Genomic DNA, 58,780 nt, shown 5'->3' on the forward strand with positions numbered 1-58,780 from the left:
CAGCAGGGGCTGTGCGGGGCAGGCCCCAGGGAGAGACAACTTAGCACCAAAAACCAGCTTCAGTGCAAGTCAACCTGTTTTTTAATGCAAGAAAAAAAAAAAAGCCATCTTCCGTTGCTTTTCCTTGCCATAGGCAGGTGGGGTTGAGCTAGGGCCCCTCACGGCGACTTCGCAACGGGGAGGCTGCCGCGGCCCTCGGCTGATACTGCACACACTGGTGGGCCGAAGCCAGCACAGGTAACTCAGACCCTGCGGGAGCCCGGGAGCAACACTAGGGGGCTGGGGTCAGGGGCACAGAAGAGGTCCAATGGAGGAGTCCCTGAGACCTGGCCTGGGGGGGGGGGGTGCCTGGTGGGACACGTGCTCCCTTGCCCGTGGCTCCAGCAGGAAGCCAGTGAGTGGGGTGCGTCCTGGCTACCCCCGCATGCTGGGAGAACCCAGCCAAGGCAAAGCCGAGAGGCGGCCTGCCCCGGCTGCTCTGCTCACGGTCTCCAGTCCCATCCCTCAGCCCAGAGGGATGTGATTCTCAGGGCATCCGAGACATCCACTGCCCTTCTTTGCTCGAGGGGAGAAGGGAGGAGAGAGCTTCAGCGGGGAATGGATGGAAGAGCAGGAAGGAGCAGGTTGTCCCTGGTCTCTGATGTCTGGACGCAAGGCCCGGGCTGGAGCACCAAGCCAGGCCAGACTCATGGAGGCCACCACGCATCCGAGGTAGGGGAGGAGGGACACCAGAATGTTCCAGGAGAGTGAAAGGGAGAGGCAGGAAACCCTGGGGTCCCAGACAGGGTGTGCTCTCCACATCCCACGGTTCCTGGGTGGAGATGCCCCTAGTTGCAAAGTTACTGGAAACTTCGGTCAAGTAGGAAAGGTGTCACTTCACGGAACAAAAGTAGCTTATGTTTTTCTGAGGGACGTTCTCACATCCCTCCTCATTCCCTGGAGCTCATAAAAATGGGAGCTGGGCTTGTTTCTGTGACTTTCAAGCTGGGGTGGGGGGAGATGTGAGAGCGAAGAGCAGGGTCTGCGCATGAGGGCTTCCCGGGAGGGCGAGGTGGAAGGCACCAGACCAGCTTATTCCGGGAGCGTGGGGAGGGGGCAGAGCTGGACAGGGAAGGAGCCATGGGCTCAGCAAAGCGGCACTCAGCTTAGAAACCAGCGGGAATGCTGGGGTTCCTGTCTACACATGGCCCCGGGGTCCCCACAGCTGCGGGGGGAGGGCATGTGCTGTACAGTAGAGCCGGAGGCAGGGAGGACAGGGGCTCACGTGTGTGGGGCTGTCAGATGGAGGAGGCAAGAAAGAACGCTGCCTCTAACGTTATATATTAAAAATATCCATAGTTCTTGTGCACAAAATTCCATCATTCACATACAAGTACCACCCGCCTCCCTGCTGGGCCCAGGAACAGCCTGAAAAAAAAATGGTGGTTTTCCTTCGCAAGAGCCGAGGAACCGCGGCTCAGTCTTTATGGCCCCTCCCCCCCAGGGGGCCGCGCTGGTGGTCACTCAGGGCGGTCACTCGTGCCTCCGCTTGGAGGGTGGGATCAGGTGTGGAGGCAGGTCAGCGGGCAGCTCGTGGCCTTCCAGCTTGACTTTGATGAGGTGGTTGGCCAGGGCAAACTCCTCGTCGTCTAGCAGCCCGTCCTTGTCCACATCGGCCAGCTTCCAGATCTTCCCCAGCACCGTGTTGGGCAGCTTGGACTTGACCATCTCCTTCTTGGCGTTGGCGCCCGTGATCTTGCCGTTGACAGGCGACAGGGTGTAGAAGATCTCGTCGTAGGTGGGCTTGTCCTTGCCCACCACCCACTCCACGTCATCGATGCCCTCACCGGCGCCCTCGCCGTAGCCGTGCCCGAAGGGCCCGTTCATGGTGCCGTCGAAGGCGCCACCCTTCACGGCCTGGGAGGGCATCAGGGACTCCTCCTGTCGCACCATCACCATGAGCCGGGCGATGTCGTTGGCCAGCATGTCGTCCACCGTGTCCAGCAGCTTGGGCTTCAAGGCCTGAAACTTGCTGAAGTCCTGAGTCTGCAGGAGCTCCTGTGGTAGGCAGGGGATGGGGGAAGGCCGGGTTAGGTCCCTGCAGATGCCACGCCAGGCAAGAGCTGGGCCCAGGTCATGACCCTACCCTGGCTCGCCCCTCGGCCTTGGCTCTGGAGCTTGTAAGGTCAAAGTGGCAACAGCATCTTCCCTTTGAGGGCTGGGGTCGGTAGGGGGGTGGTGGGGCGAGGGATGAGCCCTGATGGTGCTGGGAGGCTTGGTGCCCCGCCCTTTCCCCCACCGCTCAGGGTGAGTCACCACATTCCCCTCTGCAGTGTCATGGCCCGCGGTGGGGTGCTGCCACTGAACTCGGGGGGCCCCTGTGTGGGAGGCCAAGCGGGGCAGCCATACCTGCATCTTGCGGAGGCTCGGGAAGTCCCCGGGGGAGATCTGATGCTCCCGCTCGATCTTCTGATAGATCTCTCCCAAGTTGTTCACCAGCTCCTTCTTTTTGCTCTCTTTCCCAAACACATTGGGCATCTCCTTCTTGAGGGAGCTGATGATGTAGGCGTGGACCTGGAAAACAGGAAGGGACATCGTGTCGGGAGGGGCCGAAGATGGGCTGCCCCAGGAGGCTGAGGTCACCAGGGACCGGCCGCAGCCACCCAGGGCCCGTGTTCTCTGCGGTGCCGGGCACACCCCCAGCTCCCCATCCCACAGCAGAGATACGGGGCCTGCTGTCCCGCCATCCGCACGCGCACACTGGGGGCCGCTGACGTCAAGGTCACAAAACCCCAATGCAGCCCGAGCTCCGCTCAGTTTATTACCCAGACAGCTCAGAATGAGTAAGTGTTAGGAAAAGCACATAAGCCTTCGCCCAGATGTTTTGAAGTTCCTCAAAGCTCGGTACCTTACTTTGACAACTGCCAACGAAGGGTGCCACACCCTTCACTTCCCTCAGTGGGCTGGTAGCGTTGGCTGCCTTCCAAGGCCACGGGCTTTCGGATCCCACTGACTTGCCAAGGAACGTCCAGGCGTGAAGGGCTGCAGGCAGCCAGCCTCACCCTCCTACTCCCAGCCCTGCCAACTCGACCCCCTCAAAGCCCCTCCACAAGCCGGACCCTGTGTGCCCCGGGCTGGGAGCCCCACCGGCTGAGAACGGCCCGAGGGAAGCAGGCCTGCGGCAGCAGGACAGCCACCGCTCTGCCCATCACCGGCCCGTGCGGCTGGGCATGAAAAACCACTCGCTCCAGGAAAAGGAGGCCGTCTGGAACCCACAGGTGCGGGACAAGATCGGAAGCCTTGGGGTTTTCGGGCCCGGTGACTCAGGGTGCCCGCAGGCCAGGCGATTACACTCCACTTATCGGTGAATGGAGAGCCCGCCCTCCGTTCTCTCCCTGAATGAGGCTGCGCGGGGGCACAGGTGGCCCCTCTGGTGGGAGACGTTGCGGGTGCTGGTGCACTGGACAAAGAGGGCGGAGCTCTGCCCTTCCCTGCAGCCTGGAAATGGGAGGCCAGGAGCCAGTGACACGGGTTTTCTCACGGGTTCCCTTCCCAGAACCAACCCCCTCACTGGGAAGCTTCCAGAAGTGAGACATGTGGAAAACTGAGTGTCCCTGGATCCCCCAGAGCAGATCCTGCGACCTCACTGTGCAGACAGGTCCCCAGACGGCTCAGCCATGTGGGGTGGGGCCCGAGAGCTTGTCCTTCTAGCACATTCCGGCGGGATCCATGAGCGTTCCGGGTAACCAGCGTGGAAACACGGACATACGTGAATGTTGAATTCTTTTTACTCAGGACAGTGAGCACCAAAATGCCACCTGATTTCAGGCCTCACAATGGTGTAGCGCAGCCTGAGCCACCGTGTGGGGCCCATGGCGGACGCTCAAAAGCCAGAGCTGCACACATGTGGGTTCCCAGAGCCAGGAGCCCGGGCCACAGGGCTCCTCTTGGTTCTCGCTGAAGGGGGCCTGCCACTGGAGGGGAGGCACCCCTCCTCGGTCCTTTAATGGGGAGCCTAGGGTGACTGTGTCTCACCAGCCACAGGACTGCCTTTGCCGAAGCCCTAACCCCCACGGAACCCCTTCCTGCACCTCCAGAGCCCTGAGGCGGGTGTGAACACCCCTGCCCTCCACGGCCAAGTCGTCAGAGAAGTGCTGATGCTCGGGGTCCCCGCTGAGGCCGAGCTCGGAGCCCCATGGATCTAGGATCCGCACACGTGCACAGAGGTGGCCGGGCTACACTGCGGGATGTGTTCTGCCCCTCCGTGACCAAAGGGCCTGCTGGCGGCATCCGCCTTCATTCCCAGCCCCAGCCAAGCTGGGGTCTCCCTGAAGTCTGTAGGCAGGTGTCGAGATTCCAGGCTTTTGAGCAATCTGGATGCCGCCAGCAGGCGCCAGTGGGCCCTGTGCCTCCCGGGGCGGGGGGGATGGCTCTCGAGACCGCTGGGGACCAAGGCCACCCAGGGTTCTCCCTCAGCCGACAGGCTTGCCCCCCATCTCTCCGCTAGCTCCCTCCTGTCCCAGCGTATGCGTCCATGCCCACCCGCGGCATCCCACGACAGGACAAACAACCGGGCCTGACTTTCCTCCACACGTTCTGCCTTCCTGGTACGACTGGGGCGTGCTGGAAAGGCAGGGACAGTGCGTGTCAGTCCCCACTGTGTCCCAGCAGCCCGCCCGTGCGGAATGCTCGACAGGCCTGGGAGGGGAAGCCGGTAAGCCCTGCCCTCGCCTCCTCCCCACTTCCCAGGCTGCACCGGGCCCAGCGCTCCCCTCCCGCTTAATGTCTGCACGCACCAGGAGGACTCAGTTGAGAAAGGGCCACACCCACGGGTGCAGAGAGGATCCTTTTAGACACAGGGCAACGGTGTGGCAGTGGGTTACGGGACGGGTCTCGGGCACCCCAGAGCCATGGCAGCTCGATCCTGGGGCCCCCCAGCAGCCCACCCCCCAAGTCTACCTTGGCCAGCCGCGCCCGCTTGATGAGGTCATTGAGCTTCCGGAGGGCAGCGTTTCGGGGCAGAGACTGGATATCTTTGAAGAGGTCCTGCTCCTCCGCCTCAAAGAGCTTGCGATTGTCAGGGATGAGTAGCGGGTGGGACCAGAAGGAGCCGATGTAGACCCTGACCACCTCGGGAGTGTTGATGATCTTGCCCAGGGACCACATGAGGGCCCCGTAGACCCGCATCAGCTGCTGGGTCTCAATCTGGTCCGCCTTGTTCAGCACCACGCGGATCTTGTCCTCGTGGTTCTTGAGGGCCTTGATGACCTCAGAGAACTCGTCCGAGATGTCCAGCTTGTGGGCATCGAAGAGCAGGATGATGCGGTCCACCCGCTCAGCGAACCACTCCAGCACGGCGGCGAAGTCGTACCCTGTGGGAAGAGCGGGCTGAGCTCAGGGGCACCAGGGGCTGGGCTGCTCTGAGGCTCTCCTCCCCGACTCGACTGGGACTGCCCAGCCTGGGCTCATTTAAATCCCCACCATGTCCGCACAGGGCCAGCACAGCACCCTGAGTGCAGGGGCGTTGGGTCCCCCTATTTCTGTGTCCACCCGGTGTAACCGTCGCTCACATAGCACCTGGCATGGAGAGGTGCGCCACAGATAAATAACGCAGAAAAAGTCACAAAATCCAGGGGTGCCTGGGTGGGTCAGCGCATTAAGCGTCTGCTGGCGGCTCAGGTCCCGGGATCCAGCCCTGCGTGGGGCTCCCTGCTCAGCGGGCAGTCTGCTTCTCCCCCTCCCACTACCCCCCCACACCGTCCTGCTCATCCTCATTCTTGCTGTTCAATAAATATATAAAATCTCAAAAGAAAGAAAAGAAGTCACGAAGTATGAGCTCTAAGGCGACAAGGACAAGGAGGGGAGCTCAGCATGGTATGGCGAGAAGAACAGAGACCCGGGCTGTGGCCTGCTGGCGAGATGCTCTTGTATGACAAGGACAGTAAGGAACAGCTGTGACACCTGCAGCTGCTACTTGCGGGGCACCCGTGCCGGCACCCCCTCCTCTAGGAACCTCATTTATTCTCCACAGCAGGGGCTGGCCAACGGCAGCTGGCCCATCACCTGCTCCATATGTCGGAGTTTTACTGGGATATGGCCACATTCCTCTGGACCGTCTGTGGCTGCCCGTGTCTTCAGCAGCAGAGTTCAGCCGTAGGATGGAGACAACAGGCCTACGGCCCAAACCATTAACTCTAGCCCATCTCTGCGGCCCAGATAAGCCTATGCAATGCTACGTACCACACCCCACCCCCTAGGTCTTAAAAGCTTCTCTAAAATGGGGTAGCTGGACTACATCAAGTTTAGCTCTCAACTCCAAGTCTCCCACCGTCCAGTGGAAGCCTCCTGGTGGACGGGGCCAAGTGCAGCACAAACTGCTCAGCGGAGCTCTCCCTCGAAAGACAGAATGGACCAGTTCTAGCTGACTTCCGGCCCGCCAGTTTAAGACCGCATCTCCTACCCTCTCCTGCAGCAGACATGAACAAGGTCTCTAAGACCTTTGTCCTCTTTTCCCCTCCTAAGGAATGGAATGCAGATGTGATAGCAGGAGCAGGAGTAACCACCTTGAGTTCCGAGATGAAAGCTGAACGTTCAGGATGGCCTTGGGCTGTTTCTTTCCACGTAAACTAGCTGATCTCTGATTTAAGCCAAAGGATTTTTGGGTCTCTGCAACAGCACTTTAACCTGTACCCTATTTCACAGTCACGTCTCTTCGAAATGTTTCCACTTCTTCCACTGCCCCCAGGAGGAGGGAAGGTTCTATTTCTCATCTTGAATTTTTTTACTTGTAATATTTTATTTATTTCTTTGAGAGAGAGAGAGAGAGAGAGAGAGAGAGCAAGCACAAGCCAGAGGGAGAAGCAGACTCCCCGCTGAGCAGGGAGCCCAGCACGGGGCTCAATCCCTGGACCCTGGGATCCTGAACCAAGCTGAAGGCAGACACATACCGACTGAGCCACCCAGGCGCCCCTATTTCTCAACTTTTAGGAATAAAGATGAGAAGATGTAGGAAGACCACGTGACAACAATGGCCTAAGAGTCTTTGGGAAGCTTGGCTCAAAGCCCCCGAGCTACCGTTTCCTCTCTGGGTGATTCTGGGCTAGTCTCCTTGTCCCTGGGCTCCTGGTTCTCCACCAACTCCCCACAGGCTGTGTCCAACACAGGCCGGGCCTCTTAAGCAGCAGCAAACATACCCCAGAGCACAGTCGAGCTCCTGAAAGTAAGCTGGAAAAGCTGTTTCCCTAGAGAAGAGCCTGAGACCCCGGCCAGCCACAGGGCCCACCACCCTCCTGGTCCTGACAGCCTGCCCCAGGCTAGCATTGCCTGCACAACATGCTCACCACCCCTGAACACACTGGGATGTCGCCATGAACCGTGTGGACTACAAGTTACAGAAAAGTACCAGGTAGAGGGAGAGAACAGAGAAAAAGGACAGAGTGACCGACAGCGCCATGAGTGGGGAGGGCAGCCCTCCCCAGCCCCAGGGGAACCTGCTCAGTAGGTCAGCTGGGAGGTATCCAGCTGCTCCAGGTCCTGCCAAGGCTCCTGGACTGAATGCAGGTCCCCAAATGGGATCCCCAAGAGACCACCTCTACTCAGGCCAGAACCAGGGCCCCCACTGCCAGGGCTTTAAGATATACAGTTTATGGTAGGGCATGTCGAGGGGTGAAGGATAAACATTCTGGCCACCAGGTTCCCCAGGTTCAAGTGCGCTGCAGAACTGTATGCCCAAAGCCACAGCATTCCAAGCCTCACCCCACACTTAAGCATTCAGAAAGAACACGGGCTCTTAACCAAGACAGACCCGGATTCGACTCCCAGCACCGGGCGCTGACTGCGACCCGCTGTCCCTCACTCCTGAGTTACGATTTCTCGATTTGTGGAATTCCAGAAACAATTCCTCCTTCTCTGACTATAGAGCAGATGAGATCAGGTCACACACGCACGCACGCACACACGCACGCTGTCAGGCAGGAGTGGCCGAGGGGCCTGGGCCAGCACTACCAGTCAGAACTGAGAGTCACCAAAGTTCAGCCTGGTCCTGGGGCCAGAGGTCAGCTTTCGTCCTCGGGGTGAGACTGAACCCTCAGGAAAACCTCAAATTCACTATTTCCGTTGACTTAGCACGCAGCTTCGCCACAGCTCCAATGGGCAATCCGTGCCCCCGCCCAGTGCGCCAGCGAGACAGGGCACCCCGATCAGAACCGGCCCCTCGACCGGCTGGAGTTTCCAAAGGGGGGCGATGGGAGGGGAGATGGACTGGGGTGGAAGGGGTGGGGGGCGGGGCAGTAAAGCCTCCAAGAATCTGAACTTGAGCCCAGGCAGGGCAGCCATCGGCCTACCTAAGGCCCATGCTGAGGGTGGGAAACATCCGGACCACCCAACTGTCCGTGCCCAGAGGGTGTGAGGAGGCCTGAGCCAGCACCACAGGCCGCCGGGGGCAGAGGACGCGGCCCCCACGGCCCCGGACACCACGCGGTTGGCTCTGAGAGAAGCCCCGGGCAGAAACCGCGAAGGGAGGGCAGAGCCGCAGGCGAGGGAAGCTGGCAGGGAGCCTTGCTTGGCTGGTGCCGGGAGCGGCCGGTCAGCGCTGGAAAAGCACTGACTCAGGACTGCACGATGGCTCCCGCTCAGCAAAACCGAGGCCCAACTCCTGCCCTCGCCACCCTGCCTGTCCTCAGACCTCCGCACGCTGAACGAGCCCAGATTCGCACGGCTAGGGAGGCAGCGACGCCAGAGGCGAGGTGCTGGAACCAGGGGTTCCCTGATGGGCTGGGCTCCAGGCCAAGTTCGTTTTGGCCCGGGAGTCAGGACAGCGCAGAGGGAGCTGAGCTCAGCCCCCGGCCTCCACCCAATGTCCCCCGCTGATAGGGGCCCAGAAAGACTCCAGGAATGACAGAGAGGAGGAGGGGGAGCAGCCATCTCTGAATCGTGGCGCCCGAGTCACCACGGGAAGAGCCAAGAACTCCAAGTGCTCCCTCCCGCCCCCCCCAAACCCCGTTATCCGCCAACACCTGAAGCTGGAGGCAACAGAGCTAAGTCCATTTTTTTTGTGCAGGTGAATAAAATTTCCTGTTTATTATGAAAAATGCTCCCAATTACGGGGCGGGAGACACGGTGTCTGGCCAAGTACGTCCATGGGTCACGAAAAGGGTCATGGCACTTGGGCGTGTGTGACATCATCACCATGCATACCCACGTGGCTGCAGCCACTGCCACGCCCACCCGGCACCCATCTGTCCACCAAACCCTCACACTCTGGCCTGATGGATGGTGTCTCCAGAGCCGGACCCACAGCGGCAGCAGCGCCGAAGCCTCAGTCGAGGCCAGTGCCCCCACCCTAGGCATCACCCAAGGCGGTGAGCCTCCAGGCTTCGGGACACACGAGGGGTCAGCCTCGGCCTCAGGACGCATTTGGTCCCTGAATCCACAGTGTGAGGAAAAGCCAGTGCCGTCTCTGATAAGGGGCAAGACTTCGCACAGAAAGTTCTGGGACTTTGGAAAAATTTTAAAATAAGCTGGGCACAAAGGGACCAATGCTGCACAATTCCATGCATCCAATGTCCGCAGACACAGAAAGGAGAGCTGAGGGGGCCAGGGGCTGCGGGGAGGGGGAAACGGAGAACGAGTAGTTAATGGGGATACAGTTTCTGTCTGGAAGATGGAAAAGTCTGAAAGGCAGACGGTGGGGACCGTCACACAACACCACGAACGTACTCGATGTCACCGAACCGTGCACTGAGAAGGGTTATTACCGCGGTCAGTCTCAGCGCATAGACATGGGGACCAGGGAAGAGAGGACAAAGAAGAGTCGCTTGTGCCCTCGGGGCAACCTGGCTGAGGGCTGGGCTCGGCCTTGGGAAGCAAACACACAGGGCCACGCGAACAGGACGTCCAAACGTGCCGGCCGTCTCCGCTCTGTCCTCACCCAGCCTCGTCCGGGCCCCTCGGGCTCCTCACCAGGTCTGCCGTCCTGACAAGTGTCCCGCTCCCCGCCACAAGCACAGAGTTTCGGAAGAAAGGCAGTTGTGACAGGTCCTCGCCCTCTCCTGGCACCCTCCAAATACAGGTAGTTCCAGCAGCTGGGGGAAAAGCTGCTTCATACATTCCAAGTTTCTAGAACATCAACAATAGAGGGCTTGTCTGCAAATGACTTTTGTTTCCTGCCATTCAAGCTGCGTGGGCCTTGGTATTTCTTGCCATGGCTCCCACCACACACGTTTCCAACCAGTGCTGGGCGCAGGAGAGGGGGCGCGGGACAGCAAGGGGACGATGAAGGAGCTGAGAGAGGACCAACGTGGTGGCCGAACTTCCTCTCACAGGCACTCTCTTCAGGGAAGGATTTTCCTGGTGTTGCTCAGCGGCGAGGAGAAAGGGGCCTCCCCACTCCTAGGCACTGACCCAAAAGAAATTAAGAAACTGAACTCCATGGAGCGCCTGGGGGCGCTCAGTGGGTTAAAGCCTCTGCCTTCGGCTCAGGTCATAATCCCAGGACCCTGGGATCGAGCCCCACATCGGGCTCTCTGCTCAGTGGGGAGCCTGCCTCCCCCTCTCTCTGCCTGCCTCTCTGCCTACTTGTGATCTGTGTCTGTCAAATAAATAAATAAATAAAATCTTAAAAAAAAAAGAAAGAAACTGAACCCCACACTGTACTGTGCAAATGTCTGTAGGAGCTTTATTCAAAACAGCCCCAAATTGGAAACGCCAAGGCTCTTCGGCAGGTGAATGGATCAGGCATGAGGTACACAGGAGGAATGATGGGTCGATGTTCTCAAATATGAGAACGCCCCCAAGCATGGAAGACTTGTACCGGGCATTCTAGACAAGGCAAAACCTCAGGGATAAGTATCAGGTCCGTGGTTGCTGGGGACCACAGGGGACTACGAAGGGGAGCACGGAACTTTCCAGACTGATGGAAAGACCATTTGCTGATCATGGCGATGGTTACGCAAATGCTTCCTTGAGCTGCGTGCCTAACAGAGCGAAGACCTCAGTAGCTGTGACTGGGAAATGGGCAAAGGGCAGGGAAGGACCGATGGCCTCTGCAATCAGGCGGGCACTTGAATCCGGAGCCCTCCACTCCACAACCAGCTGCGTGACCCCAGCAGGCCGAGGCCCCTCTCGGAGCCTGTTTCTCCGTCTGTGACGTGGGGACGTCCCGTCTCTAACGCTCGGGGCTGCTGCAGGCACCGAAGTGGTGCCTGGCGGCCCGTAAGCGCTGGTAAATGTTTGTCTCATTTACACACAGGAACTGTATTTCGGGCTCAAGGAGTGCAGACTTGGAGGGCTGTGTGGGCGACGACCACCTCTCACGCTCAAAGAATGCCCCGTACCACCGAATATAAACAGAACGTTCGCAGCCCCCAGAGCCAGCAGGTGCCGGGCGCCGGCTGGTCCCACTCCCCCGCAGGCGGCGGCCCACGCCTCTCAGCAGAGCTGCTGCATTCCCGCCAAAGGCTGGGCCAAAAGCTGTCCGGGGATCAGAGTAGGGGTGGGGCGGGGGCGAGAGGGAGGCTTGGAGGCGTCCAGGGGGCCAGGAAGGGAAACTCCGGCTGAGTCAGTGCTTCCCTAGCCTCTGGCCTCCTCGGGGTGTTAGTCAGAGAAATGTCTTTCTAATCAAAGTCTGGGAATTCCTGGATTTTTTGGACATCTGTTTGTAATGAGCTGACGCTGGCTAAACATGTCACTGAGCATGAGGTACCAGGGCAAGGGGTCAGCACACGGGATGCAGGAACTCCCCAGGGTCCCCGGCTCAAGTACAGAGCTGGGCCCGAACCGTCCATCCTCATCCACTCTGTGTGCACGGGGAGTCCAAGAGGGGTGCGGCGCGTGGCCTAGCCAGAGGCTTGCAGGCCATCTCATGGAGCATTCTATGGGCTGCAGAGAACCCTGACCTGGACGGAGGGCCTTTAGAGGTGGGGCAGCTCTGGAGGCAGTCGCAAGGGTCAGCAGGAACAGGGGGCTGCCCACAGCACGGGCCCCCTCAGAGTCAGAGGACTTCAGGTCTGCCCCTGGAAGGCCCTACCTGCCTCCTGGGGAGGTTTCCAGGCTTGGAGGGAGCCTGGGAACCAGGCCCAGTCAGCAGGAGGGCCAGTGAGAAGCCAGCCGTGGCCAGGGGTCCTACACCCATCCACAGAGGGTCTGGGGCGGGGAGGTGATCCCGGCTAGAGGCAGAGAACAGGGAAAAGGAAGAAGACACCAGCCCAGCATGGTGTTCCAAGCCCCAGACCTTGGGTCCATTTGTGAACGCAGAGTCTGACTTGCGGCTGGGAGAGAACTGTCAGGAGAGCTCAGAAGCCCCGCAATGTCACCACCCAACGGGGTCAAAGACATGCCCGATCTGGGCTCTCAGTGCTCGGTGGGCCCGGCTGGAGTGTGCCCTCTCTGTAACAGGGTGGCGGGTGGCTGGGTGGCGGGAGCACTGCTCCTGCTGGGCCCACAGACACACACCTGCCCGCGCAGCCTTGTGCCAACGATTTAACCTTCCCAAGCCTCAGCCTCCTCATCTGGAAGGCAGCAGGGCTTCCTGCGTGTAGCTGTGTGACAGCTAAGGGGCGCCGCCTCACCAGGCATTGGTGCAGACGGCATGCAGAACGGCAGGCCCAAGGCCGGCCGGGTGTCAGCCTCCAAACCCAAGTTGAAGGAACACTTCCCTGTGGACGCACCTCGCGTGGGGGAAATCAAGGCACAAAAGTGACGATGGCCAGCTCACGGCCACAAGGTGACGATGGCAGGGAGTGCCCTGGCCAGGCCCCTGACCCCCAGGCTCGGGCCTCGGCCTGAGTGTGCCTGCCCCCCACAACCCCTGAACCCGCTGTGGGAAATCCCTGCTCCGGCTCGTGACTACGCAGGCACAGGCGGTAGCCTGGGAGCGAAGGGCGCCCGCCCCACCAGGCCCTGGATGCCCTTTGGAATGCCCTTTATCAGTCACACGGCACTCAAGAACGAATGCTGTCCCCACAAATCACCTTTCTCTGCTGACACAGGAGAATGTTTTATCTTTAAAGTCACTCGGATTATGTGCACCTGGGTGGCTCAGTTAGTTAAACGACTGCCTTCAGCTCAGGTCATGATCCTGGAGCCTGGGTATCGAGTCCCGCGTCAGGCTCCCTGCTTGGCAGTCTGCTTCTCCCTCTGACCCTCTCTCTTCTCATGCGTGCTCTCTCTCTCTCTCAAATAAATAAAATCTTAAAAAAAAAAATGTCCCTCCAATTAGCACACCAGGGGAAGTGCAGCCTGAGACCCCCACGGAGACCCCTTCTTCCTGGAGTAATTCTCAGGGGTCTCTTGCAGAGCCTGGCCTATATCCTGACTGCTCTGGGCCTACACAGCCCTTGCGTTATCTTTCCATAAGGTATTTCCTGCGCACATTAGGGACAACGGGGAAAAAGGGGAAGAAGCCAGGAGGGGCCTGGCAGATAGGGTGGGAAATGGACATAAATGTAATTAACAATTCTAATGCAAAAGAACCTTGTTTCCAGGGAACAAGATCAGCAGACCACAGAAATGCACGCTGCCTGCCCAGGACCCCGGTTTTCTGCTGGCCCTATCTTGCTGAGAGGGAAACACCTGCTTTCCATGCTGTCAGCAAAGGGAGCAGACAGGCAAGCTGGCCGCGGAGCCTGGAACACACTGCCCTCCTCTGACTTCCTCTGCTGGACAGGGCAACACGGGACCTTTGCAAAGACTGGTGGGTGGGGCCTCCGAGCGGACGGCCACTCCTTTCCCTGTCCAGCTAGCGGCCACCTCCCTCGAAGACCACAGCCAGCAGTGCGGAGCGGTAATGCGCAATGGTCTCTCTCCGGCTGATAAAACAATCACACCAAACATATTGCAGAGCAAATCCCAACTTAGTAATTTTTAGTAGAAGAAACCAAGACACCTTGGGTCCTGGAGGGAAAGAAACCGTCTAGTAAAATCAGTCTGATCTCGCTATTTCACAGAAGGAAGCCCTCCCCCAATCAGATTAAACCCCACTCCACCTTCCTGCCCACCATGGGGTGGGGGAGCAGCTGCCCCAGGACAGAGAGGGGCCACGTCTCACACCTGGAGGGGGGCAGAGGCAAGCAGAGGAGAGCCCTGGCGTCACCTGCTGGCCTCCTCCTCCGAGAATCTGCCACCTGCACAGACAACTTGAGGGTGGGGACCGCCCTGCACACCGCATGTCCCCCCAAACACCTCCCCCATTTCATGGACCCTATGTCCACAGATCCACCCCCGACAGCCCAGGGAGGGGCCGCAGTGGTGCCCATCCCAGAGAGAGGAGGTCTGGACACCACTGCCTACCATTTGCCAAACAAGAAAGGAGGCCAGGGGCAGGGGGAGCATCCCAGCGGAGAGGGCCAGGGTGCCCAAAGCAAGACCGACACTCCCAACCCATCAGCCCGCTGGGCTCCCTGGACCCAGGCTGATGTGTCAAAGACACGCCCCCCCCCAGCAGGCGCACGCCACAGCACTGAGGGAAAACAGTAATCACGGGGGTCATAAGGGGCACAGGAACCCTGTGCCCTTTCCTGCAAATGCCTTAACTCCCAGCTCTGAAGGTCACAGTGAACACAGTCTGAGATGATAAGCCTCTTTTTGTGAGCTACGGTCCCTATCCCGGCCCCTATCCGAAGACCTGTACGCATCGACTGACCCCTGGGCTGGGAGCGTTGTGCGCAGCCCAGAGGCGGCTTAGTTCTCTACCCCATGGCAGCCCCTCCGCCTACTCTTCCAGATCATTCTGAAGATACCACTACGGAGCCTCCAACGAGGTCCCTCTAGGATAACTCAGGCTGGAAGTAAACAGAGGATAAATCCCCCCTTTTGGGTCTTTCTCTTTAATGCTTACCAGGCATTTTCTTAAAACTAGCTTGGAACAAGAGCAGTAAGAAAGGAAAAACAGCCTTGCCCTTTTATTTTTAAAGTTTTCTTTTTTTTTTTTTTAAAGATTTTATTTATTTATTTGAGAGCAAGAGAGCAAGTGAGAGCACAAAGGTGGGGGAGGGCAGAGGGACGAGCAGACTCCCCGCTGAGCAGGGAGCCTGAAGCAGGACTCAGTCCTGGGATGGGAGGGGTGAGGGGGATCTCCACCTGAGCCAAAGGCAGACACTTAACGGACTGAGCCACCCAGGCACCCCGTATTATTTATTTAAGTAATCTCTAAACCCAATATAGGACTCGAACTCACAACCCTGAGATCAAGAGTGCCCCTCCGACTGAGCCAGCCAGAAGCCCCTAACCCTCGCCTTTTCAGAAGGGGTCCCAAAGCTGCTCCCTTGAACTCCCAGGACTGTCTTTCTCACCAGGGTACAGAAGCTAAGAGCTTAAACCAGACTGAGAGAGAAGTTTCAGGGAGCTCTGAGGTAAGCCCTTACTGGCAGGGGGCCTCAGCCTGGATTAAAAAAAAGAGAAGCAAGGTTTCTCAGCACCAAGAACAGGGCCCCCATCCCCTGGGAGCCACAGCAGACATAAACATCCCCCAAACACCAGGTTGCTGGCTTCAAATGCAAACCTGCCAAAGCTGGGCAGCTCAGGGGGGAAGGGCCACGGGGAAAGATTTGCAAGTAAATGATACACAAATCTGGTCGCTTCTCCCCCACCCCTGGTCTAAGCCTGATCTTTCCTTTCCCCATCTGCAGCTGTAGGCTCTGCTCCTGGCCTGCTCTCGTGCTCCTGCCAGAAAGCATTCAGGCCCCGAGGCTCCCCGCCCCTGCACAAAAAGGAGCAGCAGCAGAAACATAGCCCAGCTCAGGCTCATCCTGAACCCGATCTTCAGGAAAGCGTGGCAAAGTTGAGACAGGAGCCGACACAAGCGGGGGCCGGGTGCCCCTGCACTCGGCCCAAAAACCTTCCAGTGTGCACAGCCCCTGGGGAGGCTGCTGACTGCCAACCCCGGAGCAAACTAAACCCCTTTCCACGAGCCCCCAAACGTTTAACAAACCCTTGCAGCTTCTCCTGTCGGCTGGAGTCAAGTGCTCGCTCACAGACCTGCTGGGCTTGCCAGGAATTCAGACGGCTTAGCCTTTACACCCCAACTAAGGTGAGGGAGCCCCAGGGGAGCAACGATGCTGGCTGGGGGACCTGGAGCCCGGACACAGAGTGACTTCCCGTGACCTCACAGCCAGCCCAAGGTGCCAACTCGCCAGTCTGCCCGTCTCCCAGCATGCCCCAGGGGCTGGAAAGCACAAGAGCCACGCGAGATTGATTGTGCTTGCCCCTGGACAACTCTCTGTAACCTCAGCCCGGGCAGCCAAGGGAGAGAGCAACTCCTGCCCCCTCAGGACTCAGCATGCCGGGCAGATACCCGGCCAATGTCAGACGGGTTCTCACTTGGGCTGGGAGGGACCTCAAGGGCAGCATCTGGTCCGGGTCCCAGACCGCAGATGGAAGGCACCCTGGGCTGTGTCAGAGCCTGTTTACCTCTGCTGATGCGCTGCTTCTCTCCAGACAGGATCCCAGGAGTGTCGATGATGCTGATGCTGTCCAGGACCGGGTTGGGCAGCTGGGCACACATGAACCTGCAGGGCAGCGAGAGCCAGAGGGGACATGTCAAGACTCAGCTCTCACTGCTCTAAAAGTGACAGGGGGCTTTCTGTGCACCCTCCTCTTCACCTCTGCCTTCTTTTCCCAAACCAAGGAGTTTAAAGGAGTTTCTAGTGTTTCCGGGGTGGCCATTGAACTCTGTATTGTCTTTTTTAAAAAAGATTTTATTTTATTTTATGAGAGTGCGAGTGAAAGCGCACAAGCAGCAGGGAGGAACAGAGGGAGAGGGAGAGAGAGAACCAGACTCCCCGCTGGGCGGGGAGCCCCAGGCAGGGCCTGATCCCAGGACCCTGAGCTTAACTGACTGAGCCACCCAGGCGCCCCTCAACTCTGTAGTGTCTAAACTGAGAACCCAACCAGCAGCTCAATCTGGCCTGCCTCAGCATTTCCCTCACATTAGCTTTTCCCCCAGGGTTCAAGAGTTCAGCTTTCAAGTTGCTGATGTGTTAGTGCAAACCGCACGAGCCTAAGTCACCATTCCATTCCAGAAGGGAAACATAAAGGTGACAGTAGGAGTTCGTAAATTTCCTCACACCCCGAAGCGGGGGGAAAGGCTTCCTTACTGCTGCTGGGACCAGTCTACCCCCTCCACCCAACTGCTTGGATGAAGGGATGGCAGGGGGCGGCCAGTAAAAGCTGGGGGATGCGTGGGCTGGTTGGCGGGACAGGGAGTCTGGACCCCATTCTCTGAAAGCTGGAGCAGGCCGGAGGAGGGACAAATTTAAGCCACAGAGAGGTCGGCAACTCCTGGGCCAGGGCTTAACCGTACGTGCCCAAGTTCCCACTAAGCGTAGAACAGCCCAGAAGAGCAAGGGGCTGTCCCAACTGATAGCAGAGATTCTTTACTGGCCACAGAAAAAGCTCCTTTAACAACCTCTGAAAAAGACATTGTGAGCAAAGAAAATACTGACCCTTTGTCTGTAGGATGCAGGCTTAAAGCTGCCTTTCCAACTGTGGGGAGGAATCCGAGCTGATAAGGTTCACGGTTTCGCCCTCCCCCCTCCCACCCCCAAAGTGACCAGTGGCCAGGCCTGGGGCAGACTGCCAGGGCGAGGGGTGGTGTCTGCAGGCACAGTGGGGCAGAACCGGCTGACCCTCAGACCTTGGACCCGGTGATTCCCTCTGCCAGCAGCAGCGCACGCCCTGATTATCGGTGTGCCAGCCCTGGGGATCCTGCGGGGAAGGGTCAAGGAGAGAAGCCCCAATTAAAAGAACCAAAAGTAGAACCGGCTGGAGTAGTGACAACACACAGCACCGCCTTGTAAAGGAGGCCTGCGAGTAAGGGAATGGGTAAGACCCGGAAGTGAGATGCCCCGCCGAGCCCCAGGAGCCTGGCGGGAAACAAGAAAGGGAGCAAGCAGTACAGACACAGAGGCTTCATCTCCCACCAGCAAGGACACGGACTGCATCTCACCCCACAAGTGGCTGGTGGCAGCCACACAGTGAGTTTTCAGAGGCTGCTCTTAGGACACCTTGCCTGCAGCCTGCCTTGGTCTGCTCCATTGGATTTTAGTCTTAGAGCAGACACTTAACGGTAAAAAGGACAGAAAGTCAAGTTCATGACTCAATAGGTCTCTTTAAGCTGCTGGGAGAGGCTGTGTCAGCCAGAGAAGAGCCCCCTTTGTGTGCCCTGGCTGGCGGGCTGGCGGTCCGTGCACTCCACAGGCTGACACAGCTTGGGGCCTCTGCTCCAGCGCAAACCCGTGCCCCACCCCCTCCCCACCCCTGGGCTGATAAGGCCACTTAGTGATCAAGAACCCTCTGGAGATGAAGTGGCAAGAGGAAAATAAGGGGTGCCTGGCTGGCTCCGTGAGCAGAGCCTGAGACTCGATCACAGGGGCAGGGGTTCAATCCCATATTAGGTGTGGAGCCTACTTTAAAAAAAAAAAAAAAAAAAAGGGAAATCAAAGTGTGGTTCTTGAATCCTGAGGCACCAACATCATCAGAGTATCTGTCCTGGACCCAGCATCCCTGACCTGTGCTCTTTTTCCCAGGCAGAAGCAGCAGTAGGCGGTGACCAGACACATGAAGGCCAGTCAGCCAGTTGGCCCTACAGTAAGCTGCCCTGATGAGCTCAGCAAATCAGCAGAGACCTCTGAGCAGGCACCGAGATTGGGGGTGGGGGTGTGTGCCCAGATGAGTCTACAATCCCGACTGACCGAAATTTTAGGTCTCCAACTTCAGAAATATGTCGTATACTCCGTTTCTCCTTTCAAAAGCTGTCTGCTCTCACAATCAGAAGTGGAGGCCCAAGGACAGAAGGTGCACCACCCCTCCTTCTAGCTTCCCATAGTTGTATGTGAAAGTCAAGACCTAATAATATTTGGAATTCCAAGCACAGCAGCCAAACTATGCACAATGCTGTCTGGTGCCCACCAGCTAACAGTCCCGGCCAACTGCGGGTCCACCGGCACAGTAATTCTGGGACACAGGGATTCTCTGGAGGAAGGCTCAAGGTGAAGAGGGCTATGCCTCTCACTCAAAGGGCTCTACACAGCTCCGGCCGTGACACACAAACGCCAACAGACATAAAACAGGAGGCCGGACTTAAATGCCCGAAAGGGGCAAAACAACGTAATACGAGTCTGCCTGTCTTCTCAAAGTCAGCTCTGTACAGAGAGGTAGGCTGGCCACTGGCCTGGATTGGGAGCAAGCTGGTTCACCCTGTGCGGCTGGACAGTGTCTGGAAAGGAATGTGATCACACAGGGTGGAGACCTGGAAGGCAAGAGTCAAGGATTCTTTCCTAGGCTCTTCCCTGACACACACTTTGAAAGGCATGTGCAGTCACTCCTTGAATGGGGGGTGGCAGGAAAGGCAGATCTGTGAAGTCCTTTGGTATGTCCCTGGGGGTAGGGGTGGGGACGGGGAGGTTAGAACCACTGACAAGCGCCTTTGAGTTCCTTTAGAAAAGAGTGAACTTGGATGTTGGACACCACAGAAACATCAATGTGTTTCCTTCCCAGCAGCATGACGGTTGGACTCTTGGAGGATGACCTGTATCACGAAGAAGCAAGATTTCCCCTGTCTAACTGGGGAAACTGACGCCCAAACAGGTTAAGGTACCTTCTAGTGAGGGAGTCAGGGCCCGGATCTCATTCCCGGGCTCCCAGTGCTATCGACAGGCTGCTTCCTGAAACCCCTAAGAGAGCACAGGCCTGTGGAGCTGCCCCCGAGGGGGAGTGTTCACACTCCATCTGTCTGCTACCTCGTGGGCGGCCCCCAAACTCAGCAGGCCACACAAGATCCTCCTTGTCCCTCCCACACAAAACCAGCGGTCCCCAGGGAAGCACAGCACAGCACAGCAGCAAAGGGAATGACTAAAAGTTTCACATATTTTTCCAGGACACTTAGGCAGCAGCCACTTGAAGGAAGGGAGGAGGACAGGGACTGGTTTGAATGAATTCGGTGCATCCAGCCTGGGACTAACTACACTGGGAGGAGGTGGAGACAAGAATCTCTCACCTTCCCAACTCTGACCCGGGTTCTGAGGAAAGTGGGGCTGGGACCTGCGGGACCGTGCGGGAGTTAAACTGATAACCTGGAAAATTCTGGGGTGACCGAAGCGGGGGAGGGGGCGGCGATACCCACCGCCAGACCTCCGGGTGGGTTTCTGGTGCGAAGCGGCAGGGGCCCCTGTCCCAGGGAGCGGTCGCAGAGGGGCTCGCTGGGGCCTCGGAGACAAAGGACGATGGGGTGGGGGCGGGCCACGACCACAGTACGGCCGGGACCCGAGTGCGGGGTCCCCCCACGGGGGTCCCCCACCGCCCCCCTCTCCCCGGCGCCAGGGGCGGGTACCTGTTGAGGAAGGCGTTGCCGAAGGCGTTGAGCTTGCGGAAGGGACGCCGCGGGTCGACAACCAGCGCGTTGCCCGGCACCACGCCCTCGGTGGGGCCGTGCATGACCGCGATAAAGGAGTCGGTGGTGGGCTCGGGCCCGATGCGCATTCCCGGGAAGTCCTGCTCGATTAGGTGCCGGATGAAGGTGGTCTTGCCCGTGCTGTACTGGCCCACGAGGAGCACCATGGGCTTGTTGTCGAAGTCAGCGTCCTCCAGCGCGGGCGAGTGGAACTCGTGGAAGCGGTAGTGCTCCTCCAGGGGCAGCAGCTTCTGCGCATACAGCTGCCGCAGCCCCTCGGCCACCGTCTGGAAGAGCTCCGGCTCCTTCTTGCGGCGGGCATCTTTGCTGACCCAGCTAAACATGCTGGCGGGGACGGGGCTGGCTGCTGCGGGGCAGAGCGGCGGCTGAGAGCAGGGAGAGGGCGCGGAGCCGAGGCGGGGCCCGGCCGGCCGGCGGAGGGGCGGCGGGGCAGGGGGCGGGGAGCGGCCCGTACTGCGCAGGCGCACGGCACTGCCCGCGGAGCGCCCTCTGAGGAGTGGAGCGCGCGCCTCGCCGAGCCGCCTTTATAGGGCCGGGCCCCATGTTCGGGCGCGTGCGCCGCCGCCGCCGCGGCCGCCGCCGCCGCCGCGCGGAGCCGCGGGGAAAAGGGCAGAAGAGGAAGGAGCCCCGCCCGCGAACTCCGCGCCACGTCCTCCCCTCCCCCGCCTCCCATTGGCCAATTCCAAATATCGCGAGCGCCGCTCGCTCTGCTCCCCGCCCCTGGCCCGGCTGCCGAGGCAACCGCACCTGTTTTCGCCCCTCCCTCGGTGGGGCCGCGCGCGCGAGTGCTGCGGTTGGGACGGCGGGAAGCGAGAGTCCGGCGCGAAGAGGTCCCGGAGCCTACGGGCCTTCGAACGTCCGCGAGACGCTCAGTTAGACACCCAGCTCCCCGGCTGCGCGGCCCACCCGCAGTTCCCCCACGAACGGTCCTCCCTCCCCCGCTGGCTCGGAATCCCCGGAAGTATCGGCGGACCCCCGGGGAAGGGGGGGGCAGCGCCTCCCGTCGGAGCCGCCCTACCCCGCCGCCTCCCCGCCCCTGCTTCCCTGATACTACTTCGCACCCTTCATGATCTGCTTTGGGAGAGAGAGAGAGAGATGTGGTAGAGGAGGCCGGCTGGTGACGAGGGAAAGAAGAATGGGGGGGCGGGAGTCAGAGGTCCCTGGGGAAGATCCGACAGGCAGCAAGACGCCTGAGCTCCCCGCAGGCCGGTGGCGCTGGGGCTTGGAAGAGGGCCGCGGCAGTGGAAGACACAAAGGACATTGGACATGGGGGAGACGAGATGGCCTCTCTGAAGAGGCTGCCTCTGTGGGAGGAGGGGTCGGGGTACAAAGGAAGTTGAGGCCCGAGTTTTGAGGAAGTGAAATCGGAAATTCCCTATGTGGGGAGGAGGGGAAATGTGGGGCAACAATGAAATCTTGTGGGAAACTTAGGGGAAATTAAAAAAACCCAAATACTTCTGCTTTCCTCTCAGAGTCACCAACAGTTACCCTCTTTTACCTCTGACCCGTGCCCCCCCAACCTTACCAGTTCCTGGCTGTTCCATTACGCTCATTCCCCCGCCATCATTCCTGGCCATACATCGGCCCCCTTGGCTGGCCAGGCTGGTGAGAATCTTCAGCGGGTGATGTCAGAGCTTTGGGGGTTGTGATTGTTAGGTAACCGGTATCCGGACACCTCACTGGGGGGCGGGGGGGGGGGGGGTTGGGGGGACGCCTAGGTAGATCTGAAATGCATGCAAGAGCTTGAAGACCTCATGTCCAACCTTCTGGCTTCTGGGAGGTGTGGAATGGAGGCAGGAACTCAAATCTGAGAATGAGCAGAGTTCTTAAGCGGGCTGGGTCAAGTGGGAGCCAGAGAGGGCAAAAGTGCAGGGGAGGGGAGGCCTCAGTGTCTTCTGAAGAAAGAAAATGTTCCCTCCATTGCCTTTGCCTCCCTAACCATTGGAGAGCCCTGTCTGTGCTCTCAAGCCCATGACTTTTATTTGCTTTTATTTGGGGTTTCATTAGCATTCTTTTCATCAATACCAGTAAACCAGAAGCCACAAGACTCTCTTCTTGGTGGCCTGCTTAAAAGAACATATTGAGAACTCCTAAGCAGGGCTGTCACCAGAGGCTGTGTGCCAGCTGGTGATGGGGAGCCTTGGGTGGGCCCAGTCCAGACTTCCTGGGCCAGCCTTAGAAGCCAAAGGACTTGCCTCCTCCATGGCGCTTTGAGGGGTCCACCCCGGACATGCAGTTTCTGGACTGTTCCAGGGAAGGGCTCGGGGCTGAGGCTCCTGAAAGAGGCGGTTGTTCAGTGGCCTGAATGAGGCTCCAAGAAGGCCCCTCTCGGCAACGCTCACACTGACCCGCCAGGGTCCTCACATCTCCCCAGAGTCCTCTATGCTGGGAATAGCCAGCCCAATAAAACTGAAAACAACAAAATGTTCCTGGGTTATTTATACATGAGACTCCAGCCCCCTGTTTGTTCTATACGGCCCTTGACTTTCTCCAAGGAACACAAAGGACTGGAAGAAGGGGTCTCTCCCTCAGTGGGGCTCAAGGGGGGCAGAAATTAGTTTCCCGAAATTCATGGAGTTGGCACTTGGATCCTGGGCAGCTTCCTGAGCTAGTGATTCCCAGATTGTGAAAATGTCCTCTTTTTGTAGCCAGAGCCGGGTAGATTCTATTCGGTGGGAGTTTTGTAGATCATTAAGTGAAACATTTCACTTTTGGTTTCTCTGTTTCACTTTCTGTCTGTCTTTGCCCAGGGCTGTGACAAAAGACTAAGGAAGAGTTCAACTATTTTCCTTTTTCGTGGAAATGAGGAAATGTGGAAATGAGGCCCATCCCCCACTCCTGGTGTTTCCTTCTTTCAAATTCACAAACACACACCTGCCCAATCAGGCCTTGTTCTCTAGGTCTCCCCAGAGAAAAGGCTTATCTGCTTCCCCTGGAGGTGATCTGCTCTGTCCCCTAACGGCCTGGTCTGCAGAAGATTCTACATACAAGGCCCCTAAAAACAACTTAAAAAAAGAAAAAAGAAAAGCAGACTTTTGTCCAAATATGGCAGAAGAGTCAGGCCCGGGGGGAAAAAACCAAAAACCCATAGGTTTGTTTCTGGAAGAGTGGTTCATTCTTCCTGCTGAGAAAGTCTGTGTAGAAATAGCTTTTCTTGGAGTCAGGAGGAACAGATTTGGCCAACGGGTGAGTTTTGTGAAATCAAGGTAAAGAACGGGGGAGGTCTGTTCCTCTGCAGTCTGGGGTGTCCAGCACCAGTCACGAGGGCATCCTCTGTACCCCGCGAATCCTCTCGAAGGGGTACAGCAGTGCATGCGGCCATGGTGCTAGGGTCCCAGCAACAGTTGCTGCACTCCAGGGACCTCTGAAGGTATCCAGTGGCTGGGACAGGCCCAGCTTGGAGATGACACAGAGTGTCAGGGCTGCTCAGGATCTCTGCTTTCTGATCTCCGTGACAAGAGCCCAAGGCCCAGGGATGATGAGTGCCTGGCCTGGAGTCACTCAGGCCAAATAAGAAGCTGGGCCTTTGGAATCTTAACACGGCCCTCTCCACACTCACATCTTGAAGTTGCAAGGTCAGGGTCGGGCCGGTGGCCACACAGTGGAAGAGGGTTTCCAGAACCTTCTTTCCAAGTGCAGGCTGGGGTGAACTCCGCCTGTGAGCTCTGCAACCCTGGGGCCCCAGCCTGCAGGTTGAGCAGGGTGCTGTGGGTACAGAACCCGGTAGTGCTTTGTGGAGCCGAGCCCCAGAAACCTCTGAGCGCTTGTGGTACACACTCCACCCACTGCTGGGCTTCCCAGCACCCCCATCCTGCGGAGGCCCCCAAGCCAGGAGCTGCAGCTGAGCCCAGAGCGCTATGTTAACTCTAAACCCCCCAGGAGGGAAGAGGCTGAGGTCAGTGGGAGCCACGGAGGACGTGAGGAGGCCATCAGCCACTTAGGAAGCTGCCAGGGCTGGTGGGAAAGATTGGGAGGTTCGGTCTCAGCAGTCGGAGGGGACACCTGAGGGGCTCAGATGTTGCTGCCCAAGCGGCCACAGGTGTAGCCCCGCCCGTGTGAGTACAGCCACTGCCCCACCTCGAGTCCCCTCCAGGCATGCTTTTCTGCGCCAGCCGACTCTCCCTCACCCTAGCCTTGAGGCCCTGTTCCCCCACGGCATGGCGTGGGGGATACCCTGAGCCTCCCCATGCGCCCCACAGGCTGGGGGCTGCACAGCAATTCTGTGCCCAGCAGGGTGTCACACATGTCTACCCAGGCACAAGCCAGCTCCTCTGAGCTCTAGACCTGCCTCCCACCACCCACACCTCTGTGGGGGCCAGACACTGAGCCCAAAGCCACCCTCCGGGCCCGTCTGCTGACCTACAGCTCCCTCCTCCTTCCTCTGCTCGGTCTCCCTGAAAGTCCCACTGAGCTGGGTGGTCCGTGCAGCTGCCCCAGGTGACCTACTCTGCCAAGACTCAGTCTCTCACTTCCCTTTCGGCCCAGCTGGAACATTCCTCTGACCTGTGTCTTCTTCATCCTGCCCTAAGTACGGGCAACGAAAATGGGCCATCTGAAAAGGGACTGGGATCTGGGGAGAAGAGAGGACCCAGGCCTGCAGAGACACAGGCTGGGACTCATCCAAGGGCAGGGATGCAGCAGGACCCTTCCCAGAGCTGACGTCGAACCTCTGTTTGCTATTCAGCTAGCCTGGCCTCCGGCCCTTGGGTTCCAAGACCTCACCCTGAGACACCCCATCACTGTCTGCTAGTCATGATAGGCAGAATTCTGAGCTGTACCCAACGTTTCCCACTCTGGTGTACACACCGGGTATAGATCCTGCGGTTGTGACTGTGATGGGTTTACTCTGTGATAGGTCACATTCAGTGGCACAGTTGACCTTATTCATTTACGGATATATTTTAAAGATTTTATCTATTTATTTGAGAGAGAGAGAGAGCTTGTGTGCACAAGAAGGGGGGAGGGACAGAAGGAGAGGGAAAGGCAGACTCCCTGCTGAGCAGGGAGCCGGAACCAGGGCTCGATCCCATGATCCAGCGATCGTGACCTGAACCAAAGGCAGACCCTCAACCAACTGAGCCACCCGGGCGTCCTCGCAGTTGGCTTTAGATAGGAGAGTCTCCCAGTGGCCTGACCTAATCACAGGAGCTCTTGAAAAGCAGAGTTTTCTGCAGCTGGTGGCAGAGGAAGAAAATCAGAAATGCAAAGCACAAGAAGGAGTTAAGGTGCCAGTGTTGGCTTAAAGATGGAGGGTGGCCATGTGGAAGGAATGTGGTGGCCTCTAGGAGCCGAGGCTGACAAGTGGCAAGGAATCCCTGCTAAGGGATAACAAGAACAGGCACGGAGGGAGACTCCTGCCGCCCCCGAGCCTTGCGCTGAGAACTCAGCCAGGGTAGCACTGGCATCAGCAACTGCGACTCGGGACTTCTGACCTGCAGAACCAGGAGCTAAAAAACATTTTTTTTAAACACTCTATTTCTTAAAATTTTTAAAAGATTTTATTCAGGGGTGCCTGGGTGGCTCAGTGGGTTAAAGCCTCTGCCTTCAGCTCAGGTCATGATCTCAGGGTCCTGGGATGGAGCCCGACATCGGGCTCTCTGCTCAGCAGGGAGCCTGCTCCCTCCTCTCTCTCTCTGCCTGCCTCTCTGCCTACCTGTGATCTCTGTCTGTCAAATAAATACATAAAAATCTTAAAAAAAAAGATTGTATTCATTAGTTGACAAAGAGAGATACAGCAAGAGAGAAAAACAGAGGTGGGGGAGTGGAAGGGGGAGAGGGAGAGGGAGAGGGAGAAGCAGGCTTCCCACCGAGCAGGGAGCCCAATGCAGGGCTCGATCCCAGGACTCTGGGATCATGGCCTGAGCCCAAGGCAGGCACTTAAGACTGAGCCACCCAGTCGCCCCATAAATGGTTGTTTTAAGCCCCTGAGTTTGTGGTGGGAAGAGTACTGCCTCGGTGGGTGTGTCTTTTGGTCAATGGAAGATTTCTTCAACTGGCAACACCTGGTGGCCAATCGATGACAACAAGAAAAGGAAAGACACTCACAGTGATCGTGGAGTCAGTAACTGATAAAGCAGATTGCAAGACTGAACAGGGTGCTGCCTGGCTTGACACACACACTCACACACACACACACACACACACACTCACACACAAAGACACACACTAGGTTCCTAACAGAGGAGATTTCCCTCCCCAGGAAACATTGGGCAACATCTGGAGACATTCTTGGTGGCCACAACTTGGGGATCATTGCTGGCATCTGGCAGGCTGGAGTCAAGAATGTTGCTTACCGGGGCACCCAGGTGGCTCAGTGGGTTAAGCCTCTGCCTTCAGCTCAGGTCATGATTTCAGGGTCCTGGGATCAAGCCCTGCATCAGGCTCTCTGCTCAGCGGGGAGCCTGCTTCCCGCCCCCCACCCAGCTGCCTGCCTCTCTGCCTACTTATGATCTCTCTCTCTCTCTCTTTCTCTGTCAAATAGATAAATAAAGAAAGAAAGAAACAAATCTTTAAAAAAATGTTGCTTACCATCCTACAACACACAGGACAGCCCCCAACAGAGAATTACCCAGCCCCAAATGTCCATAGAAGGTTGAGACATCCCCCCCTAACTTGAACCCAGCCACGGTCAAGAGGCAGTGTAGCCTAAGGGTCAAGTGGAAGGTCAGGTTCCAGCTCTACCCACTGTGTGATCTTCAGCAAGACTTGAGGTCTCTGAGACCAGCTGTCAGGAAAGCACCTACCTCTAGGGGTAAAGGAGTTACTGTGCAGCGTGCACAGAAAAACAAAGTCAGCTAACTTGAGCGATCACAGGAAATGTCTGCACCACTACGCTTGCATCATAGGAGCTGGGGCAATTTTTGTTGACTTTTCTATATTGCCCAAACTTGATATAATGGACATATTTGATTTTCTTAATTGAGGGGAGAGGGAAAGCTGAGGGATGAAACAACTGGCCTGTACTTTTTAAAAAAATTTTGTAAAAAGATTTTATTTATTTATTTGACAGAGAGAGATCACAAGTAGGCAGAGAGGCAGACAGAGAGAGAGAAGCAGGCACCCTGGGGAGCAGAGAGCCCTATTCGAGGCTCAATCCCAGAACCCTGGGATCATGACTTGAGCGGAAGGCAGAGGCTTAAGCCACTAAGCCAACCAGGTGCCCCGGCCTGTACTTTAAAAAAAAAAAAAAAAAAAAAAAAAAGTCGAGATCTTGAACAACAAAGCAAGGCTAAGGACAATTGTAGACTAAAGAAGGCTGAAGGGAGCTGGTGGCCACATGTGAGGTGTGATCTCTATTTATTGGGACAGCTGGTGACATTGGAAAGGGGATGGCAGGGACGCCTGGTGGCCCAGGGGGTTAAGCGTCCAACTCTTGATTTCAGCACAGGTCGTGATCGCAGGGTGGTGGGATAGAGCCCCAGGCCAGGCTCTAGCTGGGCACAGAGTCTGCTTGGGATTCTCTCTCTCCCTCTGTCTCGGGCCCTCCCTCTGCTCGCAAGCGCTCTCTCTCTCTCTCTCAAGTAAATGAATGAATAAAATCTTTTTTAAAAAAAGCAACAACAAAAAAAAGTGGATGGCATGTTCGATCACAACACAGGATTGCTTCACTGTCTCCGGGCCTAAATTTGGGAACCATATCTCGGTTGTGTAAGAGATCTCATTTTTGGGGGGGGGGTACATGTTGAAATATTTAAGGGCGAAGGGTCATAACCTATGTAACCTCCTCTCAGATGGGTCCGAGGAAATTCCAGGGGTGTGAGAAAGAGAAAGAGAAACCAATTGTTGCAAAATGTTACTCTTATTGGTGAATCCAGGTGAAGAGTTCATTGGTAACTTTTGCTCATTGTACTTTTCTTGCAACTTTTTTGTTTTGGCAAAAACAAAATCAGGCCTATAACTAGGTGCTCCTCCGCCCCACCCCCTGGGGACCGGGCCAGTGTGAATTTGCTGCCCCCTGCCGGACACAGCCGAGCGAAGTCCATTTATAGTAAAAGGGAGAAACCCACTATTTTTCCGTTGGTGCGATGGAATGCCACACCGCCCTGAACGCACGCTAGCGACTTCCGGGGCTGGCCGGACCGGCGGCAGGGTTCCACTTGGATAATAAGCACACGACAACAGCGACAAATGCAGGCAAAACGAACACATATTGTTTTAGGCTGCATACATGGTGAGGGGGGATGAACAGGGAAGGGCAATGAAGCGATGATTGTAAAAGGCAGCATTGTGCCTACCTAGGGAGCGGTCACCTGGAAGGACACTTGTGGGGGGGGGTAGGCTCTGCAGCACAGAGATTTTCTTAAAAATTTTTTAAGATGTATTTATTTATTTGAGAGAGAGAGTGTACGAGCGTGGGGGGAGGGGCAGAAGGAGAGGGAGAGAGAATTTTAAGCAGACTCCCTGCTGAGCGAGAACCACGGCCCCTCCCCCTCCCCCTCCCCCCTCCCCGCATTGATCCCAGGAGCCTGGGATCGCGACCTGTGCGGAGATCAAGAGTCAGAAGCGTAACCGACTGCGCCACCCAGGCACCCCAGAGATTTTCTTTTTTGAGTGGTAGTTACACAGGGACTTACTTTATAATTACATAAATATACACTATACATTTATGTTTTATACATGAATAGCAGCTGTAAAAGTCCCAGCAAGGAACCGCCCCACTTTGTGCCAGGTGCGCCCTGAGTGCCTGGGACCCCCACTGTGTTGAGGACACTGACGGACCTCTGGCCGCCCGCTCCTGGGAAGGCTGGGGAGGACTCCCTGCGGTGGGGAGGAGGGTGGGAGCGCCGAGCCCCGCCGGCTAGGGAGGGCCGCGGAGCAGTGCTCCCCCTGGTGGTGGCTTCGGGGAGTGAGGCTTGCGGAATAGCCGGCTCCCCTCCACCCTTACCCCCAGCCCCCTGCCTCCTTCTGTCTGCCCCTTTTCCCCCCGGTAGTGCCTCCTCCTCCAGGGTCACCACCTATTCCTAGGATTCACTTCAGGAGAAGCTGGACTCGGACTCCCCTCTCAGGGAGACTTCCCCGGGCGAAGGCGCTGCACTCTGACCTTTGCTTCCCCCACTGGCCTCTCTTGACTGTCAGAGCAGTGAACTTGCGTACCCTCTCTGCACGCCTGTCCTTTCCCAAATGTGTGGTGACGGCTGGCCCTTACTGAGGGCCTCCCCGCTGCCTGCGCTGGCTGGCCGTGGCTGAGGCTCCAGGGTCGGATGCCTGCCTCCCCCCAGGCATCTCCCTCCACTATCAGTCCCACGGCTTGTGTTTACGAAGATACTACGCTGCGCCCGTCTGAGGTTACAGGAAACCAAAAGTCAGTGGCTGATGCTGCCCGGGGTTCACAAGTTGGGCGGGAAATAGCTAGGCATTGGTGGTGGCTGTGATGGGAACCCTAAGAGAGCTCCCAGAACATGAATGGGACAGAGAGCAGCAGGGGTCCCAGAGGGCTCAGGAGGATGTGAGAGCAGGATCCAGGCGAGGTGAGATGGGCACAGGCCAGTGAAGAGAGAGGAGCCGGTCCGCGGCCGCTGGGTCTGCCTTGCTCGGGAGTTGGGATATGATCCGTGGGAGCCCGCAGAGGCTCTGTCGAGGCCAGTGGAGATGGACACCTAAGGCAGGGGCTGCTGCATGTCACCACCTTCCCCTCTAAGCCAGTACTTGGGGCCTGGGGCCTGAGTTCATCTCCTTGCCATTTGGCCGGTGGATCTGGAACACTTACTATGCTGGGTGGGGGAGCGGGGCAGGCTGGAGGAGTGAATCATGGACTTTGCCCTCAAAGAGTCTCAGACCAGAGCTGGGGTAAGATAAGTGCACAGCGCTCTCAACCCTGCGGGAGTAAGACAAGGGGCTGGTGGGAAAGGCCCACAGAGCCCCAGGTGCCGTAGAGGGGAGCAGCTCCTGCAGTCACTGGAGGGACCTCTGAGCTCGGTAGAGATGGGGGCCCAGGGAGCGGAAGCAGATAGGGCCCCCGCAAGCAAGGCCACCCTGGGAAAAGTGACCGTCGTATGTGCCAATAGAGGGTGCCTAGATGCTTGACTGCTGCCTAGTCCATGGAGAGAGAAGGTTCAACTACTCTGTGCCCATATTATTTTTTTAAAAAATCTTATTTATGGGGCACCTGGGTGGCTCAGTGGGTTAAAGCCTTTGCCTTCGGCTCAGGTCATGATCCCGGGGTCCTGGGATCGAGCCCCGCATCAGGCTCTCTGCTCAGCGGGCAGCCTGCTTCCTCCTCTCTCTCCGCCTGCCTCTCTGCCTACTTGTGTTCTCTGTCAAGTAAATAAATAAAATCTTTAAAAAAATAAAATATTTATTTATTTGTATTTATTTATTCGTATTTATTTATCTGATAGAACGAGAGCATGAGAGAGCACAAGTAGGGGGAGCAGCAGAGGGAGAGGGAGAATCAGACTCCCCACTGAGCGGGGAGCCCGATGCGGAACTCTATCCCAGGACTCTGGGATCATGACCTGAGGCGAAGGCAGATGTTAACCGACTGAGCCACCCAGGCGCCCCTGCTGTGTGGCTTCAGCAAGATGTGCCCCCTCTGAGTCTGTGTCTTCACCTCTGGAACAGGCTCATGACGGCAGCTTTGCAAGGTCGTCGAGCTGACCCCAGGTGACTGACCTGCGCAAGTGCTCAGCGCACGGAGAGGCACAAGAAACGGCTCCTGTTATTATGCAACTCGAACTTTATTCTTAGGTGTGTGTTTCCAGTTTTGAAAAGTGTATCTTTTAGCAGCAGCAGACTTTTTATTCAAATGAGAATGTCTCCAGAACTGCCTCGTATCAAAGCCAGGCAGGAGTGAGGCTGTGCGGGAAGCTGGCAGAGGGACTGGGTCTGAATCCTAGTGGGTCTGGCCCCACTAGGGTATACACCACAGCTGGTGGCTGGAAGGGGGGAGCCTGCAGGGTTGGGGATCCGAGAGAGAGGAGGGAGGCCGCTCTGCGTCCTTGTCCTGGGGGGAGCTCCAACACAGACCGGGGCCCAGGGCCCTTGGCCTCTCTTGGCCACATGGGACATGGGTGGTGCTCCCTTGGGGTGCAAGACGAAGGCTTAGGATCTGTTCAGACATTTATTGAACACACACCTGGGCCTGGCCTGGGCTGGGAGCTGAGCTCCCAGGTGATGGGGAGGATAGAAACCCTGGGGGAGTTCAGTCCTCTAGAGAAGTGGAGGGTGCTAGGGGAGCCCAGGTGGGCAGTTGGGATCAAGTGGGTGGGCTTCGGGAAGGCTTCCTGGAGGCAGCAAATGCTTGGGCAGAGCTTGGAACAGTTAGTAAGGGTGAACCTGGCCAAAAAAAAAAAAAAAAAAAAAAAGCTGGAAGGGTATTCCAGGCAGAGGGAACAGCATGGGTAAGGCACAGAGGCTTGCCACAAACAGTCCATATGTAAGTGGGTACCTAAAGCAGTGAAGTCTCCCAGGAGGGGAAATGGAAAGGTAGGAAAAAGACAGGAGGGAGTTTGGCCTGAGTGCTGCATTAGGGTAGCAAGTCCTCATTGCCCTAGGGTACCCCCAGCCCCATCCCTTCCCCCGCAGGTCCTGGCAGCTGGCATTGAGGCGAACATACCTGTGACCTATGGAATTGGCAGCCAGAGGGGAGATGAGAGCACTGGCTGTCAATTCATAGGTCAGAGCCCTGTGCACTCGGTCTCGGCGGCCCGCGGACGGCCCACTGCCCTTGGCTATCCTGGGCCTGGGAGCGAGGCCAGGGAGGTCCCTGGTGGTCTGCTGGGCAGGAGCCGGCTCCCCTCCTCCGTGGGTACTGGCCCCCGTCCCCGATAACAGCAGCCCCACTGGAACCAGTGGGCACTTCCACATGGAGTTGCTGTTACAGGGGGTGGGAGCCGACTGGAGGCCGGGGCCCCGCCTGCCTGGCAGCTCCCCCCGGGCAGAAGTCTGGGGGAGGATCTCATGCCCACCCGTCAGGGCTGCCTGGGTCCATGGTCTTTTTATTGAGGCTCCTTATCACCTGGGCCCACACCTGGAGGCCCCACACCAGCCCTCCTCCTCTGGGCGAAGTCCAGGCTCAGCCCCGGCGGGGCTCATAAAGCCGGGAGTGGCTCCAATTTACAGCTCCTGGGCAGCCTTTGCCCACTGGGCCACCCCCATGCCCTCTGTCCCCAAGTTCCTTGTTTCCTCCTTTCTTTCCCAGCCAGCGCCGGGCCTCAGTTCCAGGTTGGGCCACGGCGGCCTCCACCCTCTGCCCTTTGCCCACCCTTCCTGCCACGGCCACAGCGTGGAGGGACAGTGAGGGACACCTGGGCATCTGTCAGTCTCCAGGGACCGCCGACTGCCCAGATTCCTGGGGATGGCCCCAGATGAGAAGCTGGAGGCAAGACTGAGAGGGGCGGGGAGACAGAAAGTAGGAGAATGAGGCCAAGAGGCCAAGAGAGAGGCAGATGTGGAACAGGAGGGAACTAGAAAGGAACAGAGCAAAAAGGGACTGAGAAAGGCCAGGGGGGAGGGAGGGGGAGAACAGGGAACGTGATAAGACGCTAACCCAACTGGCAGAATGCTGAGAACAGGGCGGTCAGCAATCCCTGTCTAGAAGAAGGCTTAGCACCTCAGTGGCCTGAGAGCCAGCAGGGGTCTGGGAGCTGGGTGACCTTGAGCGCGTGGCTTAACCGCTCAGAGCCGCAGCTGTTTCCTCACATGCAAATCAGGCCTTGTGAGGTCCGTCCTGCCCTCTGGCCTCGACTGGTGGGAAGCCACCCTCCCAAGGCCACCCTCCCATCAAGCTCTGGTTCCACCCCTGCTGTGGGGAGTGGAAGGGGCTGCTTGCTGGGTCCCTGAGCTAGACCAGGACCCCCAGGAGAGCAGACTTTTCTCCTGCGAGGTGTGTTCTCACCCACCCTCCCGCCCCCCAGACAGGATCTGGCCCAAGAGGTTTCAGTGACAGGTTCCAATGCCAGTCCTCCCCACCTAGGGGACATTTTGGAGAGAACCCAAAACTTTTAGAGAGGAGGGGGACCTGAGATTCTGAGCCTTGAGAGTGGGCTTGGGCCATGCCCCCTTCTCCCGGCAGTGGAAACACCCAAAGAGGCAAAGGAAGCTGCCCAAGGTCACGGAGCGGGGCCTTGAGGTCTGTCCCGTCTGGCGACTTCGCTGAAGTGGCCTCCTTCCTCTTGGGATGCAGTCAAGGTAGGATGGGAGGTCCCCGGGCAGGAGTCCGTTGCCTGGGAGGACAGGCCTGTGAATGAAGACACCATAGCAGGTGACACTGCCCACCCGCCAAAGCCCAGAAGGGCCTCCCGAAGACACCCAGGCAAGGCCAAGCGCCAGGCTTCGTGGAGGCAGTAGCGGTGGCCCCCCAAGCGGAAGTCCTGACCCCCTCATCTCACAGGTGGAAATGGAGGCCCAGGGCCAGAAGGGACTTGCTTAGGTCATCCAGCAGCTGCCTTGGCCCTTCCCTTTTTTCCTCAGAAGGGCTGGGTCCCCTGCAGCAGTGGCAGGGCTCAGGAGAGCCCTGAGGCCAAGGGGCTGTAGGGGTCTGACTGCCTGGGGCAGGCTCTTACCTGGGTGCCTGGCTGGCCCTCGGGGCGCAAGGAGGAAGTGGGGACGCCCTGGGCCCTGTGCCTTTTGAGCCGTTGGCCCAGCCCCTGGTGGTGGTTAATGATTATCCTTCCGCCTGTCAATACGGATGGCAAGTGTGGTTCGAAGGGCATGGAAGCCTGGACTGTGCCCAGGCAGGGTGGGGCACTTCTAGGAAGCATCAGGCTGGGCCCCCATCCATCCCTTCTGGTGGCATCAGACCCCTTCCCCCTCATTTCGGCTTACTGGCCCCAGTGACCATGGACAGAACTTCTGCTCTGTTCATTTGGTGCCAACACAAAGGGGACAGCAAGGACCCAGAGGGGACTCGGGGGAACTTTGCTCACCCAAGAGGTCTGCAGATAGCAAGTGAGGGTTCTCTAAGTCTGTGCCTGAGCCTCAGTTTCCCCACAGGCCCACCTGCTTCCGTGCAGTGCTCATGGGGAACCGTGGTGGGGTATGATCAGATTAGCTCCTTCTTGTTCGGAAGCAACAAGGTATGGGTGGGAGGGGGCAGGGGAGCGGTTTATGATGGTTATTTTCCCCACCCCATGTAAGTCTCTATGCAAAGGTCCGTCAGGAGCCCTGCTAGCCTGTGCTGCCCCCGCGCCCCTCCCCTCTACTGCCCTGGAGCTGGGACCCCAGGGCGGGGCTTGAGTCACCAAAAAAGCCATGTGCTAGGGATGGCCAGAGCAGCCTCCAGAGGGCGCAGCCTTCTAGGAATGGCCTTGACTGACCCTGCTGGTTGCTGGATAGAGATTACCAGGAGGGACCCGAAACTCAGAGACCAAGGGCGCAGCCTCAGAATACATGGTCAGGGTCTGAAACTTCTTGGGGCACCCCACAGCCTGACCCTTTGCTCCGGCTCAGTGTCCTCCCAGCTGTCCCCTCACCCAGGCCCTAGGTAAGGCTAGATCCTGGGCTCTTGCAGGGCTGGAGGCAAGAAACATGGTCTGGGTGAGGTGGGCTCCAGGCCTCCTCTTTCCCGCTGCCCTGGGCTCCTGCCACACAGAAGCAGGGCCGATGGCAAGGAGCACAGGGCAGAGACAGTAGGGGGAAGGACTGTGGGGGCTGACAGGTAGCTGGGGCCAGTTTGAACCTGCTGGGGAGGTGTGGTGACCCCTGCTGGTAACAGGGGAGGTCCTGGGGGCGGAGGTGGGGATCTGGGTATGGGCCAAGGTCAAGGCTGAGGCTGGGGCAGCGCAGGCACACAGGACAAGGGGGCTGGCGGTGGGTGCAGTTTATTCCACGTCATGCAGACACGGACCCACACGTTCAAGGAGCTTAAAAATACATTGAACCACAGTGTCTGTCCCCTACCTCCCCCCAGACACAGAAAGACACTTGGCTGAGTGGGGTTGGGGTCTGAGGGTCCAAAGGCCTCCGTCCTGGGACAAGGCGGCAGTGTGGGCCCAGGTAGTGGTGGAGGCAGTGTCCTTTCTCCCCGGAGGAAAAGTGCAGAGACGGGGCTGAGCCCCAGGCAGGGAGGCCTCATTCTCACAGCGATTGGCAGGTGGGCCAGGCAGGGTCCTTCCGGAGCCTTCCCCTGAGGGCTTGCCCAGCTGTCGACCAAAAAAGCTCTGGGGAGGCGCAGAAGCCACGATGGCCCTGGGGCTGGCTGGGCGAGGAGGGCAGCAGCGCCCGGGGTCCTCCGTGCCCAGTGCTCGCTCAGTCTTGGCCTTCGTCCGCACGCCACTTGAGAGCGTGGTCCTTGTGTGCGTCGGGAAGGATCTGGTTTCGCATGCCCCCAAGTAGACTGGACGTGGCCTCCGTGGCGAGAATGAGGGGCTTCACCACAGTGGGGGGCAGCTGGCGGATCACACCCCCCACAGCGCCTGTCAGACCCTTCTGCTCGTGACCCCGGGAGGCCACATCACAGATGGTCTGAGCCGTGTCCAGGATGCCCTGTGGAAGTCGGGAAGTCAGCCACTGGGGGGTGGGGGGTGAGGAAGTGGGTGTGGGACTCGGAGGAGGACAGGGTCTCATCACCTCTCGAACGGTGTCATAGGCCTTTGCCACACCCTCGCGGAGGTCAGCGGGCTGGTGGCCCTTTCGTAGCCTCCGCACTGAGCGCTTGTCCTGCAGGGAGTGGGGGATGGGTGCGGCTGGGGACAGGATGTCGTACACAGTCTCAGCTGTGGCCTGAGGGGACATGGAGGGCACCAGATGAGGAGCCAGCCCAGGCACACCCCCCCAGCCCTGAGGCCCCCAGGCCAGCCCCAGAGAAGCATGTGGAACCCCTGGCCAGCCTGGGGTAGGGGTGGGGGGGCATCACGCTTCCGCCTGCCCCTTGGCCCTGCTTTATGGTGCTGCTCCTGGGGGTCCTGCCGATGCTTCCAGCACCCGGGTTGGGGGGCGGGGCTTCAGGTGGAGGGCATGCCTCCTGAGGGGATCGTCCTCAAGTCCTCTGGACCCCCAGCCCTCCTCGGGTGGACCGCCACGCGTGGACCCTTGCCCCATCTGGGCGCCTCTCTGGGGCCTGCTTCTCCTTCCAGCCTCCTGGCTGGACATCTCACCCCGGCCTACAGGGGGCTGCGCGTGCAGATCCCAGAAAGCACTGAGCTCCCCATCATCTGCGCGCTCATCGGCCATGACCGCTGCACAGAGGCCTGCCCCTCCTCACCCTCCTACTAGGTAGGGTTCAGGGTACTGAACCACAGCTGCTCGCAGGACTCCCGTGCCTCCCCGGGAGTCTGTCTCTGGGCCTGGCAATGTGCAGGGCTTGAATGAGCAAGGGCCAGTCTGTGCCTCAGTTTTCCTGTCTGTAAACAGAGCCATAGCCCCCTCCCTCCTCTCCAGGAGCTGGCCAGGAGCAGACACGGGAGGCTGCAGGGCACCCACACTCTGAGGGCTTGCTGTGGGAGTCACTGGGCCTCCTCCGTGCAAGACTGTGTCTCAGAGAACGAGACCGCGCCCCCAGACCTGCCATCCTCAGTAGCGCTGTGGGGACTGATCGGGCTCCGTGGGGCAGATCCGCTCTGCCCTACCCGGCCTGGAAGCACGAGCCCGCTCACCTGGATAGCCTGCACCAGCCGGTTGCTGAGTTCCAGGGCGGCCGAGGCCGTGGATGAGCCAAAGGAGGCGGCCCCCCGCTGCAGCCCCCGCATGAGGCGCCCATCCTTTCTGTACTGCTCAATGGGCAGCCAAAGCAGGTCCCGGAACCCTTGGACTGCAGGCATGGGGACGGTCAGACATGCCTGAGGCTGTGCAGCCCGCGCCGACCCTGGTTTAGGACCTCCTCCCTCTCCTCCCGGGGCAGCGTCTAGACTGCCCCAGAGCCAGAGCCATTCCCAGGGCCCCCACAGCCGCCACTCACAGAGCTGGACCACCGAGTGCATGGGGCCCACACCTCCCAGCAGGCCGGGCAGCTGGTTCTTCCGGATGTCCTGCAGCCACTCGTTGAGAGCATAGCCCAGCACCTTGTCCACACCCAGCAGTCTGGGAAGGGGAGAGGAGAGGAGGGTCTGGAGGCATAGCGCCACACGGAGGACCAGGGCCTGAGGTACCAGGGCCTGAGGTGCCCCCCCACTCTCCCCAGCAGCCGCCCAGCCCAGGGCAAAGGATGAATGTGCCCGCTTTACAGAGCGAAAACTGAGACACCAGAGGAGTAATGACTCGGCCAAGGCCACGTAACCTGTCAGGATGAGGCAGGGGAAGACGGGGGACCCTGAAGGGAGGCTGGGGGTGCTGGAGGGGATGGGGGGCTCACCCATGTCGGCAACAGAGCCGCTTCAGCTTCAGCTCGGAGCAGTTGAGCTGGGCCAGGCCGATGAGGAGGCCGGCGAACGTGCCCTGGGGAAGGAGAGGGGATTCAGGGGGACGCAGTTCAGTACAGGGTGCCAGCCAGCGCATCGGTGGCCCTGGGGACCGACTCAGCCGCCAGTACAGCCTGGATGTAGGCCCCGGCCACACCCGGGCAGAATGGGGACCCCCGAGAGGGATGGCCCACACGGCCACTCCGCGGGACAGCCCCACTCACCACCTGGTCCATGGTGACGTGCTTGCCGTGGTAATCCAACCAGATGGGCACCTCGGACGTGAAGCGGAACTCCCTGGGGGGTGTAGGGAGAGCGGGCTTGGTTCCCACCCCCGCCCCCCGCAGCCCGGGCGAGGACCCCCAGCGCTCTGCGCTACCTGAAGTAGATGGGCTGCTGCTCGGCCGAGCAGCTGTGCCCACTGCCCGCCGCCTCCCGGGAGCCGGTCATCTCTGCGTCCTCAGGCAGGCCTTCCTGGACACTGCTGGGCTGGACTCGGGTCTCAGGGCGAGCTAGGGTGGGGGACACCGATGGGGGGTGGATCCAGGGCTGGCTGGGAGGTGGGAGGTGGGAGGTGGGGGGCCTGAGCTCTCCCCTCCCAGCTCAGCCTCTCACCCTCCGCGGACGTCTCTGCTGAGACCACAGGGTTGATGCCAGCCGCCAAGCTGGTGAAGAAGTCCTTGAGGAAGAACAGGGCGTCCTGCCAGGGGAAGGTGCAGGTCAGGGAGGCCCAGCGGCCATGGGGCTCACTGCAGGACCCGCCCCGCCTGGCCTGCTCACCTGGTCCACGTTGAGCCGCAGGGGCATCAGCGAGACTCGGAGACAGCACTCGGGTCCACCCGGGTGGGTGGCGGGGGCCACGTGCAGCGCTTTGATGGTGAGCTGGGGGGCAGAGGGCAAGCTCTGGGTACCTGCCGGGCCCTGGGCCCTGGTCCCCACCCTGTGCTCAGCCGTGGCTGCATCTGGACACGCTGCACCCCTGGCTGGGCCCGCCTGAGCCCTGGCATTCTCCCGGGCCCCCAAACCCCCAGGCTCTGCCCAGGGTGGCCAGCGGGGGTGGCCGGTACCATGTTGGAGTGGGCGCGACGGGGCATCCGCTCGCTCGTGTGCAGGTACAAGAACTTGTTGATCTGGGAGGAGGCCAGCCGGTCTCGGACCTCCAGCTCCTGCACAATGAACACCTGGCGGGACAGCGGCCGCTCCTCTGGCTCCTGGCTGGGGGCTGCAGGGCCCGAGGTGGGCTCCGCTGGGTACACCTCATGCTGGAAGCTGACCTGCGAGGCCGACGGAGGCCTAAGCCAGGGAGGCAGCACTCTGCCTCTCCCAGCCACCCTTCTGGCCCCCAGCCCCACCTCAGCCCCGCACCAGGCTGCCTCCCCATGGTCGTTCCAAGGGCATTTCAAACTCCACTTGGCACGCTGAGTTCTTGACCTGAAGCTCTCCCCTGAAGCTACTTGCTCCCAGTCCCTTCCTATCACCTAAGAGGCCCCCGTGTGCCTGTCACCAAGCGCCAGCACCGCCCTCCAGCCTCTCCATCACTAGCCACAGCTTCACTCCTTGGCACATGTCTCCAGTCTCCTCGCACCTGTGTGCTCTTCACTCCTGCCCCCTGCCTGGCGGCCACTGCCCCCCCACCCAGGACAGCCTCCCGCCTGGGCCCCTCGGCCCCTTCTCCACTCAGCCAGAGGGACCTTCATCCAGCACCCGCCCACCCACCTTGCGCCCTGCAAACACCCCCTTGGGGCCTGGAGGGGCCCAGCCTCCACCTTGCTCTGGACATGCCAGCCCCACTGGCCTCTCTCTCGCACCTCGAATGGCTCAAGGCCTTTCTCATCTTTGGAACTTGGCCCTGGACTTCCCTCTCCCCCACACCCAGTGCTGGCTCCCCAGCCCCACTGGCTGCAGGGAGCCCCCGAGTTTTCCCGGCACGACAGCCCCGTGTGCTGGGAGAAGGCCTGCATGGGCTTGCCCTCAGGGAGCAGGACCTCCGCTCACACCACCTCAGGACGGCCTTGCAGCCCGCCCAGCCTGTGGTTTCTCCCCAGCCAAATATCTCCAGAAATGGACCGTTGTCCCCGGATCTGCGGCTGCCCCTACCCTCCCTGCTCGGCCACCGTCTCCTGCTGACTGCATCTCATTCTGGTTAAAATCCAAAACCGTCCTGTGGTCTGCGGGGCCATAGGCCGCCTGGCTCCTGGTCAGACCCACGGCCCCCACGGCCACCATCCTGGCCCGGCTGCGGTCCCGCCGGCCACATGCCTCCACACACAGTGGAGATGCTCGCGGCCCGTGGCCCTCATGCTGACACCCTCAACCCGTCCCCTCCCGCAGGTTTTCGTGCCAACGACACCTTCTCAAGAAGATGCGCTGCTCCTCCCTGTGCTCCCTGCGCCCAGCCCTGGCTCCCCTTCCCCAAACATTTATCTCCTGCCGCACCGTACAGATCCACAAATCCGTGGCTCCCTCCACTACCACACATGGGACAGGGAAGCGGGGCTTCTTTCCGCTGTGCTCACTGCTCCCTCCAACGTCTAGAACAGCACCTGGGGAGTGGCACGACTGCGCCCTGCAAACACTCGGGGACATGGTTCCTGACCGGGGACCTGGAGCTAAGTGGCCATGGTGGAGAGCTGGCTGGGTGCCAGGGATGGCATGGCGGGCCTGTCCCCCATCCAGGTGGCTTTCTATACTGAGCCCCCAGCTCACCTTGCTGAGCTGGATCTCCATGAGGACGTGGTGCTGCCTCCCACTGCCCCCCTGCGTACGCCAGGAGTTCTGGGGCCGGTTGGGACCGGAGCAGCGGGAAGGGGAGCCCCTAGGGCCCATGAAGCTGCCTCTTGTCCTGGAAGAGGGACAGGGGACAAGCTGACTCGGAGGGACTCCCTTCCCGTCAGAGTGGGCCCTTCAGCCCGGGGCAGGAAGCCCTCTTTGGCCTCAGCCCTGGGGGTGGGGGTGGGGGGCAAGGAAGGAGAAAGAACAGAGGCCACTGAGTCAAGGACACGGCTTAAGATTGTCAGCTGCTGAAGGTCAGAGCTGACCTCCAGCCCAGGCCCCATCTCCTTGCCAGATGGGCCCATGGCCCTAGAGGCTGCCTGCACCCGTCCTTCTCACCTGTGGCCAGGGTGGGGGCCAAAGTCCCGACCGCCATAGAGGTGCCAGACGAGCGAGACCTCCCGGAGCACCACGCGGCTGCTGGGCACAGGGAAGTGGGCAGGTGCCCGCAGCAGGTCCGTGCTGCCCAGGGGCCGGGAAAAGTACCCGTCCTGCACGATGATGGGGCCAGGATGCAGCTGTGTCACCACGGGCTCCCCATCTCGGGGCTGTAGAGGGGGGTGGTGAGTCAACATATGTGCACAGACACCTTCCCCAGTCCAGGCCACCCTCTCCCAACTTCCGCCCCATCCTCATACCTCCCCCCGTTTTGGACAAAAGGTGACTCTCCTGGGTCACCATCCCCAGAAGCTGTGTCAGAGTGCTCTGTCCCGGGGGCCGGTGCGGGAGGGACCCAAGTGCCCCGTGCTCTTGCCAACCCTGTCTCCCTGGGCCTGGGTCTCGCTTGCATGTGACATTCCCATTGGCTCCTAGGGACCAGCCAGTCAGTACCCCACCAGTCAGATGGTTCTCTCCCTCCTGCAAACCACCCAGCTCCTCTTCTTCCCTTCCCTTGATGTCCTGTCCTTGGCCCCCCATGTCGTTCTTTCTCTCTTCCTCTGGAAATCCACTTGCTCCCTCAAGGCCCAGAGTTCAGAGGGACTGTCAGGGACCCAGACCCGCCTCCCCAGTGGCAGAGACCACCTCCTACCCCTCTAGCAGCAGGAGCTCTAGAAGGGTGCAGAAGGAAGCCACCCTCTCCTACCACTTCCTGGCCCTGCCCAGCCTGCCCCCCCCCACACACCGGGATGCCAAGGCCTGGAGCATCAAGGATGCAGAACTCATCACTGTCCAGAGTGTCTCCATCTCCGTCTTCCTTTTCATCTTCCTTGGCCTCTGAGCGGGACCCCAAGCTGCTGTCAGGGGCCACGACAGGGGGCAAGTGGGGCTGGGCCCCGCTCCGTTCACCTGGGAAGAGGTAGACTGACACGGGCGAGGCCTGAGGGAGGGGGCCACCTGTGGAGCGAGATGCCAGTTTTGGAGGGGATGGCTGATTTGGGTGCCTGATTGTCCTCTGGCCCCAGAGCACCCCCACACCGCACCTGAAGGCTGGGTCAGCTCCCGTAAGCTGCGCTCAGTGTCCAAGAGGGCGTCGGCCAAGTCCCGCTGGTTGATGAGGGCTGTCTCCACTGGGGGACAGGAGGGCAGGGAGGCAGGGCTCTCCGAGAGCTGGGCCAGGTGGGGGAGGGGTAGGGTGAATAAGTGACAAAAGGAGGGGTGCCGCCTCCTCCTCCTCTGATGCCAGGGTGCTGGGGGAGTTCCCGGAGCCGGAAGGGCCAGGCCTCACCTGTACCTTCTGGCCGGCGATCTCCGTGGGGCTGGGGGGCCGGGGCGGGGGGTGCAGGTCGCCCTCACTCATCACGTACTGCAGCAAGTTGACCAGCAGGGCGCAGGAGTCCGCGCAGCTGTGCACGCGCACCACGTTGTTGGAGCAACGCAGCTCGAACAGTGGCTGGCTCTGGGGAGGGGTGCGGGGTGCGGGGTGCCATCAGGCTGGGCTTCATCCCCGCCACACACAGACGGGGCTCGGCCTGGTCTTCCCTGGGCTGGGCAGCCTGCTGCCCAGCACCTCTGCTGAAGGAAGGAGCAAATGGAGCCCAGAGAGTGAGGGGGCTTCCCTCCGGGCCATGCAAAGAAGCTGGAGTGCCCTCCCTGCGTGACAGTGTTCCAGGGCCCGGTCCTCTGTCGCTCCCCTCAGCCTGGCCACGTGCAGCCCGTTACCTCCATCTGACCAGGGAGGACACAGGCCCCACAGGGCCAGCTGACTCCCGATACCCTGCTTCGGCCCTGGCCGCAGCTGCCCCCTGGTGGGGGGGTTCATATGATGGGCTGCCCTGCTGGCAGGGGAACTGGCCCAGAGCCCAGCATGGAAGGGCAGGCAGTGACTGGAACCTGAGCCCAGGCCCAGGGAGCAGAAGGGAGGAGACGGTGCAAGAGGAAACAGTGACCGCCTGGAGGCTTCACTGTCCCAGCCCTTGCAACCGCTCTGGCTCTGGGGGACTCTGGGCAACACTCACCAGCTTGCCCTCGGTGCTCCCCTTCCAGGTTTTAATCACGAGCTCCAGAAGGTCAACATCCAAGACACAGACATAATCTGCAGCAGAAAGCGAGAGAAGTTCCAGTTGATTCTTCATGCTGACCCCCTGGCCCAGCACCCGAGCGGAGAAGTGGGCGTTGATCTAAGCGCAGCCCTTGCGGGCGGGCGTGCGAGGGTGCTGAGAACCCGGCCAGCAGCTGGGTGAGGGTGTCCGGCTGCTCAGGGTGCGGCCTGGGGCTGTGAGCCCTCAGAGGGGAGGGGCCCCGTCCAGGCCCTGCCCACCTCGCTGCAGGTCCGGGGTCTCCACCTCACACTTGTCGGACAGGTATAAGGCTGAGTCATCGAGGATGAACCTGGTGGGGAACAGGGCTGAGAAGGGCCCAGGAACCGCTGCAGGGTGCAGCTCCGTGGGAGCCACAGGTCGGGGACCCCCACAGACAGGCAGAGGGGCAGCCACAGGGGGTCCCAAACCCACAAGCAACTAGCGCTGGGTCTCCTCTAGCCTCAGTGTTCCTCTCTGTACACTGGGCCTGTCTCCTGGGCCGCAGGCCCCAAAATAGCGCAAGCTCGCCTAGGTCAGAGGGCAGACCGCGCGCTCCCAGTTTCTCCCGCTTCTCCGCCTCATCTGGGCCTCACGGTGGGTGGCGACAGGAGGAAAGTGTCCTGCTCCCTTACCGACCCTCCCACAGCATTCACTGTTCTTTCAAAGTCAGTCCTTATTTTAATAGCAACAGGACACGAGCTCCTTTAAGATGTTCTAAAACACAGGACTAAGAAATCATCTCTAATCATATTCTCTAATCCCAAATTCTGAGAAAAGCGCCCTATGCATTTTCTTTTATCTGCTCTGTGAAGCCACAGAGCCACAGAGTATATAAATAAACCTTCATAAATCTTAAAAAACACCACCACCACACAGAGCTTTCTAGCTCGGGTTTTCAGTACATGCTGCATTACGATGGCTCTCGTGTTCTTCAATGTCATTCTTCAACCTGACTTTAATGGTCGGGTAAGCCACATTTACTGACTCATGTTGTCATTTGGGGGCATTTAGATTATTTACAAGTTTTAAATTATACGACAAAGGCATTGCATTCCGCCCCTGTTATCCTTGTATCCTTAGAACAAGCATGTCTGTGAGATGATCAGTTTAGAGAGCACAAATACTTCTAAGGCTCTGACAAGGAGCGCAACTGTCGTCCAGGAAGGTGGAATCAATTCTCATTCCTGAGCAAGGAATCATCACCTAAATGTACAGAAAGGCTCAGGGACGGGCCTGAGGACACATAGCAGGTAGGCAGGACCCTGGGGGGGGGGTAGCAGCTGCAGCCCAGTTTTGGGGGGTGGTGTGAGCTGGGTAGAGGTGGTGCATACCTGAGCAGGAAGGTCGAGGTGTCCATGATGATGTTGCTGGAGAGGGTGAAGGTCTCAGCGGTGACAAGGACACGCACAGGGAGGTAGAGGGGCCTGGAGGGGTGGGTCACACATGTGCTGGGGTGGGCTCCTTATCGAGAGCCTACCCCCGGCCCCTGGCTCTCGGCCCACCCAGCCTGGGTACCTGTAGTCCACGGCGCAGGAGAATAGGTGAGTGTGCAGGACAGTGATGACGGTTGGGGGCAGGTAGCCCAGCACTGGGTCATCAAGCACATCTAAGAACTCTAACAGCTTTGGGGGCCAGGACAGGAGGGGTGGTGAGGATCAGGAACCTCTTCCTTCCTCTAACCGCCTCTCCTCCACACACCCCCGCCCCAGGCTGGCTCCCCATGTGCTGCCCATCCCTGCTACCGTACCCCTTGCCTTCCCTTGGAGGTCACCTCTGGCCCAGCCCAGGCCCCTCACACTGGCCTCCACCTCTCCAAGTCCAGAGACCCACCTGCCCACACCACTTTTGCTCACCTGGGAGTGCCAACTCTGTTCTGGAAGAGCCATGAAGTGGCGCAGGGTGGCCCTGTGCAGCCGCAATGTCACCAGGAACTCCTGGAGGTGGGACACAGTCAGCCCAGGGTGCCCAGCCCACCAGGCACCAGGAGGCAGTAGCCCCAGCCAAGCGGGTAGACCAGAAGCAGGCACTGTTGTACCTTGACATTCTTGTGGGGGTCCAGATGGATGCGTACAGCCGTGGACAGCATGTGGGGACCCCGGCCCTGGCCCCTGAGGCCCGAGGCTCCCCGTTCAGTCACCCCTTCCTCCGACGGGTAGATGGTTGGGGCCAGCTGGGCCGGAGGGGCAAAGCTGGGCAGATCCAGGCGACTGGGCAGCCGGGAGTCATCCACAGTCGCTGGGGAAGCAGCTGGTGAGCTCCCTGCCATGCTGGCTCACCGGCAGCCCCCCCACCCCAGGGCCCTTGGCCCTCCAGCAAGTCCCCTCCCTTCATACCTCGGTGGTAGAGCTTTGCCTTCTCCGCTTCCAGGCAGAAGTAGCCGAGTCCCGGCTGGCCTCGGTACTGGGAGACACTGAAGATGGTACCTTGCTCCACATCCAACACCAGCTCCCCATGTGAGGTCTCCAGCCGCTGCCCAACCTCGTCCTGCACAGAGAGCATGGGGCGTGGCCTCACCAGGGCCCTCCCCCAGGGGCATGGCCTCCCACAGATTCTGCCTACAGAGGACTGGCTCTGGCTCCACCCAGATTCGCTGACATCCCAGAGCAGCACTTTTTTTTTTTTTTGTCTTGTTTTGTTTTGTTTTTTCTTTTTAGAGAGTGGCAAGGGGCAGAGGGAGAGGTAGAGAGAATCTTTTTTTTGGCGGGCAGACTCCATGCCCAGTGTGGAGACTGATACGGGGCTCTTGAGATGATTAAGAATCAGACCCTTAGCAGGCTAAGCCACCCCAGCACCCCATTGCTTTTGTCTTTCGCCAGAAGGGGAGTCATCCTTGCCCTACCTGCCATCTGGTATGAGACATTGCCACCCCACCCCCCGACCTCTGGCATGACACCTTCCGTACAACAGGGGCCAACGGGGGTGTGTTGGGATGGTTGGGGAGGCATGGGTGGGTCAGTGGGTGGCAAGTGGGTGCTGCTGGCCAGACACACCACTCTCAGCCACACTGGGCTTTCTTTTCCTAGATTCCCAAACTGGAGCTGCTCACATTGGTCTTCCTCTCCTGCCAATGGTGGGTGGGGGCACCGGAGTCAGCGGGGCTCACCTCCCCGGGGCTGCCCTCACCTTAGTCTCACAGAGGGCTGTGATCCGACCCTGCAGCACAGTCACCAGTGTCGAGAAGGTGCTCTGGGAGCGAGGACTTGGGGACTCAGGGGCAGGGGGCTGGGGAGCGCCCGATGCCCCTACTGAGAAGAAGTGGGCATCCTCTTCATCGGAGTCTGAGTCTGGGGTGAGATCAAGGAGCCAAGTGGGAAGGAGACCTGGGAGGGCTGCCCAAGCCCTGCCCAGCTCTGGGTGGTGGGGAGCTCAGAATCCCAGCTGGGGCGTCCCTCCTACCCAGCTTGAAGGCTGACTTGCACATCTTGAAGTTGTCGTGCCAGAAGCCCGAGGGGCCCGGGAAGCCGGGGGGGTGGGGGGGGGGGGGGGGGGCGGGAAGCAGGTCTGCAGGCTCCCACATGAGCAGGTCGTTGTTGATCCTGGGGCAGGTGGAGGGACAGTGGCGGTGAGGGTGGTCCAGCCCCGCCCCTCCCCCCACTGCCCCCCCCACCTGCCTGAGTTTGCACCTGTTGTACAGACTCTCATAGACCTCCTTGCTGGGCAGGAAGATGTGGGCGCTGGGCAGGAGCACTTCTAGGCTGCAGCGTGACAGTGCCAGGGCCCGGCTCTGGAAGGTCCTCATCTCCTCAGGGTCTCCAGGAATCACCATCTAGACAGGCGAGCGGGGAGAGGCATCTGAGAGACTGGGCTGGCTCGGGAACGAGACCCCGGGCTGCACCCTGACTTCCTATCATTCATTCGTTCACTCTCATTCATTTCATAGGAGCTCCTCTCTGCTGGGACGGATGGCAGCCAGCTCGTGCGAATGCCGACCGTGTGCCAACCCTGCGATGAGGAAGGACCTCATGGAAGTCAACTCTTTTCTCCTCATGGTGATAAGCCTGTGACACAGGTCACTGTATCCACTTTCAAGACAAGGAAACTCATCCGTGTGTAACTCTGAGATTATACCAGCTCCAAGGGGATGAGGCCACTGAATGGAAGAGCCTAGATTTAAACCCAGCCCACGGGGCCCAGAGACCAGGCCCTTTACTGTCTCTCACTCAAATCTCAGCACCCCCAGAGAAGATCGTGAAGTCCAAACATACATTGTCCACAGATGTGGTTCTGACCTTCCCAATCAATGGACCTGTGCCGTCTGGGGACTGCCCTCACCAGTGTCCTCACGCCCAGGCCCCATGAGCTGGGGCGATCTGATTCCCCACTGGTCTAAGATGATGGAATAGATGACGTTCTTGCTGGTGCCAGGTCACATCCCCTGGTGCCTCCGGCGGTCCTGTCCTCCTGTCCCACAGCCACCAATTGGCTCCCCTGGGTTCGGGGCCTTACCTCCTCCGTCTCATACATGGTCCTCTTGGAGGAGAAGGGTGAGGGTTCAGGCTCCCGCAGCTCACACGGACTCTCGGCTGACCGCTCCAGCTCCTCTCCCTTCTCGGGGGCCGCTTCCCACTGGGCGCTGCTCAGCTGGGGGTGCAGCGTCACCGCTATCCTGCCAGGGCACAGGCCTGTCACTGGCCTGCCAGGCCCCCTGAGCCCCAGATCCCAGCTCAGGAGCCAAGCGCTCCTCTCCTGCCCGTGCCTTCCAGAGCCCCCCACTTACTGGGGCAGGAAGTATTTGCGCCCGGGGCTCTTGGGATCCAGAGCTTTGGAGACCCGCAGGCAGGGGACGGGGGGCTTCTCTCCATCTTCGTAAGTGCCTGGAAGGATAAGGAGGAGCGGGGGTTGTCACGGCTGCCTCTCCCCATTTCTTTCCCCGTGGGAGGAGAGGTTGCGGGGGCCTGGAACCTCCACCACGGTGACTGTCCTTTATCATTTACAGGCCCGTGCCCTCCCTCACACCCACAATCTGTTGCAGACCAGTGACAAAGGCCCGCTCTGCCCGCTCTCAGGCAAGCCTAGAAACAGGCAACGCTGGTGCCTCACGGAGCTGGTGAGTCTTGGGCCAGAGTCTGTCCCGACCGTGCCTCAGTCCCTTCCCCACCTCTCCCAGGGGCCTGAGGCCCTGCCCTGGGGACTGTCCCCGGGGGGCTCTCACCATGCAGGTCGGAGCAGGTCAGTTCCAGGCGGGTGGGGATCGGGGGACCAGGACCGCTGTTCAGCTCTGACCGGAACTGGGGCTCACTCAGCTCCAGCCGCAGCTGCTCGGCCCGCACGGCCCGGCCTGCCCAGGGGTCCCGCTCGGGCCGCAGGTCGGCGATGGGGAAGCGCAGCTGCAGCGTGGCCCGGGGAGCTGACAGCCGCACCACCGTCTGCTGCTCAGCAGCTGGTGGGGGTTCTGTCTGCGGGAGGATGGCAGGGGGGGGGGGGGGGGGGTCAGAGCCACTGCTGGGGGCTCTGCCACTGTGGCTTCGAGCCAGAGGGTCTGCGCCAGCTCCCTGGCCCAGCCGGGTCTCTTACCAGGAGGCCAGCAGGCGGCTCAGGAGGGGGTACAGTGGCCAGGCGCAGCACAGCAGCCAGCCGGTCCAGGGCCCCCAGCTCCACATCCGCCTGGAAGTCAGCCAGGTCCAGGGCCAGCTCCGAGTGGCAATGGCAGGCAGCGGGGCGCCGGGGTCGGCTCTGAGGGCGAGGATGTTCAGGTTAGCGAGGTCTGGGGGGCAGTTGAGGGCAGGATGGGAAGGGACGCCCTTGAGCAGAAACGAAACACAGAGCCCTCCCGGGTGGTGGGAAGGAAAGCTCGGGCAGAGGACCTGGAAAGCCTCATCATGTTGCCTGAGAAGGATGACACCCCATATCTGGAGACCCGCCGGGGTTTGCCGGGTTTGCAGGGAAGGGGCAACCGGGCACAGAGGATGCCTTGTGCAGGGCCCAGCCCCCGAGGGCTCCCAGATGGGGAGGCGCACTCCGGCTGAGCAAGGGCAAAGGCGGTGGAGGGTGGGAGCAGGGAGGTACTAACGGAGGCCGAGAGGTGGGAAACAGCCGGGGGGGCGGTGAGTTACCCTGGACACCCTGCGGAGAGTCTGTGTATGACGCAGGTGGGCACAGGGCCGAGCTGAGGCCTGGGAACCAAGGCTGCTGGGGAAGCTGAGGACCTGGGACGGGACACAGGAAGCCAAAGTCAGGCCGAGCTTCCACACCCGCCGGAAGCTGCAGGCTCCGCCGTGCACACCGGCTCTGTCCTCACCTCCGTGTACTCAGGCTCCGACGTGTCCCTGGGCCACAGGCACTCCAGCACCTCGAGCTGCCCGAAGTGCACTTGTGTGCTGGTAGTCCGCCGGCCCCTGCCCGTCCGCAGCTCCCAAGATAGCTGCACAGCTGTCCCCGTTAGCCTGCGACGAAGTAGCGGGGCATCAGAGGTTGGGCTTATGGGGGTGGAGGGAGTCTCTCTTTGGGTCCCTGCCTTGGGCTTGTACCGGACATGGCTACAGGGACAGGCCCTCTGGAAGCGCGGCCGGAGATGGTGGAAGTCACGGGAGCCGAAGGGCCCATCTTTGGTGGCATCAAACTCCGAAAAAAAATGGGTGGTGAGGTCAGGTGGTCCAGAAGATGGGGCAGATGTCTGCAGCAAGGTCAGGGTCATGCCCCCTAAGGTCATCTTCACCAGCGAGTCCGGGCGCAGGGTATCCGGGAGGGGTGTGGGGGCCGTCTTGCCTGAGAGGACAGAGGTGTCACCAGGGACTTCCCAGAGCTCATGGGTACCCCAGGAAGAGGGCTGGTCAGACACCCGGCTGGGGGCTGGGAGAAGCCCCAGCCCTGACGGACTGTGACTCTGGCACGGGGCTTGGCAGGGCAGGGCTAACCCAGAGCCTCCTTAGCCAGATACCAACCTAGGCTCACTCCAACCCCTCAAGGAGCTGGAGGAACAGGGGGATAAAGCCCTCAGACTCGCACCTGTCAGACGCAATCTCTCAATAAACATCGGCCAAACCCCACAGCTTGGCAAGGCCAGATCTTACTAGAACCTTTTTATGGAAAGGGAAACTGAGTCTCCAAGAATTTAAGTGCCTGGCCCCAGATCGCTGACTTTGAAACCTGGCCTCTATCCACTGTGGTACCAGCCTCCCCCCCCACCAAGCATCCCCAGGGATTCAAGTCACCCATGGTGGGCCGTAGCATCGGTGGGGGCCTCCTGCGGGCACATGACATCACTCGGGCACTGAGGCCTCCTCCGGCTCCTCTTGCCCCGGGAGCACTCACCAGTTGGCTGGGTATGGGCAGAGAGCCGGCGGGAGGCCATGTCGCTGTGCATGGAGGATCCCAGGTCTACATCCGAGAGGGAGAGCTCAGAGAGCGCTGAGGCCACACTGCTCGTGAGGCCCGCCATGGAGAAGAAGAGGTCTGTGAGCGAGGGCAGGGGAGGTCAGGGAAGGCCACACTTGGCCCCTGTGAGTCCCGCACCCGGGCCCGCTGCCCCGACAACTACCAGGTCTGGCCCCACACCCACCAGTACTGTCCAGGTTGACAAGAGGGTTGCTGAGGGGTTCTGGGCTGAGGGGCTCGGCCACAGCCCCTGCCTGCAGCTGCTGGTTCAGGTCCTGCTCGATCAACCACAGGTCTTCAGCTCCTAGCGGGCGGCTCTTGTTCAGCTTGTCAACCAGGCCCCCGGGGTCTACGGAGGAGGACACGTCCTTTTGTTGGTCCAGCCCAGCTGGCCCCTCCCCAGCCATCCCAACCTCTGCAGAGCCCAGAGGCCTCACCTGCGAGGCTCACGGCACTGAGCAGTTCTTGAAGCTGCTGGAGCTGCTGAGGGGTCAGGAGCAGGTGCAAGGAGCCCAGCTGTCCAGCCACCTCCAGCTGTGGACAGAAGGGGCCAGAGGGGCCCACCATGGAGCCTACACCTGCCGCCTCGGCCCTCTGAGAGCTGCCGCCCACCTGCCCTCACCCAGAGGAGGGAGGATGCCAGTTGCCAGGCTGAGCGCCACCACCAAGCAGCTGTGTGACTCTGGCCACAACTTGACCACTGAGCCTGTTTCCCTACTGCCAAGAAGGCAGTAACTTACCCCACTCAAAGAGCCTGCTTTGTACGGGGCATGGGGGAAGATCGGCACTGCCGAGGAGTATTCTGAGATGGGGCCCACTCCCTCCTCCACGGGGGCCGGGGACCCACCTTGGGGCCTGGGAAGGCCTCATTCTGCTTCAATTTCACTGTCAATTCCATATACCCTGAGCAGCTGCCGATCTGCAAGGGGGGTTTCGGGGGACCTTCCTGGAGGCAAAAGGGTATAGGAGGGAAGGGATCGAGAAGATGAGGTCAGACATGCTCAGAAGGGATGGGGCCCAGTGGGGCAGGCAGACAGGAGAGAAGGTGGGGATGAGGAGAAGAAAGTGGCGGGGATCCGAGTCAGCCCACCTGCTCGGGGAGCTCCTCGAAGTGCAGGCGGACTCCTGCCAGCTGCAGCAGCTTGTGCAGGAAGGCGGGAGGCTGGTGCACGTCCACCGGCGGTGCCTGGCTTGGGTCCCGCACTGCCTCATCACAGTACTCCAGTCTGGCGAGTGTAGGATCAGCCCTCGCCCCAGCCACCGCAGGCTGGAGCCCCTCTCCCCACGCAGTATTCTGTTCTAGGGGTCTGTGGCCAGAGAGGCTGGCCGACAGAGCTGGCCCATCACAGCCCGACCATACTGGACCTCCAGGGTCAGCCCTTGCTCTTCAGACCCTCCGTGTGTAACCTGATCCTCGGGAACCCCAGCCACCCTGGACTGCCGGTACCCCTTGGCCCCTGGACACCACTCCGGGCTTGCAATATGGTTTCCCTCCCACCATGGCCACCACCCAGTCCCACCCAAGCTTTGCCATGCTGCTTCCCGGGAGCCCAAGCTGGGGAGAGGGGCAGGGGCAGGGCCCATACTGTTCAGCAGCCCCTCACTGCCCCTTGTCTGCACCCTAGCCCACCCACTCGGGGCACGCCCCTACCTCTGTACATGGACTTCTACTGCCACGCCGTGCTCCCCATCACCCGGCGAGTGCTCAACCCTCACCACAGTGTCCAGGAAGGTCACCTTGATCCTGCGCAGCACTGAGGGGTGGAAAGGGGTCTCAGGCCAGTTGGGACAGCAAGAGGAAGGCAGAGTTTCCCGGCTGGGGCGGCCGTGTGGCCATCCTGCTGTCTGGGGCCTCCGTCTTGTGGGCTGAGGAGGGGCAGACAGCAGGATACCCACGAGAGGCCCACTTACCAGTCTCAATGGTCTGGGCAAACATTTCCAGGCCCTCCAGGGGCTGTGGTGGCTCAGAGGGCTCGGGGAGCCCATCCCGGAGGCACTCCTGAGCCAGCTGCAGGCTCGTGGTCATGCACGAGGCCCAGCTCTGCGAGTCAGCAGCCCCCGGCCCTGTGAGGAGGAGGAGGCTATCAGAAAAGGCGGGCCTACTCCTACCACCGGGCTCCCCACGCCCGCAGCCCCAGCCTTGCCCTGCCCTCACCAGGGCCCTGGCGAGGCTGCAGGGTGAGCTGGAGGCCTGACACGTGCACGGTGCAGTGGTCGGTGAGCAGCGCAGCCCAGGGCACGGCCACCTCGACAGAGCCCACGAAGCCTTCCACCAGCTCCAAGGGTGACTTGATGGACTCCAGCACTTCGTTCACGGACTAGGAACGGGGAAGAGACAGAGCCGGCTCGGGGAAACCCCAAATGTGGCTGCTTGGCGGCCACACTCCTTGTTGGTCTGCCCTGACCCTGGAGAGCTCCCTGGTTCTCCCGGCCGCCACCGTGGGCTACTACAGAGTCTGCCACTGCTTTAGCTGGTTCCTACTCTTGGTTCATCCAAACGTGTTTCATCCTTTGAGCCAGAGGAAGGGGCGGCTGAAGCATGAAAAGGAGGAAGCCAGGCAGAGAGGATGGAAGGCAGCATGCTCCAGGCATAGGAACGGCATGTGGAAAGGCCCAAGACAGTGCAGCACCCATGTTCTCTCTGGGCAAGTACGGAGTTCAAGGGGAGGCTGGCAGAGGACTGAACTGAGCCAGAGGTGACCCCCGCCCCCCAACTCCGAACACTTGGTGCAGCTGTACCTCTCTGAGATACAAGGCTGAGAGCCCCTGGTTACCAATGGGGAAAGAGCACCACCGCCATCTGGGAGCTCCATGAAGGCAGGAAGCCTCCTGCCGGCTCCGTGTGATCCCAGGTGCTATATGGTACCACCCAGAGAAGTTCCCAGTAAACACTTGTTGGATCCAAGAATCCACAAACACATGGCGGAACTAGAAGGCTTATAGAGGTCAAGGTGAAACTCCTTACCCAGAGATCCACAGATGGGAACTGAGGCCTAGAGAGAAGGAACTAGTTTAATCACTCAGTGTACTGTGAGGACTGCAACTAGGAAGACAGGCCTCTCTCCTCACCCCATCCCAGGCTCCCCAGGCACTCGGCTTCTTCTGGGGTCTTCCTGGCAGGGGCTGCAGGCTGAGCGGCTGGGAGGAGGGGCTGGCTATGAAAGGACCTGCTTTCCCCGGGGGGGGGGGGGGGGGGGGGTAGGTAGGGGACACGACGACTCCTCCCTGGAGGCCAACCCAGAAAGCAGCCTAGCTGGGAGCCATTTCAATCCCCGCCAAGAGGGCAGGGCAGGGCAGGGCAGGGTGGGAGTGTTTTCTGGAACTGGAACTAGAAAGCAGCAGCCTAGAGGTCTTTGCCATTTCTTTCAGGCCAGCCTAAAAGTCAGAGGTCAGAGAAGGCCTTCACTAGGATTCGCACACAAGAGGTTATCAGGAGGTGTCCCCAACTCCGGGCTTGGCTGTATCCCTCTGCCCCTAAATTAGCTCAGCTCTTCCTGTCCCAGACTGCCTTTAGGCCGAGAACCCTGTCTGCCCAGACAGAAATTTCGCTGAGATGCCCCGACCCCATGCCCACCCCTGCTGTTCTGGAGTTGGGGGGCGGGGATGACCCAGTGCCAGCCTTGGCCTGACACCTCTAACTGGTGGCTCCTTTGCAACTTCCCAGTTTGGCTGAGTTGTGAGTCACTGCCCTTCACCGCCCCCAACCTCAGGCTTCTGACCCAGACCTCCGACCTCCTTCCTCCCTGCCTCCTCAGCATCTCCCTAGGCCTCCTCCCCACCTGAAGACGAACCTCTCCACCCTTCCTCAGGGGCTTGCTGGCAGGTAGGGAGGCTGATTCCCAAGCCCCTCCCCAAACACCACTGGGTCCATCCCACTCTCCCCAAAGCAGGAAGTAGGCAGCCGCAGCAGTCACACGAGGTGTTGATCAACACGGGTGCTGACGCGGTTGTTGACATCCACATCCTGAGGCGGATGCCACCCACTTGGCCCAGGATCGGAGGGTCAGGAGGTCAGAGCACCTTTCCTACAGGTGCTCCCAGCAGGACTCCAGACCCCCACCAGCCTTGCCTGACCGGCTAGCTGCACGGCCCCAACTCTGTCACGGCCCTGGCCCCGTCCTGTCAGAGCCCCCTAGTTCCTTCGCCTTCCTCAGCCTCTGAGGACCACAGTTCTCAACTCGGGCCCCCAACTCGATGTGCTTATTCTGGCATTCCCCAGACAAGTGACACCCCCCTCCTCAGCCTCACTTTCTTCTACGGTGAAGTGGAGGCAGGGACCCCCTTCCCACCCAGCTTCTGGCTCTGAAGCCGATCCGTCGCCTGGAAAGGGCCCGACTCCCACGGCCTCTCCACTCCCTCTGCCCGGTCCCCCAGCCTGACCCTTTAGCCAGGATCCTCAGGTCTCTGCGCACCGCCCCGGCTTCCCGATCTCGGGACTCGTTCCTCACCCAGATCTCCAAGTGGATATCCCGCAAGGCAACGCTGCCCTTGTACAAGTCGAGGCTGAGCTGATCCAGGCTGAGGTGCTCCTGGAAGAAGTGACCCAAGTAGTGGTGCAGCAAGTAGCGGCATACCCGCTCTTTCACACAGTTTGACCATGGCCACAGCCATCGTGACATCTCGGAGACCGCCGGGCCCAGGCCGCCTCTGCTCGCCGACCGCCGGCGATCCCTGTCCGGCTTCGCAGTTCACTAGAGCCCCCGGCTGTCCCCGCCGCTTCTCTCAGCGCCAGGCCGCGCCCCCGGACCCTCAGCCACGCCCCCCACGCTCACTGCCATTCGCCGTTGTAAAGGGCGAGGTCTACTGATTGGCCGTGGGGGGCGGAGTCTTCGAGCACGAAAAAGGGACTGGGCTCTCTGCGTGATATAGTGCTCCCAAGCTTGATTTACGCCTGCGTAAAATTTCTGTGTGGGAGGACCTTTAGCCTCCCTTCTACGGGCTCTGGGAAGGCTGGGGCTTGAGGTGCCAGCCCCGCAGAGGAGTGCGCATGTGCCGACTCGTCTACCTCCTTGAGGTAGTTGGGGAGTATTTAAAGGGACAGTATCTCATCAAATTTAATAGCAAGCTTCCCGGGGGAATGAGGCTGTGTGAAAACTCCTCCAGCACGCGTCCTGGAAACAATTAAGTGAGTAAGCGTTTGCATTTTACAAAACGCTTTCCAACTTTTATTTCATTCAATCCTTACCATCCTCTAAGGTGGCGGTTTTACAGATAAGAAAACCATCTTAGAGATAAGAAAGCAAGTTTTCAAAGGTTGCTGTAAGTTCATCGCCAAGGAAATCTTTTTTCACCAGTCCTCACCTGGAATGCCGATCAGGAGATTTACCCAGCCCCCTTTCTCTCTGCATTCGGTCAGGCCTCCAGCTCCTCTGAAAAAAACAATAGTTTTTCTTATCTCTAACCTAAAATTAATAACGAATGGATTCTAAGCCCCTTGAGCAGGGTTCTATTGGTTTTGTACAATTTTTATTTATTTAAAAATTTTTTACATTTTTAAGTAGTTAAAAAAATAGGATTTCATAACACTTGAAAATATCCTGAAATTCACACGTGAGTATCCATAAAGTTTCAGTGGAACGGAGCTACACACACTCGATTAAGTACTGTCTGGGTCCCGCAGCAGAGCTGAGCACTTGGTGCAAGGTGGAAGGGGGGTGTTGCAAAGCCTCAGATAATTATTTTCTGGCCATTTACAGAAAGTTTGCCAACTCCTGCTCAACAGGGTTGGTCACCCAAGCCCTCTTACATCATGGGTGACTTAAAGGATACTCACAGGTAATTATAATCCTATTTTAGCCTTGCTAGGGAGGTAGACTCTACTGCAGTCTAATGCTGGAAGTCAGCCTGAAGCAAGGGCAACTGTCCTGGCCTGAGGGCAGGGACCTGGTTTCCAGTCTGTGGCCTCAGGCAAGTCACTGTTCCTCTAGGAGCCTGTTTTATCCCCTTGTCACCTGGGGTTGGGTTAGTAGGTGGTATAGCTCATTTTCTTGGAAGGAACTAAGGAATAACCTCAAAGAGAATTCGGGGAAGCACTGGGAAGGTTCCATTCAAGGAGGCAGGCTAACAGGAAAATGCTTGTGGAATGAATCAAAAGATCAGCCTTTCCCCATGACAGGCCAGGGGCAGTGTTGTATTCATAACACATGTATTAAGTTCGTAATAATTAAAGTGATAGACACCATGAATGGAGCCTGTGTGATGTCCTGGGCCACGGCCTTGTCACTTTCTAGACATTACTTCATTTGCTCTTCAGCACACCCTTGGAGAGAGGTACTATTAAAATCCCCATTTTACAGGAGAGGAAAACTGAGGCCATGTGTCTAAGAGCCTATGGAGCAAGTGAATGAACAAACATCACTTCTCCCAAAGGCAGTGGGGATGGAAGGGTATATTCTGGAGTCTAGGGAAAGTTGTCCTGATGTCCAGACTAAGAGAGGCGGTCATTCCCCTGCTGTGAGAATGGGGTGCATCATGTACAAGGCTTGGGAACACAGAGCCATTCCCAGTACCCAGGCCCCTGATCTGGGGTGGCTGCTTCATGGGCCAGCTTCCTTCCAGTGAGGCTGTACCCACATCTGTGACATAGCGCAGTGTCTGCACCACAGCAGAGGGATAAACAGGACTCTGAGGGGCACAAAAGTCTTTCCTGCTGCCTTCCCCAGTGTACCATGAGATCCACAGAAGACCAGCTCCAAAGACATAGAAGTTCCAGAATCTGGCTGGGGCATTGGAGTAGGAGCTGAAAGGGAGAATAAGAATTACAGAGTAAAGAGAATGGTATGTTCTCAGGAGGGAAGGTGGTGTGGGGACCCCCCAGGGGTATTTCTGGGGTGAAGACCCAGGCCATGGTTCCTCTCCATAGAGATAAAAGGGGGGAGGGTCAGGGTTTATGGGGCTCCTTGGGGGCCTCTCCATATTAGTTTAGGTAGAAACTCAACAGGTGGGGCACCTGGGTGGCTCAGTGGGTTAAGCCTCTGCCTTCAGTTCGGGTCATGATCTCATGATCTCAGGGTCCTGGGATGGAGCCCCGCGTTGGGCTCTCTGCTCAGCAGGGAGCCTGCTTCCTCCTCTCTCTCTGCCTGCTTCTCTGCCTACGTGTGATCTCTGTCTGTCAAATAAATAAATAAAATTTTTTAAAAAAGAAAGAAAGAAAGAAACTTAACAGGAGAACTGGTTGCTAAAGGCCTCCAGGGCCCTGTGGGGAGGCTCTCCCTTTCCCAGGGATGGTCCGCTTAGAAGAAGCCCCTCTGGGAATTCCCTCCAGTGGCCTCTGGAGAGCTATGGAAAGGATCATGGAAGGTAGTCTGTGGGCTGTGGCTTTTGACTTGGTCCGTGATGGAAGACCTAGATTTTGCATTTTGTCTAAATTGTGGTAAAATACACATAACAAATTCTACTTTCTTAACCATTTCTAAGTGTACAATTCAGTAGTGCCGGGGATATTCACATTGTTGTGCAACCAATATCCACAACTTTTTCTCTTTCTTTTTTTTAAGATTTTATTTATTTATTTGACAGACAGAGTAGAGCCTCTCAAGTAGGCAGAGAGGCAGGCAGAGACAGAGGAGGAAGCAGGCTCCCCGCTGAGCAGAGAGCCCGATGCAGGGGCTCAATCCCAGGACTCTGGGATCATGACCTGAGCCGAAGGCAGAGGCTTAACCCACTGAGCCACCCAGGCGCCCCCAGAACTTTTTCGTCTTGAAAAACCGCAACTCTGTACTCATTAAATGCCAGTGCCAAAATCGGTGAACTGTATAGTATGTGAATGATATCTCAATAATGATGATTTTAAAAAAGAATTTTTATCCAATACCCCCTCCCCCAGGTGACATTGTATCTACTTTGAGATCTAGTTCAAATGCCACTTCTTATAAGAAGTCTTATGTCTTCCACCATTCAGACCCCCAAATCCTCAAACGGAGCACACCCTTTCTATAAAACATGACCTCTCCACACTCATTCTGGCCTGGAGATCCTCAGAGTTCAGGGCACTAGCCCCTGGGGAGCTGGGGTGGGGGGAGGCTGGAGCTGGTGTCCTCCTGATTCAGGCTGGGAGGTCTGTGGTCCTAGCTTTGTGACCTTGGGCAAAGCCCTTCTCTTGTCTGGGCTGGGGAGGGGAGTGGGTCCTCATCTGGCCAGAGGTGGTTCTGTGGGCCTGCTGTCCCCCAGCTTTTTTCTGCAGGGATGTGGGACAGGCTTCACTTTCTGAGCCTGGGAGGTAGGCAAGGAGAAAATTTATGGGTTTTCATTTGACAGTTAAGGACACCAAGGGCCAGGTGGACAAAGCCTGCTGAAGACTTCCAAGCAAGGGGCCGCTGGCCACCTCTTCAGTCATAGAGCCCTGTACCCCGCCTGGCTAAACTATGGCCTTTGCTTTCTGTTGCCCCAGTAGGTGGGCACCTCTCAGGGAAGATGGCTGGTCACCAAGGCATAAGGCAGGGTAAGAAAACTCTGAAAATGGCCTCAGTGTCCAAGCCTCATTGCCCTTTTCTTCTGCTTGCATGAACCGGTTAGTTGTTCATCCTGGCAAAACTTCTGGATGAAGATTTCACAGTGTAGTGTAGGGGATGGAGTTAAGA

The 58,780-nt window shown here is 59.1% G+C and overlaps 2 protein-coding genes across 3 annotated transcripts; both read right to left on the reverse strand.

Annotated features, from left to right (window-relative positions):
• Positions 1 to 1,303: 1,303 nt before the first annotated feature.
• On the reverse strand, positions 1,304 to 22,035 carry EHD1 (EH domain containing 1). The gene is made up of 6 exons (XM_032879409.1): positions 21,909 to 22,035; positions 20,303 to 20,729; positions 16,384 to 16,481; positions 4,939 to 5,351; positions 2,389 to 2,553; positions 1,304 to 2,037 (listed from the first exon to the last, which is right to left on the reverse strand). Exons 1-6 carry the CDS (start codon positions 21,958 to 21,960, stop codon positions 1,513 to 1,515), a joined length of 1,680 nt encoding a protein of 559 aa, XP_032735300.1. The 5' UTR covers positions 21,961 to 22,035; the 3' UTR covers positions 1,304 to 1,512.
• Positions 22,036 to 35,563: 13,528 nt separating this feature from the next.
• On the reverse strand, positions 35,564 to 54,942 carry ATG2A (autophagy related 2A). Of its 2 annotated transcripts, none has more exons than XM_032879411.1 (41): positions 54,650 to 54,942; positions 52,357 to 52,519; positions 52,113 to 52,265; positions 51,853 to 51,955; positions 51,292 to 51,427; positions 51,049 to 51,147; positions 50,639 to 50,735; positions 50,386 to 50,550; positions 50,139 to 50,279; positions 49,355 to 49,592; positions 49,126 to 49,270; positions 48,941 to 49,033; positions 48,402 to 48,560; positions 48,040 to 48,283; positions 47,605 to 47,701; positions 47,334 to 47,493; positions 46,511 to 46,653; positions 46,284 to 46,423; positions 46,011 to 46,171; positions 45,221 to 45,371; positions 44,923 to 45,122; positions 44,741 to 44,821; positions 44,403 to 44,509; positions 44,219 to 44,311; positions 43,127 to 43,197; positions 42,825 to 42,901; positions 42,101 to 42,265; positions 41,850 to 41,976; positions 41,552 to 41,763; positions 40,768 to 40,976; positions 40,363 to 40,498; positions 38,724 to 38,930; positions 38,437 to 38,538; positions 38,272 to 38,356; positions 38,036 to 38,168; positions 37,881 to 37,953; positions 37,611 to 37,693; positions 37,218 to 37,339; positions 36,916 to 37,070; positions 35,891 to 36,043; positions 35,564 to 35,806 (listed from the first exon to the last, which is right to left on the reverse strand). In XM_032879411.1, exons 1-41 carry the CDS (start codon positions 54,818 to 54,820, stop codon positions 35,570 to 35,572), a joined length of 5,787 nt encoding a protein of 1,928 aa, XP_032735302.1. In that variant the 5' UTR covers positions 54,821 to 54,942; the 3' UTR covers positions 35,564 to 35,569. The 2 variants fall into 2 exon arrangements, with proteins under 2 accessions (XP_032735302.1, XP_032735301.1); XM_032879410.1 differs by having other exon boundaries at positions 42,095 to 42,265.
• Between the last annotated feature and the right edge of the window lie 3,838 nt (positions 54,943 to 58,780).

The sequence above is a fragment of the Lontra canadensis genome, unplaced genomic scaffold (assembly GCF_010015895.1).
Source record: "Lontra canadensis isolate GAN:19392208 unplaced genomic scaffold, GSC_riverotter_1.0 scaffold66, whole genome shotgun sequence".
Classification (NCBI taxonomy): domain Eukaryota; kingdom Metazoa; phylum Chordata; class Mammalia; order Carnivora; family Mustelidae; genus Lontra; species Lontra canadensis.

Excerpts from the sequence above, each read along its gene's own strand:
- EHD1 (XM_032879409.1), bottom strand. The coding sequence starts at position 21,960 with ATGGCCAGGAATGATGGCGGGGGAATGAGCGTAATGGAACAGCCAGGA. Across the intron at positions 16,482-20,302 it reads GGCAACGCCTTCCTCAACAG|GTTCATGTGTGCCCAGCTGC; the intron begins GTACCCGCCCCT and ends GCTGCCCTGCAG. Across the intron at positions 5,352-16,383 it reads GAAGCAGCGCATCAGCAGAG|GGTACGACTTCGCCGCCGTG; the intron begins GTAAACAGGCTC and ends CTCTTCCCACAG.
- ATG2A (XM_032879410.1), bottom strand. The coding sequence starts at position 54,820 with ATGTCACGATGGCTGTGGCCATGGTCAAACTGTGTGAAAGAGCGGGTA. Across the intron at positions 43,198-44,218 it reads ACCTCGACCTTCCTGCTCAG|GTTCATCCTCGATGACTCAG; the intron begins GTATGCACCACC and ends GTTCCCCACCAG. Across the intron at positions 37,340-37,610 it reads CGGCTCTGTTGCCGACATGG|ACTGCTGGGTGTGGACAAGG; the intron begins GTGAGCCCCCCA and ends TCCCCTTCCCAG.